The sequence below is a fragment of the Ixodes scapularis genome, unplaced genomic scaffold (assembly GCF_016920785.2).
Source record: "Ixodes scapularis isolate PalLabHiFi unplaced genomic scaffold, ASM1692078v2 PGA_scaffold12__126_contigs__length_90152505, whole genome shotgun sequence".
Lineage (NCBI taxonomy): Eukaryota > Metazoa > Arthropoda > Arachnida > Ixodida > Ixodidae > Ixodes > Ixodes scapularis.
Genome location: NW_024609838.1, coordinates 22,087,160 through 22,159,248, shown reverse-complemented (window position 1 = coordinate 22,159,248; position 72,089 = coordinate 22,087,160). Strand labels below are relative to the sequence as shown.

The 72,089-nt window shown below is 45.3% G+C and overlaps 1 protein-coding gene across 1 annotated transcript; it reads left to right on the top strand.

Annotated features, from left to right (window-relative positions):
• Positions 1-34,303: 34,303 nt before the first annotated feature.
• Positions 34,304-62,553, top strand: LOC8051083 (ATP-binding cassette sub-family G member 5). Its single transcript, XM_029985522.4, has 9 exons — positions 34,304-34,474; positions 35,870-36,102; positions 36,818-36,935; positions 38,122-38,313; positions 39,172-39,252; positions 47,843-48,062; positions 48,846-49,057; positions 60,348-60,486; positions 61,293-62,553. The coding sequence occupies exons 1-9, from the start codon at positions 34,306-34,308 to the stop codon at positions 61,837-61,839; spliced, it is 1,911 nt and encodes a 636-aa protein (XP_029841382.1). The 5' UTR covers positions 34,304-34,305; the 3' UTR covers positions 61,840-62,553.
• Positions 62,554-72,089: the final 9,536 nt, after the last annotated feature.

Sequence of the window (72,089 nt, the reverse complement as noted above, 5' to 3'; positions counted from 1 at the left end):
CACTGGTAGCCCTCTTCCGTCTAGTGCTGTACACTGGTCTATACTACTGTGTCATGGCGTCAGCATAAACAAACATGGCGGCGTCCATGGAACACAGCAGACACTGGTAGCCCTCTTCCGTCTAGTGCTGTACGCTGGTCTATACGTTTCAGAAAAGCTCCATAATCGGCCTTCCTTCAACGGGAGTCGTCCGACCAATGAGAAGGACGATTGGAGTCACGTCCTGAGAGGCGATTCATTAATTGAACTAATCAATGAGTATAACAAATAAATAACCGAGGATTGGTTGTTGGACGCGTATCGCAGTGAAGCACGCGTTCGACGACAGCCGAAGGTATGGGAAAACTGACGGGAGCTCCAGATAAATTTGTTGGCACTATAATTTCTTTCGCTTTTCATGTTTCGGATGGTATAGGTCCGAAAATGTGAATCACTACACTCACTGACACTTCAAGGAATGCAAAAAAAAAAAAAAAAACGGATACTTTAAGACACCCAGGGCGTGGTTTATTATCTTCGCGCGTCTTGCGTCGTGGTTCATTCTGATTTGGAGCGATGTTTAGAGGCACAAAACTCGCCACTGCTGGCGTTTTTTTTTTTTTTAAATTTATAATTTAGATGAAATGACAGTTGCACAAATTCTAACACGGATTTGGGATAAACTGAGGGCGACCTGGATGCAGGGCTTCATGAGATGCAAGTTTTCTTTTTTTTTTTTTTGACCGTTTTGTTGTTAATTTTATTATAGACTGAGTACTGAGTGATAATTGGTTCGCTAAAACAGACACTCGCGAGAAGTATCGACAACAGCTTTACCTATAGATTGTGATTCTTTGAAGCTTTTAAAGCGTAAATATTTGTTTTAGAACGTGGGTCGTAGTGTACAATGACAGGAACGTACTAAGACCGTCGACATACCTCATAGCTATAAACGAACCATACCCGTTGTCGCATCAAGAAAATAAAAAGAAGTTCGGCTCTTTATTGATGATTGGTGTGCTGTCCGAAGCCTAGTTCTTGCAGGGTTTGGTAGTCGAAGGAAGAAACGATGTTTTTGGAGTTTATGACGTGCCCGGGTCATAAACTCCAACATAAACATTAACATAAACGAAGTTGGGATACGTTTCGTCACTTAACAGATCGAACAATTCCTGAAAAAAACCTTTTTATGATAGTAAAAATATAATATCTTTTAAAAACCTTGACCCGTGCCATTGACATCAAAATGCCTTTCATGATAACTTTTTTCCCCCATTTCCTTTAGTGTCTAATTATGTCTTTGCGAATTCGTTCACCTACGATCGCTTTAATGACCCACGTCTTCACCAGAAAGGAAAAAAAATATATGAAAGTAGAATTTTAAGCCGTGAAAAGTGATTCCGATTTCGAACGCGTTTATCATTGCTATAAAGACATGTATTCCGTTAAAATACTAAAATTTAAAAAAAAAGAAGAAAAAGCCCAGGCTATTCAATTTAGCATCTTAGCCCTCCGGTAAGATTGTGTCCGCGAAACTCCACGCACTCAGTCAAGAGACCTGCTCACATAATCCGAAGGTTTGGGCAGTAATCTCAAAACACGCTGTCCACATTATGCGAGCGGTATTTGAGGCGCACATAGTGTGCCGGTGACCAGATTACAAGCACCAAAGCGTTGGGTGGATTTCGGATAAAGTGACACTTTAGAGGCCCTGAAGTGCCCATAGAAAGCAAAAACGTCAGGTGTTTCTTGCGTCACTTAAGAAGAAAAGCGAGCTTAGCACATGATTTATACGCTGTTCGAAATAGTTCTAGCATATTTGGAATGCTGAGAAAGAAATATATGATTTCTATTAATTTTTTTATAGAATGAAATATATGTCTATAGCATTTCTATAGAATTCAATACATTTATTTTAAATTTATATATAGATTTTTTTAAAATAAATTTCTATAGTATTTCTATAAAATTCTGTAGAGACTTCTGTTAAGTACTATAGAGATTTCTACAGAATACCGTTTAACTGACCAAAATTACACATACAGGTACAGCGACGTCTGTTTAATAATGTAAACCTCCGTTCCCCACAAAAGTCGTCCATGATGTGAGTTGTCCATAATAGCGAGACAGGCATGCATGTATTTTCCCAGTTTGTCCATGAAAAGGGTGCCATATAGTGGAACATTTATGTTGACGGGGCTCATCTTAAAGATACGTGACTGTATTTAAATTTAGCACATCATTAGGAGAGAAATTTGTCAAACACTGCGAGGACGCGTACATTTTTTTTTCGTTTCTAATGCGCGTCATAAAAATGACACGATTTTGTTTAGTCAAATCGAGGATCATCAGTGATTGTATTCGCTTATAGTAACAGTTAAGATCGGATATTGTGCCCACACCAGAAGGAACAAAAATAGTCGCAAAGGAAGCAGAATTCTCGTAATTTTTTTGTTTATATTCGCGTATTATGCCTACATCCGGTAGTCCGTATAGTGTGCGCATAAAGCGAACATTCGTTCTCAATAGGCGTGTACGCTGTCCACACAAAGCGGAGATAACGGGCTCGCTCGTGATCCGATTACTGCCCCTGTATAAACGCGACGAGCATTCGATATCGTCCGAGGAATTACACGCGCGTTCGCCGGCGCCAAATGCGCCCAGCCGCGACGACCTCGAAATTGCCGGAGGCAGGAAAACCGCATCACAAGGAGAATTATTCACCCTGAAACCAGCTCCTTGAATGTCAAAAATATACAATAAAATATAAACGAAAAGAAGGACGGAAAAGCAATACATTCTAAGAAAATGAGTAGAGTAGATACCTTTGTATATGTGATTCATTCAATCACAGATTTTCAATTCGACTGAATTCAGAAGAACGAATGATGCAGAAAAGGGAGAGATGAACATAAGAAAACAGAGAGAAATCTAAATTCGACGACGGGCAGAGAAGTCAGATTGAAAATCGCTGAAGTGCAAGCGGCTGCGGTCGTCGTCGTTTGACTCTAAGGTCTGAACAGGCATTTTTTTGTGTGTTTTTACTTTCTTAAACTTGGTCACATATTTCGACGCCATCGTATAACGCTGAAGGAGAAAACAAGAAAAAAGATAAAATAAAAGTTAGCAATCGAATATTATCCGGGTTTTGATGTGGCTTGTTCCAGAAAAGTTATGCAAGCGACCGTTTCAAAGCCGAAATACAAAAAGATAATTTTTTTTAACGTTTCGTAAATTGGGTTTCGCTCGGTACGACGAATTTATGGTTCTTCTGCGATGCCTCTGAATATTTCAGCTGAATTTATTTTTGGTGGTGCGTACAATATATGTAAATAAATATGTGCAGCATGACTGCTTAAATTATACTTGTTTCGTTGATATTGTCACGTGACTTGCCTTCACCGTTTTGTCGTTCTTCAAATATCATCATTACTTATTGACGGCGACAAAAACGACGCTTCTTAATGTAGCGCGTCATTTTTTGTAGTTAGAGCAAAGACTACTCAGTCGGTTCGAAAGGTCACACTTTTACGAATAAGTAGAATATTGACTATAGATCATATGGCACTGATTTTTTTGTACTTTTTAGCTTTAATTTCTGAGACGTTCAGAAGATTCCGCATGAATAAAGTGGAAAAAATATTCATATGAAAAATAGCTAATTTAACTTCAGGTGGAATGCAATAACTGTATTGCTAAAGACTGAGATATGTTGAGGACATATCGTGCCAGAGTGAGCAAATAACTTGGTATTTAAGTGTGTGATCAAGACTCTTTTAATTTTCATTTAGGATTTTTTAAGGATTTGATAAAAGCTTCAATTAAGAAATGCTAACGCGCAAAAGCGATGCAACAGGCCTGCGCGTAAAAAGCCGAAGGGCACACTCGCCTCTGGTTCCATAACATGACACTCATGCATTCTTTCCAATTCCAATCCAAAGCTCTAAAAAGAAAGTTTGAGTTGATATTTTTGCTGAACACGGAGACATTTCACCGTGTCTAAGGATATATACAATGGTACAAGAGAATGACTAAGCTGAAAACACGATAACATCTTAAGAATACGATGTGGGCAGGGAGAACGCGCAAGTGAAACGTCATGCTCATTATCATATCATTTATTTTTGTCTAATCATGTCATTATTAGCCGTGACTAAATGTCTCCATGTTATGCACATACTTCATATGCAAAGTAGGAGATCAAGGAAGTCTTACAAAATTCAACTTCTAAAAGAACATCCAAAGAGAGAGAAAAAAAGAACATTCGATGCCACGGCCGAGTTCAAGAAACTCACCGAACTGTCTCCGGACGCAGCGCAGAAGATTCCGGCGGCAAACCAGTCGAGTCACTCTTCTTCGAAAACCACCGCCCTGCCGGGGCGACGAAGACCAACAACAACAACAGAGACACCACACAGCTCAATCACCTAGTCACCGGGAACGGACCGAGGTACCGGAGGACCACAGTTCTTCAGCACGCGACCGCAGCAGCACAAGTAGCAGACGACGACCACGGCACATAGCAGACGAACATTTCGAACGACGGGCGTTAGCAGACGACGACTTCCCAATCGTGGAGCGGCGGCTGCGAGACGGACGTGCCCGAGCGGCTGCACTCCATACTGACGGAAAGGCTGCGCGTTTTTTCGAAAGTGGACGCGGCAAGCGTCCCCCGAAGTGTGCGCCCTCCTTCTCAAGATGGCCGCCGTGCCGGAATACCCTCGTACCAAGACGCTCGTGACGGCCTGGAAGCGGCGTAAAACCGGTCCTACCTGCCGAGAATTTTATGTTACGTTCGTTTGCGTGGAAGGTCCCGGTACCGGGGGGAGAGGGGGGGAAGGGGGGGGGGGGGGAACCTACCTGCGCTCTTGCACAGTGCGCATTTCGACGTCGACACCCGTGCGCCGTTCGCAGTCACGGAGCGTGCGGCCATGTTCTGAGTGTGTGGGTTGAAGCGGGATGGGGACTCGGCTGGCGAGAGGTTGCGAGAAGTGAGAGTTGACTCGGGCTCTCTGACTCTGGACGCTTGTGCTTCGCGTGCTTCGCAGGTGTAAGTATGTCTCATTTTTCGAGGTCTCAAACTTGCGTTTAATTTGTAAGGGGCATAGCCCCTGCCTCGAAGAAGACTCGTCTTGAGGATGATTTTTTTTTTTTTTAGTCGGCCGTTGTGTCGCGCTTTTAGCATCGCTAGTTTCGGAATGGGGACGAGGCTGAAATTCATCAGCGTTTGAATACAATACTCGCTCTTAGAGTGGGATGAAAAATCAAAGCAACAGTTTTATCCTTGAATTCCTGCTAGCTTATCACTAAGTGTTTTGTGAAAGTATGCAGAAAAGTATACAGCCATACAAATATATTATAACTGTATAGTCGGTGACAGGTGAAGAAGGCAATAAGTGCTCCGCCTCCAGAAGGCACTCGCTGCTTTCCGACCCGGCTACGCGTGCGACGAAGTGCTATCAAAGACGGAAAGCTCGTGCTTTCAGTTCTTAACTTGTCACCGACTAAAGAGGACAACGTCCATAGCGATAACCGTGAAGCACGTAAAAGTATGCGCGTTCAAGCTACCTGGATGTCATCAGCAACATCGCTTGAGGCTAATGCTCAAGCGATGGTATCGCTCGGGCATTTGCCTCAAGCGAAGCCATTCACCTTGACGGCGGAGGGCAGAATGATGTCTAGCGAAAGTGACACGGAGAAACGTTCAGGCGGGATCTGACGGCAGAATCTTAAATTTAATCAACGTTACCGCCCGTTCTATAGACGTTTACATGATTTGACGTGAAACTTGTGACGTTGAAGCGAACGGGAAAGAAGGCATTTATTTATTTTATGTACAGAATGCCTACAGCGCATGGAGGGCATTATCGTAAAGGAAGCAAGTGTCTGGGTTTTTTTCTTCTGAGTTACTTAAAAAGGAAGAAAGAAAGATAATAATAATAATAGTAATAACAATAATAATACTTAAAAGAAACACGGATACTCTTTTTTATCAATGTCAGTTTTATTGTAATAAATTTTATAAAAAAATTAGTTTTGTATTTTATATTTTAGAAATATTAGAGTGCGAATCATAGTTATCACTAAGAAATTATGTCCCGTTTGATGTTAAAGCTTCTCAAACATAAAAAAAGCCTGGTAAAAACCTCACATCGCACGCGAATAATCCAGCATTGACCTGACGCTTAACACAAAATAGCTTCTTTTAGATCGTCTGACGCATCCTTAAAAATTGAAACTTCTTCGAGAAAAGTATAATAGGAAGTGATAAAGTAATTGAAAATGTTATATACATTATCAGGTGATTTATAACGTTTCAGCTTCCTTACCGCAAAAGACGATTAATGTTTCCCGTTGTCCTTGCGCTTTACACGTGGCTTCTCTAGTTTCGACACGAATCGTGGTATACAGTTTTTTTTTTTTTTTTTTTCTCCTGCGCAAATTGATTTGGACATGTTTATAAAGGACGTATTTTGGTGGCCGATTCTAATGCGATGCGAAACCGAGGAAGTGGAGGAGAAGAGATCGCACGGGAACACCAAAACGCCGAGCTCTGGAATTGGAATGATTAGTGGGTAGACCTAAAGCTAACTGCTGCCCCAGACTCAGAGACGAACTGCAGGCACATCGTGCCGAGCATTAATCACCGGTATTGTAAACTCATTGGAAATATGTAAAAAAACGCTGCGTTGTATCGTACTGTATTCAGTGCACCCATTGAAAGTAGGGCACTTGCGTCTGGGTCGGGCGTACGAGTCCCCAGTGAATTATTTCTGACTTCGGCGTAGTCAAACTAAACAGTTCTTTCGTAATTTCACAACCTAAAAATCGTATACCTCCAAAATACGCATTTAATACAAAAAAAAAAAAAAAAAAAACGCAAACGCGATACATAGCAGGCGCCAATTTTGGCGGCTCATTTTACGGGTCATTCCAATGTTTTGCCGCTGTGATAAATACGGATGAACGCGGAGATTTGTCTGGCGTTAGTGAATACCGGAATGAAGCTCACCGGACAAGAGAACACGAAACAAAAGCTCACAGGACAAAAGCTCACCAGATTTACTCGTAAACGCGGACATGCACACACCTGGATAAAATTGTGTTCTCTTACATGAGATAAAACAATGAGAACTGCCCCCAAAAAGTGATTCATGAGGCGTTGGTGGTAACGCGTTACAAGTAACGGCGTTACCGCTAACGTACGCGTTTTTCTTTCCAAGACTTAAAAAAAATTACACTTAAATTTTTTTTTCGATTTTTAGACGCCAAACGACGTGAACTTTCGACTGTATGGCGTATTTTTTGGCGTTTCTTTACTCGTGAGTATTTAAGTGAAACCATAAAAAAGATACCGTTAATTTAGTTAATGCATAATTAAAAAAAGTAACGCAAAAGTGACATTCGTTGCTTTTTATCGGTAACGGTAATGCGTTCCTTTTATTTGCAAATAACGACTAACGTATTTTGTTACTTCTTTGCGGTAATGCCTACAACACTGAAATCAAGCAATGAAAAAGCATGCACGATCCCAAGCAAGGTTCAAGATAAGTACCTTCAGTGCAGAAGAAAAAATCAATATGAGGTACTGGCATTATGTACCAAAGGGCTGGAGAATCAAAATGAATATGATCTAAATCCTAATTTACATTACGATTTAAATCCGAATTTGAATCGGACCACTTTTACTATGTTGATTTCAATCAGACGTTTCCCGCAAAGGTATTTTTTATTTACCGTTTGTCTCTTATTTGATGCTTTCGTATATAAACTATCAAAATTCATCGAGCAAGAAAGATTTAGATAAGGCTGAACGCGAGCGAAACGTAGTGCACTCCTGAGCAAATTGGAGCGCTGAGCTCGATTCCTACCTTTCAATTTGTTCGTCAGCTAAGTAACATCCCACTGCAACAAAACCAGAACGAAAAACAAACGGAAAATAGAAAAGGAATGGCCTATTGCAATAAAGCTAGAACTCAAACGAAAAATGAAATCAAGCATTTTAACTGCCCCCCCCCCCCCACCCCCTTTTCCCTCCCAAAAAAAAAATTTCGCTTTTTTTTTTTTTTTTTTTTTTTTTAGTACGGCGGGATAGTAGCACGAATAAAAAGTTGTTAATTAATCCTTACTTTACATTTACAGTAATTCTATCTTCCGCATTGTTATCAGTGACCGGACGAATTTATAACTCAAGTATGCCATGTTCAAAAATACCTCTTGCGGTAAAGAATCACTATTTTATAAGTTTTATAATAATCTCATTTAAATTAAATAAATCTGATTTGAATAATATAGGCCTAAATTATTAAATAAAAAAAAAACATGATCTCTTTTCCACTTCGTGTACAAGTAAATATCAAAATAAATATTCCGATATTTGATACTTAACATTGTAAAGGTGTTTTCACTAAACATACTCTGGAAATCATGATATTTAAACCCTGACACTGGGGAGGAAAGTTGGAGACAAAGTAGAAGGGAAGGAAGAATGTAAACAGAAGCTGCTTGTAGTCTTTATTCGAGCCCTTCTACCTCGTCTTCAAATTCACTGTCTCCGGTCTTAACCATCACGATTAATACGTACCAGCTCGCCTGCATCTTGACCATTTCTTTCACTTTGAGTCTATTAAAGATCCAAAGTAAAAGATTCGAATCTATAAAAAAACAAAACAAAAAAAAAACATTCTGATAATAAATAGTTACCATATACTCGCGGAGCGATTTGTAGCGAACGCTTATCCGCAGCTTCCGACCTCTTGGTGTTGACTCTACCATCAAATCAAGTCCTTTTTACTTACCTTAGGCTTGTCGCATATTGTCTCTTCTCATATATACCACCCACATAGCAAGGTAGTGATTTAGTGACGTCGATATTTTTAGTACAAACCTGTCTTTTGGAGAACGATCATTTTGATGCATGTGTTTTTAATTGGCATATATACACGTTTGTGTGCTTGCATGTTTTTTTTTTTTTTCCCAACTCTTTATTTTGTTTACTCTGTATTTTGGGTGTATTTCAATTGTGTGTGCTTAACCCAGTAGGCTTTCGAGCTGTTGGTTAGCACAAGAGAAAAATAAACATTGATTGATTGATTGATTGATTGATAACAATAAGACCAACCACATTAAAACCTGCAAAATTTCGATCATGGTTTTTAACTTTTTTTTTTTTTTTATTAAAAGAACATAGCTTTTAAACGGTTGTTGAGGTGTCCCTTTCTTGAACGCTTTCAGACTAGCCCGGTTTACGTCGGGTAAGCTTCTGTCCTAGTTAAAAAAAAAACAAAAACAACAACAAGGTGAGCTTTTGTGCGGATCCAGCAAACAAATAAGTGAGCTTTTTCCTGCTGAGATTTGTTCCGTTAACTTTTGTTAGGCGAGCATTTTTTTTTTTTTTTCAGTGAGGTTTTGCTACGTGATTGGCTTTGGTATAGATAGGTCAAGAACAGACATTTTGAATGACTCGATGACTGGTTACGGCGGCCTCAATCCGGAAACGTGTATACTGACTTCTAAAAAAAAAAGTATATATATATTTTTTTTTTGCAGTCTACTTTTTAATTTTAAATTGTCGACCAATCGATATCAATATATCATACTTTACGTCTCCAAGTGACAAGCTATAAGACCGGCTAAAACTTCGTACGACAAATTCTGACACGCCGGAAGGCCACGGCTGGTGCATTCATAGATCGCGAAATTCAACTGTCAAACGTGCCTAAAGGTCAAACATCACGTGATCGATCGTCTTATATTTCTTTCGAACACTGGTCGCAATGAATCCTAGACGTGCATAGCCCGCAAACTTCGGGTTATACTCCCGCATTACGAGGACGTCGAAGGCCTCGAGAAGGAAGCTCGTTTTAAAGAATCGACGAATTCGCTCGCAGTCTCGGCGAACCACCGTGCGCTGGTTCGGTATTCTTTGAGGCCGGGGTCACACTGCCCGTGCATCAATACACGAGTTACCGCAACATCCGTGATTCTAATGCCGCCTGCCCAAATTTTCTCCTCAAACATCATTCGAAGCACTGAGTTCTCGCGATGACCGGCGTTCGAATCTGTAGGCAGACTCATAGCCTCCTCTATACTGACAAAGCCTGGCAGTTCGACGACGGAGCCCTAGAGTGCCCGGTCGCAGATTTGAAGCGTGAGCTTCTGGTAGCACAGAGCATCAAAGAGTCATTTCTCGGGGAACCTGGACGTCAGCGCACAGCTTTTGCAGCGGCGAGGACCCGAAACACGCTTGTTTGCTCCAAAGAAGTGTGTTTCGGCGTCTCGCCGCAGCGGGGCACCAGTCACGTGGCTCACCCTTTATCCGTTGTCGGCCGCTCCACCTTTTCCGTTTCGGTGGCCGCTTCTCGTGGCGATTTGCCAGGCTCTGTCAGTATATAGCAGACTATGACAGACTTCCCTTTTGTACAATAATGAGCAGCGTGACCCCAGGTTTAGGCCGCATTCACACTGCTTATGCCCCCGTACAAAAGATCATCTGCAAACACTGTCTCGGGCGTGTTCCCCTCTTGTTGGTGACCCTGTTACATTGGTCATACAAAGAACATGTCTGCGCACGTGTTCAAATCATACCTATGTACAAAGACAACAAGCTTAGCACATGCTTCGGGCATGTCCGCAAATATTTCTGAGGCATGTCGGGAGATAATTCTGAGGCATATCCGCAGATAATTCTGGGGCATGTGCGGAGATAATTATTTCATTATGACCGCGGCGAACACCGTGTGTTTTGTACGTTGTATACGAGCAGTTGGACTGTGGCTTAAGCATAACTGTTGAACGCTTTTGTTTGTACCCATAGGCGTGCGCAGAATTTTTCTTCAGGGGGGGCGAGGTTTCCCCAGAGCGCCCCCGCCGCCTCCCCCCCCCCCCCCCCTCCTACCCCCCGCTTTCTATCAACGCACTCCCACTGATGTCCTTACGCTCATATTTTAGTGCTGATACGAGATATAGTTATGAAACGTTTATTTCAACAATATTGAATTGTAACATATACAAAATATTATTAAGCAGTAGGTTTCACTTTCTTGTGAAACGTCCGCAAAGAAAGGCAGTCCCTGCGCAGCTGAGGCGTCAGTGACACAACGCGCATACAAAATTTTTTTATTCATTCTAAACCAGAGAAAGAGACGACACATATGCCATTTTTAACAGCACAGAATAATTAAAAATATTGACTCAACGTGACTCGGCTATTATGGAAAATATAGTATACATACAGGGCAAACGCCTGGGTGCACCTACACATGGCGAAAGCTGTCATATGGCGTCTGCAACGTTCATGCAGAGGACGAAAAACGCCAGCCAATATGCAACGTAATAGCAAAGCTTAAAAGCACAAGAACATACAGCAGATTAAAAATACGCGAAACAGCAAGCTACAATATTTAGTAATTATTGAAGATAAACGCTATGACATGCCATTCCTTTTCTTCTGAGCATCCAAATGTACAGTTGATAATCTTACTTTCTGGCGCTTGATAGAAACATGTAATAGAAACAAGATAACACGCACGCATTATGTCACGCTCAACAAACATTATACAAACTAATGGAATGTGATGTGGTGGCAAAACTATTTTATGACTAGATTACTGAAAATGTGTAGCACGTGGGAGATATAGTACTTTCCACCAATCGTGAAAAGTCTAAAGCAAAATTCTACGCGATTTTGTCGCGAACTGTTCGATGACTGACTGCGTCGCAGCGTGTTTTTATTGTTTTTTTTTTTTTTTTCGTTGCGCGCACTAGTAGGAGGGAACTTTGGCGTCGGTGTTTTATGCCGTCGAAAAAGAAACCATGGGCCTCCTGCGCTGCCCAGAGGGTGCTGCGAGTAAGGCTTGTTAGTACTTGTTCTGGGTAGTACAAATTTTAGCGTCTCAAACTGTCACTCATTATGAAGCGTGCCTGCTCTGGTGCGGAGCGCGAGATCACGATGAAAATGCAAAGACAGTACAAAAATTCGAACGCCGTCAAAGCTAAGACGCTGAGAGCGTGAGCCAAGAGATGCCGTTTCACGCGTTCCAAAGTAGACATAAAAAAAAAAAAAAATTAAAGCGTCGCGACACAGGTGTATTGACGTCACCACTCAGAGGTAAGAGACGCGTGCCCTAGCGGTGGTGCCATAAATTTGGCACTTTTGATCCTCTTGCAACGTTGAGTTTGGCCGATTTCTGGCGTCCAAAGTGCCATAAGTAGGGCTATACTCAATCGGGTGAGCTTGTTCTACCCAAAATGAGGGCGCTAGTTTGTTCAAAGCTCTTTAGCTCCACATATAATTGAAAAAGCTCGACCAACGTGCCATAAGTCGGGCTATACTCAATCAGGTGAGCTTGTACTACCCAAAATGAGGGCGCTAGTTTGTTCAAAGTTTCAGCGGAGGAGGCCTATACCGCCGGCGCCGTCGTGCCTCGAGTCGGGCCAACTTTGCGCCCCCCCCCCCCCCCCTAGATGATTAGAGGGGGCGGCCGCCCCCCCTGCCCCCCCCCCCCCCCCTGTGCGCACGCCTATGTTTGTACCTGACGTTCGCCCTCCTCGCAGCCAGTATATATATATAAGGACCGATAGGGTCGTACACTGGTACTCAGCGAGCTGCGGTCGTATCTCGTTACTCTAATAAAGATTTGAGTTTCAAACGAGAGCAACGCAGAGGGCACTTTTCTAAAGCCACGCGATCACCCCCCCCCCCCCCCCCCCTCGTGTCTGTTTTTCTCTCAGTACTGCAAATATTTGTGAGACATCAGTAGGGTATCGTCTCGCTATACTGTTGCCAAAAACACACTGCGCAACAATGTGTCAAACACATTGTTGTAAAGTTTTTTAATTGTTTGTTTCTTTTGTTTTGTAGATTTGAGTTTCACCGATTTGCCACACCCACACCCATATAAAAATATTTTTGTTTGAGAGCAGACGATAGTATGTGCGTGGGGTGAAGATGGTTCGAGCCTCTTGATCATTGTTTTTGTCTAGTCGTCTAAAAATAAACGTTTTTTTTTTTTTCTTTTAAATGTAATACCGATGCGCCCGTCTAGCTTTAATAAACTTCTTCGTTGCACTCGTTTATGTCACACACACAAAAAAAGTAAGTGATCGGACTTTTTGTCTAGTCGTTGGAAATAAACGCTTTTTTTTTCTCTTTCTTTTAAATATAATACCGATGCGCCTGTCTAGCTGTAATAAACTTTTTCGTTGCGCTCGTTTATGTCACAAAAAAAAAGAAGTAAGTGATCGAACTAAACTATCGCTAGCCCGCAGTTCGCGAACGGAATATCATGTATAGATCTCCCGTCGCCATTCCCGGACGGAGCTGCGGTCCGGAATGCCTTCCTTCTTCGTCATCGAAACCAGTTCCGTGCGGCAGAAAGCACTTGATTCCGCGTCAGAATGGCCCGTCGAACGCCGTTACGTATACTCCCCGAGAGGACTGCAAAGACAGTGGCTACAAGACGGTGATGGCAGGGGTCAGGTCCCGGTACCCAGCGGCAAACGCGCACAAAAACGCAATAAAAAAAAAAATGACAAGACTACGGGAAGCAACAGAAACAAGACAAAGACACGACGAAGGGAAAGAAAAAGGAAGAAAGGAATAAAAATGCTTGGGCCCGATCCCGCAGAATGCGGTCAGCGTCAGTGTCCAGACGTGGAGGAAGTAAGTCAATCGATGGGACGGACTCCCGGGTGCACGAAGCAGCACGTCCGGGAGATGACAGGCCTCTCGCGAGGAAAGCGCGGGATTAATCGCAGACGGCGGAGCTACAAACAGACGGCAATAGCTGATCCAGTGGATGTGCCATTAAGCGGAACGTGACTGTGCCGAGAAAACTGCGTTTAATGTTTTATTTGACGTGTTACAGTACAAAGCGTATGTTGTTCACAAGATACCCGTGTCCTCCGAGAGACGTAGTATTTTCATTTTCAAATCTTGCATGTAATGCATACAATGGAAGACGCATAGAAAGAAGAACGCACAGAAATAAGAACGCATACGACGAAGTACGCACTAACAAAGAACGCCCACAACGAAGGACGGATATAGTAGCAAAAAATGCCAGAACGAAGAAGGCAAAGAAGGAGAACGTGTATAATGATGGCCGCATACAACGAAAAACGCGAGAAATGAAGAATGCGTAAAATGAAGAATGCATACGATTAGGAACGCGCACAACGAAGAACGCCTATAACAAGAAGCGCATACAATAAAAGACGCATACAACGTACAAAGCATATACTAACAAACAATGCCTACAAAGAAAAACACATACAACAAAGAACGCATATATGAACAAAGAATGCCAGAACAAAGAAGCCATACAACGAGAACGCGTATAACGAACACCGTATACAACGAAGAACGCCTAAAATACAGAAAAATGTGTGAAGTAAAAAAAACGCATATAATGAAGCAGGCATAAAACAAAGACTGCACATAACGAACACATATAGCGAATAACGTGCCAGGCGCCGTGATTTAGCACACCACTCATGATACGTTACGTCTTTGAGCCAATGGAGGCTGTGACGAACTCCTCGACGTAGTTCTGCGGCCTGATACGTAGAGATCAATACTCCTTACTCGAATGAACGTTTAATCAAAATCATGTTTGCGCGATCTCTTATGTAACCAAGCTTCATGCTTGGCCTGCTTGCGCGCCGGTCGAAATGTCTTTTTGCGTCGAAAGCGTGGAATGCGAAAATACAACACGGGCAGATAAACGCGGCAGCTTTAACCAACGAGACGTGTTACACCTGGCAGCGACGATATTACGTAAACGAAAAGAAAGGGGAGCGCTCGCTACCCTTACGCAACGTGTACTATGTATACCTTATAAGCCGTATGCCGCAAAAAGCGCTACAGGTACCGGCCTACACTGGCGTCTTCCAAAGCCGCTAATTCAAAATGGTTACCGTAACGGCCCCATACATAAAACGAACTGCGGATATGGCCGCGAATGAAACAACACGCCTTGTCTTCGCAAATTTGGGATCTACTATACTGTCCAATGAACTGCTCTAATAAGCTTACAGGAAAACATACAATAACCATTCCATATCTGTATACTAAACAGGTTCTAAACTATATATCTCCAAACACAGACACATCCACACACATCCACACAAAAACACGCGCAAGCAAATTAAAGCGAGAAGAAAAAAACGATTCAGCCTTACAAACTTGCCGTCTGTGCGCACAAAAACAAGTTCCATATGACGCATCTTATATAAAGCCTCGTAATACGAACTGCCCTTATTATATGGGTGCACACTAATCGTGTGTGCCCTGACATACGTGCAGACTAAACGGGTTTACACAAAAACGATATCGTACATACATAAACACACGCGCGCACACACACAAACACGCACACACACTCACACTCAAGGAAATCCTAGCGGGGAGAAAATAACGATGCAGTCTTAGAAACCTACTCGTTGCGAGCAAGAAGAAACAAACAAAAAAAAAAAAGAGCCGTTGTATATGACGCCTCGTACATAACGAATGACCTGCCAGACGACACGAAGACATGGTAATACTACGCGGCATTCTGCGCCCAATGGTAAATGGTGAGAGACGGCGCGCTGAAGGCTGCGGGGGGTTGCTCCGCAGTGTTGCGGTCCCGCGGCGGACGCGATGATAAATTCACCGTTAGATGGAGCCAGGCAACGATGGGGGGCGGGCCACTTACCGCCCAGGACGGCGGTCGCTGGGGCTCGGCGAGTTGAGCCCGGACTCTACCCGACGAGATGGTGGCGTAATGGTGCTCCGTTCCGTCGTAAGAGGGCGCACCCGGGCCCAAGAAATCCTCGTCCCCGGTGTTCACGTTCATCCTAGAAAAAAAAGCAATTTTTTTTTTTTTTACATTTACATTGCAATATGGTGAGCGAGTTCGTTTAGGCCGGCTTCACACTAGGGTGCCTTCATGACCGCATTGCTTTTGGTTGGCCATTTTGTCCCACACTTTTATTTTCTTTTTTGTTCAGAAGCGCGTCAAAGAACGTGTCCCCCCTGCACGCGTATGTGGCGCTGACTGTGCTATGGCGGCATTTTGTTTTCGTCGATTTCTTTGTATTTTACCCGTGAGCGCGTGCTGTCGGCATCGGGCACAACGAAGGGTGGCATCACCCTTTGTAGTACGCGCCTCGAACATCTGGTTCTTTTCAGATATATAGTACCAATGGCGGTGCTCGCTTGGCATCAGCGCATCTAGTGACAAAGGTCTGGTTGTGACGAATCTTTTTACTATAGTCACCAAATGGATGAGAACGACCAAAATCCTTCAGTTGTCTCGCCACCGCCGCGAGCTTCCTTACTTCGGCAACAAGCGTCTCGCGGGCTTCGAGTGCGCGCGTGCAGTCAAAGCACGGTGGAAGGCAACGAGCGCGTGATGGAGGCCTGGCCTTGAAATGGACGCCATGACCTCTTCATCCTGCCGGGAACAATAGACGTCAACTTGTTAGTTTCCGAAGCCGTGACCAAATCTTTATTGCAGAGGTGGAACTGCCGGCGCATAGAAATATTTTTTGTATCAAGTAGGGCTTCCTTCATGCATTTAGGAGTGCTGCACTTGAAAAGTTAGTAAAACACGCGAAGTATTTTTTTTTTTAAACTAGGGCCAACTTAGGGATCGTTTGTAAATGCATTGCATTCACAGGGATACTGGTCTTGCTACGGAGTCTAAGAACATTTGATTTCATGCCTATAAAGACACAGTAATATAAAATAAAGAACATGGTTAAGGTTATCTCTGGTACATATTCTCGATGCTATAGGGTTACATTGTCTTAAGTGAAGAAATTCTCCCTTAATTAAGAGGTGCCGTCGATTTTCTTTCCCGATGCCTTGTGTAGTTTTGTAGATATCTTATCTCAAGTTTTTGTTTCGTGGGTCTACGGCAAAAGCAATACTGCCAGCTCGAGCGTGATAGCAACTCTTGTGATCAGCTGCATGGCCATCGCGTGATGCAAAGATTGTACAGCGGTGTCGCAAAACCTACGACAGGCCTAGTCGCGAGTGCAGTTACGATTCGTCCGGATAAGATGCTACTGCTGCTTTACGGCTTTGCTTTGCAGATATCAAACATCTGTAGCAGCTATCATTACACTTGCCGGCTGAAAAGCCAGTTCGCCACGATGAATGCCGGCTAAGCGCCAATTCAGAACGAGCCCCTCCTTATCCCCCGAGAAGAACTACAATCTTGATTATGTGCAATGTACGTTGCGGAAGCGTTGGGGAAGCCAATCGTTAGCTCGCGCTGAGAAGGAACGGGCTAAAATATATGGCCGCCATGCAACCTCCGTCAGTGAATGCCACCTTCGTCACCACGACGCTCTTGAGCAAGCAGGGAGTCAGTCGTCTTCGTGCGGGATCGCCGAGGAGCACTTACAAACTACGGCCGGGAAAGCATAACATAGCAAGCAGAAATCGTCCGCTGTGACGGCGGAAAAAGCAGCAGAAAAACACGGTGAAAGAGGTGGCAGTGTAGAAAGTGACCTCCCTGAGTACAAACGTGACATCGGGGAGCAAGGTTGCTTGACAAACGGCAAACTCGCTGAATGACCGCTGAGATTAAGCTGGTGGTAGAACTTTTAATATCGGTCTTAGAGTGGATCGCGGCTCCCCATTGGTGTAATATTTGGCAGTGCTGTTATCTAGTCTCCGTAAATCGATATTATAGTCCGTTGTAGCTCAAGAAGGTAGGGAAAGGGAAAGAAAGGCTGGGGAGGAAGATGCAGACGGAACGCTAGAAAGGAGAGGGTGAAACCTCCTCCTCTCTACGGAGTTCCTCCGCTTCCTTCTTTCCAGCCTTCCTTTTTCTCGCCCTACCTTCTTCAGTTGGAACGACTTATTTTAATTCGACTTTTGACCAGAGTTACCCTTCAAAATTAATTAGCATGAAAAATAGTCTAAAGTACTTTGATAGCTGTAGATGAGTATCACCGTGATGCTACTGCGAAAATTGTGATTTGGAGGAGTTTTTGGAGTACCTGAAAACAAGATTTGGAGCAGTTTGAAGCACCAAAAAAATGTCTGTGGGAGGACATAAGCGTGCAATTAGGGCCATTTTGAGCGCCTAAATATCACGTCTGAATGTACTTTTGAGCAGGCAGTTATGAAAGCTTATGACCACCTAAAGTTAGTTAAGAGAATATTAAAATTTAAAAATTTCTTACCAAGTTTTTTTTCTCTAGACAGTAAAGCCATTTTGTAATGTTGGTCTCCACAGGGCTTAACTACGAAAATTTTATCTTCCATGGAAATTCATTGTGAGGGATTACTAAACAGATATTTCTTATATAAGAGAAGTTGACACAACTGTTGATGTAACTTTCTGTGCATTTTTTATTAATGCGAAAACATTAAGTGTCCCATGGAGCAAGCAGACGTCATCGGTTTCAAACGGCCCCTTAAATCCTTTCTCCAAGTGCAGCCAGCTCCCAGCTATGAAACCACGCGAAAAGCGTGACAACGGCACCCAGTTTCCCCGCTTCGGCCCCATTGGCTGGCGCGCGTCAACGAGGCTCCCGTTGGCCGCTGCGCATCAGTTTCAACGACCGCTCACCCCATGGCGCTGCGTGTCCGTCAGCGCGGTCAGCGCGCCTAGGAGCGCGCGCGCTCTGACCGGCGACGAAAAGTACGCAGCAGACGAAATAAGGGAGCGGGCGAGCGGCTTGTATGCTTTCGCATTTACAACTCATAAGAAGTGCTTAGGTGTACCTGGAGCCTCTTTTGAACACAAGGAGCCTTTCAAAGGCTTTTCATGTACTCGGAAAGGCTCGCGTTTGCCTCAGAAAGAAGCACATGCCCAGATTGACAGCCCAGCCGCTAGGTGTCCTTCACTTTGCCGCGGCACAGGTTGCGTGCGGCTAGGATAGGTGGCTCAAACCGCAGCCTAATTCGGCCAGCCACGGAATTTCGCTTGATTTGGCGCGATGTGGCAGATTTTTATCACGATTGCGCAGGAAATTGCGCTTGGCGCGAAATTGTGCATTTAGCGCAGCAGTGGAATGACTGGCACCAGCTTACTTGGTATGGCAGGGCGGGAAAGAATCGAAGCTGGTCCACGCAGCGCCGTTTTCTTACTGTTTCGAAGCTTAGGTACGCTCACGTCGACATTTGAACGCAATTAATTGGGACATCCATACTTCGTACGAAGCGTCGCGACCAGTCGAAGGAGTAGCTTGGAACGCGGAGTACGAAGCACGGGTATGTCGGTGACCTTTGGTCGTACCTCGACGTAAAGGCCCATTCACACAGTAGCGTTTGCTTACGCTTTCTTACGGTATACGTTATGGATCACCGGGATATCCGTACCTCGAATGTCGCGTGCAAACGCGCTCATTAAACTGGTTGCCATGCTTCGTACGAAGTACAGGGCCGGCTTTCTAGAAGAGGTAACACATGGTGAAAGAACGCACTGCTAAAGCTACCGCATGGGCGGAGTGGTGTTTCAAGTCGCGTCTCAAGCGCTCTCGTCGCAAGCGGACGTAAACTCCCGTAATGTAACGTAACGTAAGAAAATGGCGCGTTGGGAACGGACCTTGTGCGTATGCGGAAGATTTGTAACCTAAGGAAACGGTGCTGTGCAGACCAGCCTTTAAAACGCAAAAGAGAAGGGGGACAAGGAAAAAAGGCAAGCAGAATGAGCAAAAGGATACGAAGTTGGGCTAGTTGGTATTCAATTGAACATAAAGCACGTAAATACGAAGACAACAAAATAAACGTAAAAGAGTATGGAGGGAACTCAATAAAATCGAGCACTGATATACAACTGGGAGTTAAATGAAAACAATGCAGAAATATAAGGCGCCACAGTGCAAAGGACTCGTAAAACACAAAATAAAACAGAAGACAAACAGACCGAGCGATGATTTGCAGCTTTAATGAAACGTGAAAACAACAAACGAATCGTCATGAGGTCCGGCTTATGGCTCGCGTTCTTCCCGTTGTTCCCATCAAATATTCAGTCGTAAGTCAGCGCTCGGTTTGTTTCTTTTCCCATTTAAACCGTCCGTTATCTTTTTATCACATCGATCGTTTCCTGTCATTTGATGCCGGTTCGTCACCGTCAAAAATACGAATAGCGTGTAGCCAACGTTACTGGTAACTCACAAGATGAAAAGGGTAGCGAAAATTTTCAGTTGTCCCGCCTCCAGCGCGATCTGCCTGCCTTCGACGGTGCTTTGACGTCTTGTGAGGCTCCAGCGTGCACGCGAAGCCGAAGCACGACGGAAGGCAACGGTCGCGAGATGGAGGTCGGTCGTTCGAAAGAAACGCCCTACCGTCCGTACCTTGTCAGTAACTATACGAATGGCAAGTGTCGTCTGCTTCTTGCACAGGGGTCGCGATGATGTCAGAACGGCAAGCTCTTATTGGCTGGTTTAAACAAAATAGTGGGTGGTGCTCAAGATATGTAGCATTAAGGTCTACCCACTATCCTTTCACCAAAGCCAATCAGAGCTCGGCGTCTTTCTGACGTCACTGCAACTCCTGGGCAAGAAGCAGACGACACTTGCCCTCCACATAAAAATATAACATGGCAAAATGCTGGGCAATTGTGTTGCAAACGTGGAGCGTTCTAGCATCGCGTGACATTGGTGTCACGTGACGTCAGTCTCCCCGCTAAATGTAGCGGGGAAACTAAATTGGTGTGTGGGTGACGTGATGTTAATTTTTCCATTACTTCGGTGGGGTGGGGGACTTCGCTTTGCCAACACTGGTAAGACCTTGTTTTCCACTACTTCGGTACGCTTTCTGAATTGGGCAGTGCGCGTGGAAGCCAAACCGGAGCGCCCGGAGCGCCCCTAGCGGACGCCACCGGCGCCGAGCATGCGCGATGGGGGTGTGGGCAAGAAGCTCACCGTCGCCCATAAACAAACCATTAAAATGCGATGTTGTCGGCGTCGGTGTGAGTTCCCGCGCTCTTTTTCGCGTTGGAATTGTTGATTCTACGTCCTCCTAACGATGCCTGACTACTTGAGCGGTGTCAGCGAAATTAACGAGGCTCGTTACACCGCAAATCTTCGCGTGAATAATCTGACATGCGGCGATTCATTCCGCGTGGACGCCGCAGAATGTACGCTAGAGCCTGATTCACATGATGAGATTTCGCTCGCAATTTTCAGTAGCGACGTCGCTCAGACTGCAAAAGCGTGAACCGTAGCTGAGATGGTCGACGTCGATACTGAAAATCGCAAGCAGAATCTAACCAAGTGAATCAGGCCTAACAAGTCGGTGATGGCCACTGGTAACAATGATCAACATCTCCTTGTATCTACTGTTTACGTCGAGCCTGCTTACCAACCTTCAAACTTAAGTCTTTTGAGGCCTCCACTTACTTCTTATCGCAAGTGCCGGGCCCACGTTTGGTCTACGGGCCGGTGTCCTCTAAAAGAGCAGACGACAAACAGAAACGTTTGAAAGAGCAGACGGCAGTTCGAACGATCAGGCGACCGTTTGAACTTGAAGACGCACTGAACGTAGTCCGCAGGTGGTCCGTACAACTTGACGGTTTTCCGACGTTCATTTTGGAACAAAACAAATAAATCTGATGACTAGAAGTATCCGTGAATTCAACCCAAGATGCTTCCCGCCCAAGCAACCGTGGTCCGACGGCGTCTGGTTTTTTTTCTTTTCACGGCACATATCCACGTTCTCGGACGAACCGAGCGCATGAAAACTGACCTTCAAACCTTTCTCCACCCTTTTGGTACAGCCCCAGTCGCAGCATTTTGACAAGAAGGCAGGTTTTTGTCTGGTTCCTTTCAAAACAACGCAGGAATACACGACTCAGATGGGCACTTCCGCCCACAGCCCCGAACCGGAAGTGCGTCCGACGCGCCACCACCGCGCCGTAACAGAGATGAGTTCGTGTATATATATATATATATATATATATATGTATCGTTTTTATATTTTTGTATCATTCTTTCATCATGGGCCTGAAATAGGACTTCTACCCATGTTTTACACAACCATTTTTTGTAAAAATCGCGTAGATTTAATCTCACAAATACTGGAAAACCTTCGGTCTACTTGTACCCAGCTTGGAACTGCTTCTCGTCGACATGATAGACGACGCCAGTGTGTTCAGCAGTTACAAGAGATCACAACGCACTCGGCACAGGCAAAAGCAAATGTGCCACCCAGCCTCTATGTTCTACAGCTGAGTTGATCAAAGAGCGCTCGGACCGGCATAGAGTTTTTCAATTGCCACAGGTCATTGCTGAGAGATGCACGAGCCCGGCACGATGATCGTCCCAAGACAGCAAGCGGCGCTCTTCAGAGGATGTCGTTACTTTTTTGCATGGGGAGAGCTTTGGGCTCTATGACAAACTCCTTTCCAAAATCCACCGAGCAAAGTTGGCCAGGTTGCCATTTCTTGGGTTCGAGTCCTAGCCGAACTCTGATCGGACTCGAGTCCTAGCCGAACGTGCACACTCGTTTCCGATAGGAACCGAGCCGAGTGCTCGCCGAACGCTCACGTCACACTCGTTTCCCATACGAGCCGACCCGAGTGCACGCCGAACGCTGACGTCACACTTGTTTCCGATAGGAACCGAGCCGAGTGCGCGCCGAACGCTGACGTCACACTCGTTTCCGATAGGAGCTGAGCCGAGTGCACGCCGAACGCTGACGTCACACTCGTTTCCGATACAAACTGAGCCGACTGCACGCCGTAAGCTGACGTCGCACTTTTTTCTGATACGAACTGAGCCGAGTGCACACCGAACGCTGACGTCACACTCTTTTCCGATACAAACTGAGCCGAGTGCACGCCGAACGTTGACGTCACACTTTTTTCTGATACGAACCGAGCCGAGTGCACACCTAGCGCTGACGTCACACCCGTTTCCGATAGGAACCGAGCCGAGTGCGCGCCGAACGCTGACGTCACACTCGTTTCCGATAGGAGCTGAGCCGAGTGCACGCCGAACGCTGACGTCACACTCGTTTCCGATACAAACTGAGCCGAGTGCACGGCGAAAGCTGACGTCACACTTTTTTCTGATACGAACCGAGCCGAGTGCACACCGAACGCTGACGTCACACTCGTTTCCGATAAGAGCCGAGCCGAGTGCACGCCGAACGCTGACGTCACACTCGTTTCCGATTGGAACCGAGCCAAGTGCACGCCGAAGGCTCACGTCACACTTGTTTCCTATACAAACCGAGCCGAGTGCACGCCGAAAGCTGACGTCACACTCGTTTCCAATACGAACCGAGCCGAATGCACGCCGAACGCTGACGTCACACTCGTTTCTGATACTTACCGAGCCGAGTGCACGCCGAAAGCTGACGTCACACTTTTTTCTGATACGAACCGAGCCGAGTGCACACCAAACGCTGACGTCACACTCGTTTCCGATAGGAACTGAGCCGAGTGCACGCCGAAAGCTGACGTCACACTTTTTTCTGATACGAACCGAGCCGAGTGCACACCGAACGCTGACGTCACACTCGTTTCCGATAGGAACCAAGCCGAGTGCACGCCGAACGCTGACGTCACACTCGTTTCCGATTGGAACCGAGCCAAGTGCACGCCGAACGCTCATGTCACACTTGTTTCCGATACAAACCGAGCCGAGTGCATGCCGAAAGCTGACGTCACACTCGTTTCCAATATGAACCGAGCCGAGTGCACGCCGAACGCTGACGTCACACTCGTTTCTGATACAAACTGAGCCGAGTGCACGCCGAAAGCTGACGTCACACTTTTTTCTGATACAAGCCGAGCCGAGTGCACACCGAACGCTGACGTCACACTCGTTTCCGATAGGAACCGAGCCGAGTGCACGCCGAACGCTGACGTCACACTCGTTTCCGATTGGAACCGAGCCAAGTGCACGCCGAACGCTCACGTCACACTTGTTTCCGATATAAACCGAGCCGAGTGCACGCCGAAAGCTGACGTCACACTCGTTTCCAATACGAACCGAGCCGAGTGCACGCCGAACGCTGACGTCACACTCGTTTCCGATACAAACTGAGCCGAGTGCACACCGAAAGCTGACGTCACACTCTTTTCTGATACGAACCGAGCCGAGTGCACAACGAACGCTGACGTCACACTCGTTTCCGATAGGAACCGAGCCGAGTGCACGCCGAACGCTGACGTCACACTCGTTTCCGATTGGAACCGAGCCAAGTGCACGCCGAACGCTCACGTCACACTTGTTTCCGATACAAACCGAGCCGAGTGCACGCCGAAAGCTGACGTCACACTCGTTTCTAATACGAACCGAGCCGAGTGCACGCCGAACGCTGACGTCACAGTCGTTTCTGATACTTACCGAGCCGAGTGCACGCCGAAAGCTGACGTCACACTCGTTTCTGATACGAACCGAGCCGAGTGCACACCGAACGATGATGTCACAATCGTTTCCGATAGGAGCCGAACCGAGTGCACGCCGAACGTTGACGTGACGTCAGCACACTCGTTTCTGATACGAACCGAGCCGAGTGCACAAAGAACGATGACGTCACACTCGTGTGGAATATATGTTCAGAGTGCGTACACAAATAATGGCAAACTGGGTTAATTGGCGCAGCTGCTACCAGATGGCGTGCACGTTTGAAATAGGCCCATTGAATTGATCTAATAACTCTGGCGTAGACATTGGCCCGGCATCGATAGGATTGCCGCGGGTCATCTCGGAGAGACGCACGCGCACGGCCTAGTTGATCGACGCTCATTAGGTTTTAAATGGTGGCAATTTATGTGCAATCGGCCCGTCAGTCTGACCACCGGCGCGACCTCGTTGCCATCCCCCCCTCCCCGCCAGGCACGAACCGACCGTTTTCTCCGGATCATTAGGCAGTGGGCAGCGCTAGAGCTGCGTCCAGCGTGGTCAATCCAAAACAAACTATAGCGGATCAATAGGTCTGACCTCGTAAACATATGTTGCTGTTTTACTATTGTTTCTACTGTGTCGTTTGCTAGCGGCACTGGTCTTTCAGACCAGTGCCGCTAGCAAACGACAGCGCAGCTTGAAAACTGAAGTGTACGTCTTTCGTCGCAATACGATCATTTTCATGTTGCAGTTACTCTCGCATAAAAAAAAAAAAAATTAAACAAGAACGTTGTGAGTGTTAAAATGGTTCATATCTTGGGAAAGTGCGAAAACTATAGTCAATAAAAGCGTAAGAGACGCAGGGCCTAACATGTCATCATCATATGTCTTGAAGTCAGACAATACATACTTCAATACCCCTACTCCACTGCGGCGGCGCTGCTGTCGGTATTGCGCATGAGCAGACGCTTCCTCTCTCGCGAATATGGCTTCTGCGCACTACCCACATCTGGCTTGGGCACACGCGGGCTTGTTTGTAAACAGTGTGTTCGTCTATATATAATCATTGAAAGTTTAAGAAACGCCGTGCGTAACGAGTATCGAAGATACTATCGTTCCACGTTTTGAAAGAATGGCTTCTGGGCACCGCCATCTCGCTGCCGGCGTGTGCAGGTCTTCTGCTAGTGAAGCCGGGCGGATGGATGGATGCTAATGGTTGTACTCTTTATAACGGGCGGCAGCTTGCGCCACCTAGCCTAGAAAGAAAATAACAAACAAGAAAAAAAATATGATTCCTCCCTTCGCCCTTCTAAGACAATTTTCTTCCCCACTGCAATTCTGTAGCTATCACCAGGCCTTGCTAAGGCGTGCCCACGGTTGCCAGACTGACGCCCATCCACAGTGGTCAGACTAGCTCTTCGAGAGACTGCTCGCGTCCTCTGAGGCAATGCACACAAATTACAAAAAAAGGGCAAGACTATTAAGATGTCGCCAATACCATATTCCGGCTACTGTTGATCCTTATTTGACTCCGATAAACGAGCCGATTCCTAGCCGTTCAGTGCACACTGTGGAAGAGACACAGTCCGGGCAAAAGCCAACTGCTCGCTTGCTACGTAACGCAACCAGTGATATGCATTTGACTTCACGGCACGACTATCCAAGATGGCGGCTGCGGTGCAAACGGTTTTCGTGTCCGTCTAAGCCAATTTTTCAAATCATAATAATAATAAAACTACTTGTCAAAAACAACAACAACAACAACAACTGCGGTTTCGAGCACAGTTCCCGATTGTCTTTCAGAAAGCATATTACGCTCGGAACGTCGTGTTAGGATAAACATGACTACAGTTCCTGACAGCCTCAGAAACATAGGGAGTGGCCTTTTACGTTAATTCGCACTTCTTGCTTGGTTGTTGGTTCTTCGGCGTTCTTGTCGACTAATGCTGCAATCTGATCGGCTGCCGGCCGATAATGAGATAAAAAAAGGCAGTGCCCATCTCATTACCCTGCATTTCTAAGAACTGTGGGCGACTATGACAAAGCACGTAAATAGGAGAAAAAGGGACGCGTCTCACCAGTCCTGGAGCCAGGTGAGGACTCTGCTGTGGTCGTAGGGGTCCTGCGTCGCCGCCGGCGGCGGCACTCGAAGAGACATTGACTCTCGCGGCTACGAGACCTCCCTCCTTTTGTTCACGCCAGACTCCAACGTCCCATCCGGTGGGCAGTCGAGCAAAGACGTCGGACGAGTCGCTGACACAAGCGGCACACGGATACACGGTGCACGCCCCGGACTTGACGACACACGAGTAAGACCACTCGACCTTTTGCGACGCACTGCAAGAAAAGACAAAAACGGACATGCATAATTTGGACGTCTGGCTGATTGGATTCCCATCGCAATTAGCCGGTCGGTTTTTCGACTCCTCGGTTGGATATTAGTGTTTCGACTAGACTGCTGCCGTTAAGCCGCAGTCTCACTTGGACATGGCGAATGCCGTGTCCATGAGACGGGGCATTCATCGGGGACGCGATGTCAGCATTATTTTGTGGGCACGCCTCCAGTAGGTCCGAAGCTCGTTTACTTTAAACGTAGGCATGTTCAAACATGCCCGCAAACTGTTACTTCATGATTAATGTAAAAAGGTGTCCTTTATGTACAAGAGACAGTCAGACTGTCTCTTGTACGATGCATTAGCAGTCTGACAATGGCTTTGGAAAAGAATATTTTTTTTTTTTTTTAAGATCGGAGTTTGAATTAGTGACAAAAGTACACAATGGGTGACAGGTAAGAAAAAAGCACGGGTACACAAACGCTGTGTGTCATAATAATCTTTTTTGTGCGTGCTCATCTCGTCGTTAAAAAAAAAAAAAGAAAAAAAAATCACGACTGGGTTTCTTTTTGCAGAACATTGGAAAAGTGAACTTTGGGAGAATTCGACAAACTTCATCAGAACGCCGAGGAAAAAAGATCTTTTTTTTTTTTTTTTTTTGCCGTTACTTGAAATGGTTTTATTAAAAGGTTCGCAGCAATTCAGCTTTTCGAGTGCTCGGCCGATCTTTTGCAACGCGCCTTCCCCACCATCAGGATTGGCGGTCTTTGCAGCCTATTAATAGGAGCTCGTTCTGAGCATGCGCTCTAAACAGCGCCCTCAAATATGGCGTCCAGTGAATGCACCTTTTCCACAAGGGCGCAGCCATCTTGAATGTCGTCACTTCTGGTATGCGTTAAACACATCGTTTCGATCTCGCCACGCCGCTGGAAGGTGTTCGCGAAAAAACACGCGATTGACACACATTCTTGCTTGCCTCGCATATTTCAGATTGAAATGTATCATTATTTTTTCGTCCCGCATACCAGATATGGAAACGACGCGACTGACAAGGGAAGGAAAATGAAAGCGTCGATAGAAGGGGAAGGGAATATCAAGACAAACACTAAAGCCCTAACTTATGACATTAAAAAAACAAAACAACAACAACAACAACAACAACAACAACAACAACAACAACAACACAGCTTTCATTTTGGAGTTTGACGAAATGTCGCCGAGTCTCAAACAGTACAGGGGTCGACTAACGTGACGCAACGTCGGAGTCGTTCCACAAAAGAAATAAAAAAAAAAGAGAAAAAGAGAGATGTTCACACTTCGGAGATTCTCCCGCGAGCGACAGTATAGTCGACCGCCATAACGCTAAAGATCCAAAGACGGCGCTATATACGCGAAAAGAGAGTGAGTGTGCAGTCGAGCTGGCGATAGCTAATCATGTCATATAACACCTGAGACTGTGGTGGAAGAAATTGGAAACCTTTTAGTAGAAGGAACAGACACAGAAAGGGACGTCCCTTTCGGCGTTCGTTCTTTCTACTGAAAAATCTTTCCAATTTCTTCCCGCACAGTCTCAGGTGCTATATGGCATGATTGTCTATATACATGTCGCAAACACTCACACAGAAAGTGACGATCACGCGCAAACCTTGCCAGAACAAAATAAAATTATATACGTGTGTACGTCTTGTCGCGACAACGTTTAGGCATAACATCGAGAACATCCATCGGTCCACCCAGTTAAACCTCCAATCCCCCCTCCCCTCCCTCTCTCTCCTAAATAAGCAGGCAAAAAACAAAAACAAACAGTACTGTAATTATCAAGTAGAACGTAAACAACAAGAACTGAACTCACAAGTTGGTTGGTGGTATCCGGCCGGAATTTCACGTCTCGACGCAGCGCAGGACACGCGAATAACTTTACCCCGAACGAAGGGTGTCACGGTTAACCGGATAGCAAGCGTGTCGAAACCATTCCTTGTGCTCTCCCCACATCGTAACTCTTTTACGGAAAAGTTCACACCATCGCGAAGCGCTAAAATGCGATGAAGCTGACGCTTTTGGGTGGCTTACCGGAAATAACGAGGTCTTCTTCCTTTCTTTGTTTTAAACTTAAAAGACTTAGAAAACCGTTACACAGTCCGTGCTCCCGCTCAAACGAGCGCAGCTGACTTAAAGTAACGCGGCGACGACTCCTGATTTTTTTTCTTCTTTGTTTGCGTTTGTTGTTGGTGCCGTCTTGAGTGGGAGTATACTGGGGGAGGAGACAGCGCTGGAAGAAAGTTCAGCAGGCTGAGGACGCCCCCGACATGGCGAAGACGCAAAACGGTGAATCTGAATCGAGGAAAAAAGAGAATGGAGGCGGCTAGGGAGGCCGCGGAGACGTTGTACGCGCTCCCACGCTCGCCTTTTCTTCTGCGTTTGAGGTCGGCTTCGACTCGGAAAAAAAAGTGTGTCTCCGCTAGACTTCGTTTCGGCCTACGACGAGCTGCTGCGAAGAGGACGTTACGATGCCATCCGAGCCAATCCGAAAGTCGCATGGGTGTCACGTGACATTCGGAACGGGCCGCAGCAGCGCGCGGAAAGCGTAATCACGTGCAGATCACGTACACGTCACTGAAATAATGTAACTGAATACCGTTACGTGTAATTCACGGAAAAAAGAAACCAAGTACATCACTCGTTACCGAGATTCGAAAGAAACGCGTTTTCTCAGCTTCGATGTAACGCTTTCTGTTCTTGTTCTTCCAAATGTGTTGTGTTTTTTTTTGTTTTTTGTTCTCTCTTTCTCTTTAAGTGTCGAGGGAGCAAGAACACTGCGTGATACGGTGACGCTGAAAGAAAAAAAAAATAATTTCAGCTGTACGAAACTTGCACGAATGGATGTATGCGTTCTCGGATGGAGTTGAGGAGGTTTCGCGAGTGTGGGCAGACGACGTTAACGGCTGGATGAACGCGGCAGAAGGGACGGTGTACGTACACGCATTTCACCTTGGCTGATTTGGTTCGGGTGTGGGCAAGAAGAAGAGAAAGAGAGATAGAGAGAGAGAGAGAGAGAGCACGAAAAAGGAAAGGAAGATAGAATGTCAGAGTATGTGAGGAAATGCATCTCCGCGCCATCTTGTAGCGGTTTAGTGTAGGTGTCATCACCTGGCTTCGTCGTTTGTCGGTTGCGCGAGATTTCTCCATTCCCTAGAGTTTTACAAAACATACGCCAGGAACTGGGGACGGTGAGTGGAGATCCACCGAACGTTCTTATCTTTACCATGTGAATGTTTTCATGTCCTTTTTTTTTATGCGGTCTGTTTATGAACCCGTTAAAAAAAATTAAGGACCCAGATTGTTCGAAAAGAGTGAAAAAACAACAAACAAAAAACCCGAGAGCGATTGAAATATTAAGGCAAAAAGTAACAAACAAGTGCTCGAACTCGCGTCAAACACAAACCTTGTTTCGGTGATCGCGCCTCGAGAAACCGGTCAACACATAATGCGCCCGCCAACATTCTGCACCTCTTAAAAACATTCACACCGAAAAAAAAAAGAGATTGATTCTGTTTGTTGCTGTGTTGACGACCACAAATCTGTTTTTTATCTTGCTGGTGTGACCGGGACATCCCCACCATCATAGGGGTCGACAGAAACATAATCCAAATGCCGCCATCATCGTACTATTAAACGTAGAGACGCCTTACAATAACTCCACTACATGCTCGTTTTTTGTTTTTTTTTCTGCAGCGATAATTTATGGGATTGATTTGTGCAAATGTAACAAGGTCAATGATATCGTAGAACAACGCTTTACAACGTCTGACTGCCTTGGGTTATGAGGTTATGTTAAGGTACGAGTGCGACTACGTCACTCCGATAACAAGAGATGACACGCTCGGCCGCCATCTTAAAACTGACAATAATATATATAGATGAAATTACGACTTTTGTTATGACGTTCGTGTCTTCGGCGACGCTAGGACGTACGATAAAACGAAGTATACACTAGTGTCGTTCACTGATAAACCTTCGCCGGGCAGTTCAACGCAATTATGTAATACAAGACGGAGTTCACCTCTGTCTTTTTTTACATACATAGAAAGTGAAAGAATCATCGTGGAATTCTGAGTAACTAATCATAATTATTTTCACCACTCGCAGTTACTCACCCCTCAGCTCTTGGCTCAAAAATATCTAAAACTAAAATTGAAAAAAAAAAATAAGATAAATAAAACTGGCTGCGCTCGAACATACAGTTCCAGGCGATGCGGCGCAACGAAATTGATGTCTCTTCTTTTGTTTAGTTCTTGACTCGTTTATGAAATACGGCAGAAGCATAGTGCGCCGTCGCACGCGTGCCTTACGAACGTCCAATTAGCTGACTGAATTTTCTATGCCAAAGTGGCTGGGTAATTGCCCCGTCGGTCGAACGGCTCCGAGAGGAGCGAGGCACTTGGCGGTACCGAGCAAACCACGATGAATGGTTGCTGAACGAAGGAGGGAAGAGGCTTTTTACAGCAATCAGGTCTTTGATTTTCTTTTCTTGAATTAAAGTAAATTATTTAGAAACTTTTTTCCCCTTTATTCCAAGCAACCCGTATACTGAAGTACCGGTAAGGTCGAAAGAAAAACTAAACCGAAACAGGATTCTAATGCTCGGACGGATATTTTTATATTTCGTCTGTAATCGAATTGCACCCCGCAACTTTCGGTACAGTTCCTATTTCAGCAAAAGCTGTTATTTAGCGCCGAGATGTTTCGGTGGTGCCCTCTTGAGGTTTCAGCTCGTGACGTCATATCCAGGATTTTGTTTCGCCCTGACGTCAGGAATTGTAATCCTGGCTACAATTCGAGACCATCAGTTGTGACCCAAGAGTTCGATGGCGTGCGTGCTTGTGTCTGTGTGTGCGTGCTCGTGATTGTGTGCGTGTCCGCGTGTCCGTGTGTGTTTCCGTGTGTGTGTTTGTGTGTGTGTGTATGTGTGTGATACGGGTGTTCGTTGCAGGCTCGATGACAGAATCGTCTACGGACACGCGCCTCAAGCATTGTTGAAGCATGTTTTCGTCCTCGTACATATGTGCGTGCTTCGAACAATGTCTGCGACAATTTTCGTACGCCTAACGTAAAAAGGACAGTCACACAAGGCAAGAACACGCCTCAGTATTGCAGACTGTCTCTTCTACGGTGTAGTAGGAGCTTGACGGAAACTTTCTGCTTCGCGTTCCGCGGCAGAAACTAAAATTCTCAATATTTACGGTCCAATATTGAAAATAAAGCCGAATAAAACCAAACGTAATTTCGAGGGAATACGTCAATTCCGCAGCGCGCATTTCAAAATGTGCTCCTAACATTCCGAAAAGAAAAACACAAAAAAAAAAAGAACAACACACAGATGATTTCTCCGTTATTTAAATATGAGCTGAAGAAGAAAAAAAAAAATTGCGAGAAGTCTACCGCGAATTCTAGCGCCACTGGCTTTTGGAGGCCGCTTCTACGACGTGATTAGGACAGCTGCCGGTGGCAGACTTCTTTCCGGCCCAACAGCCAGCGTGCTCACGCGAACAGGGAACGGCAACGTCACGAGAGCCTAGATCTAAGAGAGGGAGCGACTGAAACCGGCGGAGAACGTTTGCAGTTTAATGGCGGACGCTTCTCCTGCACAGATCGGTCGCAAACGCGCATGCGCGTTGCGATCTCGCGTGGCGAGGAGGAAAGCGGCCGAAAAGGGCAGAGTCGCTTGCAGACGATCGCTGCTTTTGATTCCCCTTTCAGCCAGGCTCGTTCCTAACGCATTACTTGTACGTACTTACTTTTTTCGGTAACAAAGCAGTGACCTAGTTACCTTGTAAAGGAAGGATCGAGTAACGTATTTTTTGTTACTTTCTGACGAAATAACGAGCCACGATATTCGGTTACTCTTGGAGAAAAACGTGTACGACACAGGTACTCAACTTAAGCGGATCGCAAGTTCGTCTGCTTCTTTTGCAGAAGTTGTGACGTCAGAAAGACGCCGAGCTCTGATTGGCTCCGACTGAAGGATAGTGGGTAGACCTCGAAGCAAGCTGCCTTAGATCTACCCATTATCTTTCATTCAGAACCAATGAGAGCTCGGCGTGTTTGTGACGTCACAACTTTTGCAAAAGAAGCAGACGAACTCGTTCTCCGCATAGTTCTCACTCCAGCTTGCGCCTGTAATTCGCACTACGACAAAAACGTTAGATGGACGATACCATTGTTCACATGATATTTTAGTATAGTCGCAGTTATCCCCGAATGAACGCGTTAGAAAGCGAGGAAATACTGCAAGCGGCTACTGCTTCCGGAAAACGACATATTTGGAGTAACCAGAATATGACCCGTTTCTTTCGAGCTGAGGTAACGCGGTGGTGAATCGCAGTAACGTGTAACGTACTTAGTTATATTTTGAATATGTAACCAGTAGCGGCATTTCGTTACCCCATTTGGGTGCCGTGTACATGTCTGCTTGCTGCTCGCATCGCCAACGCGGCCCGTTAATCACGTGACCCCGGAACGAGAAGTTAGAAACACTCTCAGGTCTAGCAACACTAGCAGACGTCACCAGCACGGGCGTGCGCGAGGGTTCGCGGCACGAACTTTAGCAAAGTACAAACATGTAGAGAAGACAACGCGGATGTCTGCAGAGGACACAACGGGAGGCCAAACAAGGAAAAGTTTACGCGTCGCGTCCGGGTATTCTCGAGCGAAACGGCGCGGGGAAAGGAAGTTACTACGGCGCATGCCCGCCCTTGCCCAACCGGAAACGAGAGTGACGATGGGAGGATTGCTTTTGTGTTAGGGTCCTCTGCTTTGTCGTGATGAGACATCTTGGTGTCTCATCACGATTGTTAGTTGCCCCCCCCCCCCCCCCCCCTCCCCAGCGTTAGTTGCCATCAATACTATCATTCCAACATGACCCCTAAAATTAATACTTATGAAGTTAAGTAACAAATTATGGTCAATTAGCCAACTTATTATTACGATTATTCCCTCATTTAATGTCCACCCAGCCTGATTAAGACATCGTGTAGAAGGCACTAAGATCTTTTTTTTTTTTTTCTGCACCATAGTGTGAGGTGTTAAACGACATGACTAACTGTGGCCTTCTTTTTCTAAAAATATGTTCGAATTAAAATGTAACACCAGTTATAGATATAGCGCCTTTCTATGCTTACGTAAGGCTACCAATGTTTTTGCGTGAGGTAACACGCTGCATTTTGGTACTGGTACAATAGAGGCCTAAAGACCCACTCAGCTACGAGACAAGGTGCATCGAGAGCATTACTAAATATAAGATAAACGTCAGTGGTACAGATCCTTGTAGTGATGGCGCTTCACATTAATTACACTCATAATGTTAAGTGGCCAAATTACAGGTGGTGCGGTGTGTGACGCTCAAAGAGCTACCAGGATTTGAGTAATTATAAATGTATGAGACAACCAGCTAAGCAGTGTAACATATGCCTTTTAGTAACTCGTTCCTAATTGGTTACTCCATCGACTACTTACAGACGAATCATTCAAGCTGGGAATAGTTCACCAGTACCATCATCATCAGCAGCAGAGGCAACAACAACAGCGTCGTCTGCTTCCAGCGCTGTGAGTTGCCACGGTCGACAAGAGCTCCACTTGAGGGCCACAGCGACCTGACAAGAGAGAAAGCAGACGACCAGTAGGCTGATCCAAGATGGCGACCGATCACGTGCTCGAGCTGTCCGGGGTGCACTACACAGGACCCGTGGCTCCTCCTACCTGCTTTCAGGCCTTCACGGGAACCGGGGTTACGGCGCCCCTTCTCAAGGATGTCAGTCTGGAGCTGCACGCTGGAGAGGTCATGGCGGTGCTCGGATCCAAGGGTAAGCACTGCTTGTGTGAATGGAGAAAAGAGACGGCTGACGTAACTTTCTTTAGTAGGGAAACCTCCACTCATCTAATATTGGGGAGGAGATCCAACCGCCGTGCCTCTAGCGGCGAATCCGAGAACTAAACCGATCGGGAAAACAACAACGTGAAATATTTGTTTGCGTTTCTGACGCAGCGCCTTGCTGACATAGCCGAACGTTGCGTTTGGCCTAAAGTCTCGTGTTCGGTCAGTTAAGCTCCCATTAGACACGAGTTTCAGTGGAACGCGAACGCTGCACTCGTGCCCAATTTGCGCCCCTCAGCCCCGCACTTGATCGAGAAAGGTGACGGAAAGAGTCCAGCCCACAAGCCTTGTGTTGGGTAAACACAAAGCTCTGTGGAAAACAAGCCGGACAAAACGCCTCCTGAAGTTTGATCTTATTGCTGACAAGGCATTTCATCTGACGATGAACCGCACCGGAGCCCATCACAGCCGTATCAGCCGACCTAGCGATGTGAATGAATCACGTGGCAACGCGCCGATCTTTAAGGTCACGTGATACTCATGCAACAATAGATTGATTACGACAGCGCGTGGCGTACGTTGCGGTCCATCGTAAGGTGAAACGGAGTTTATAAGCATGCAAGACTGTCGTGTAGGCACTATGTATACTAAAACGTAATGACGTCACTTTGACTTTCATGACATAGTCGAACCAAGGCGTCCGATATTTCTCTTGCCATCAAAGCTCTCCTCAGGCCGTTTCAAGCGCTCGGCCGCCCGGCAGAGGAAGCTTGATGACTCCCTATTTTTAGTGCCACAATAGAAGAGAAATATAATTGGCTAGGTGGCGCGAGTCACCGCCCGATTCAAAGAAAACAACCACCATGATGGTCTAGGGGAGATTCCTCAGGGCTCGTACCCTGAGCGCGCGAGGCGTCTTTAGTCAACGGGCGCCACGACGTAACAGTGGTAGCTGCGAGTCCTTTTTCTCATTTCAGTAATGCAAAAAGCATGTCTAAAAGGAACTGGTGTTGAGCGAGGCTGCGACCACACAAACGTCAGCTAACAACAGCTACCCCCGAAGCTAAATACACCGCAAACATGGCTCCGTTACCTCCCGTCCTGCTTTGGCTGTACGTGCACGCTCGATGCTCACGATACGTCAAAGTAAGCGTAATTCAAGGTACATGAAGTTCGCATTAGAGCCGGGACAACTGAAAGCTATCCCCGTCGTCCTCATGCTGTCAGTGGCTTTTGAAAAAGTTGATTGTTCGCCGACCGAATGGCTCGTTTGCTTCCCAGGAATTGGCAAAGGACTGCCTTCTTCAAACGCTGCTGGGCCATTAATTAACTTTTTTGTAAACAATCAAATGGTCATTGACTGTAGATTCCGCCTACTTCCCAGGGAGCGGCAAAAAGGCCCTGCTGGAGGTGGTGGCCCGCCGGGCCATGGGTCCCACGCGGGGACAGATCCTGCTCAACGACGTGCCCCTCACGGTCCGGCTGTTCCAGGAGCAGTGCGGCTACGTGGCACGTCGGGTGACGCTCGTGCCCGGAGTCACCGTCAGGCAGACGCTGCACTTCGCGGCCAAGCTCACCGTCGCCTCCAAGGTGTCCGGATCCGTCAAGAGGGGAAGGGTGAGTGCGACACGGCGTACATATCCATACGAAAGAAACAAGAAGAGAAATGTGACGGAGTGAGGGCCGCACCGATGAGAAGATGCGCCAAGGACCCTAGTAATATAATAACGTTGCCAAATACCTCGCCTAAGAAAAAAAAAAAAAAAAAGAGAACATCAACAAGCGTTTGTACATTACCACTTAGAAAACTGTTAAGACATACTTAGAGGTTCCTTGAACGCGTCTAAGTGGAAAATACTTTGCAGTTCGACAACATCACGCTGCGAAGCACTGTTATTTTAGCTTCACCGCAGTCTGTACCTTGGCGTCCACGAGTGCCAGCAGTGCGGCTGTCGTCAGATGCCTCTAAAAAGTCAAAGACGCGCTCGTGGTAACGCGAACGCGTTGATGCGAACCCGGCGACGCGAACGCAGCTACACAAGGTAGGCCGTCAGTGCTCTGCACGTTACTGCTCACTACAGGGGTTACACCAGCCGTATAAAAAGCGTTTTTAATCTAGTTGCTATCGCCTTCACGGAATAACATTAATATGTACCCATAATGCAAACATAGTAGTTCAATACTTTACCTGTGCTAACGTGTTGGAATAAAAAAGAAAACCCAAAACATGACCATGCGTGATTAATGCCGGTGATTGCAGACGTACTTTGGTGAGCCTTCTTTTTTCACGTGACCCCCCGGTGTGACGTCACTGACCGCGAGGAATGCGCAGGTGAAGCAAGTGATGGCCGACCTGGCCCTGAACCAGGTGTCCAATAAGGAGGTGAGCACACTGTCAGTGAACGAGTACCGGAGACTGAGCATCGCCATGGAGCTTGTCAGGGACCCAGGTACCGTAAAGGAGATACCCGACCTCCTCATTACGCTCTACTTCTCCAGGAACTTTGAACCTCACCATTTTTCCTGGTCTTTACCATTTTTACATCCAGACCAGGTTCAATCACCCCCTCCCATCGCCACCAACATTCACCTTCTCATCAACCTTTGCATGACCTCAAAATTTTACCCTATCAACAACTTTAATTTCCTCAACATCTTTTACATTTTCCTCAGCCTTTTACCTCCTGACAAATTTTGATTCCTGTCTAACTTTAGCCTTCTCATCCGAGATGAACTCCTCGCCCATCTTCACCGCTTCCCGATCTTTGCTTTCCTCGCCGTTTTTGGCCTCCTCTGGATATAACTCAGAATATAAGTTGTGGGATTTCCATTGCTGCTACCCGTCTCGGGGAATGACACAGAACATCAGTTCAACAACACGTAACAATTTATTGACTGCTATCGCCTGCGCCGCGATCCCAACCGCCCCCGGGCATTTGCTGCGACATCCCTTTATCAGCGGCGGAGCGCCGCTCGCGTGGCCAGTTGCCCTTGGCCCTCTCGTGGTCAAGATGACAACTCATGATTGTCGGAGGGGCAGCCTGGGCTCCTTGCAATCCCCAAGTTGCCCACAAAGTATATATCAAATTACGTCACAATTTGCTGAGTCAACTGTGTAACTTCACGGGTGTTCCAGATGTCATGACCTGTGAGAATAGACCTTCGTCCAGACAGGCTTCTGTTCCATTTCATATAATAAGACTTAGTTCTTGTACCTCATCAGTACCGTGTCTTTTAATGAACCTGGATTGCATCTCAACAACACGTAGAGCGCAAACAGACGCCGGCGGACTAAGGCATTACAGGTGTTTCAATTACATTCCTAACCAGTTTCGACCTGATCTACTACTGTACTGTCCCGAATTTTGTTTAATAATTCCTGGGTCTGCAGCCATAATACTGCGCTGACTAAATCGCAACTTCACATCCGACACACAACTCTCATTCCCTTTAGGTATAAACCAATTTCCTCATGTCTAAATATATTCATACAACTAGTCGGACTTTCCTTTTGGTTTAACTTCGCATAGGCAACGACCCCTGCGTCATGTACTTTCTGGCTGCCCTCCTTCTGAATACAACATAAGAATCAACAAACGAAGGGGACGGAGATTGATGCCTGTATTGCACGTGCAGTGCTGATCGTGCTGGACGAGCCCACGGCTGACCTGGACCCCCTGAACACGTACTTCGTGGTGTCCATCCTGGCCAACCATGCCAAGAAGTACAACCGCCTCGTGCTGCTCACCATGTCCAAGCCGAGGTCGGACATCTTCCCCTTCCTCGACAGGGTGGCCTACCTCTGCCTCGGCGAACTCGTCTACACAGGTATTTAGGTTTCCTCGTTAGAAGATGCTCTGGAGAGCTGATTTTACCTTGTCTTTTTAACGAAACGATCTTTGGCTAGTTGCTCCGGATTTTGTGAAGCCGTGGCCTGTGACTTTACATTAGTTCAGTTTCCTCGCTAGGTTTAGCGGGAAAATTGACGACACGTGACCTCAAGTTCAATATGGTTTCCCCCTCTAAATTTAGCGGGAAAAATAACGTCACATGACTTCCTGTCACGTTACCTCAACGCCAATTCAGTTTCGCCGCTAAAGTTAGAAGGGAAAATGATGTAACATATGACTTCCATGTCACGTTACCTATACACAATTTCAGTTTCCGCGCTAAATTTAGCGAAAAAATTGACGTCACAGCTAATTGACGGCAACAAATGACGTCACAGAAGCTCGAATGTCATGTTGTCGGATGTCGCGATCCTGGCGGCTGATACTAGAGGCGACAACATTACCTTTGTGACGTCACCATGAAAGAAATCGAGGGACGCACCTTTTTGGACAACGGTAAACACACCAGTTAAAAACGCGTCCCAGGCACCCTACTACCACCAAGAAGCGCTTGCGTACCGCATTAATTACCTCACGCGATTCTACTTGCGATCATCGGTTGCTACGTCGAGCAACCCAACTTTCGTTTTACGCAGAAGGTGAGTCGCTCGGAAGAGAGCGCCGTCGCAACCGAAAACCTCGAGCAAAATGGCGCCACGCAAAACAGGCTTTAAAGCGTCGCAACGACGCCACCCAGGCCGCGCCGTTACCACCAACGTCGTCGCGGCGTCAAATCGTGACTTCTCAACCGTCGTGCTCGTCTCTCCGTAACGCAGACCACTTTCCACGCACGCAGGCCACACGCGCACGATGCTGGAGTACTTCCGGAGCATCGGCTTCCCCTGTCCCGAGCTGGAGAACCCCCTCATGTACTACCGTAAGTCCTCTCGCCCGACACGTCCTACATATCAAGGCCTCACTGCCACATTTCTACGTCATCTCTCGGAGGCCAGCCCGGGCAATCAATCAGAAATGCATCTATTATATCACTGCACAGGAGCGCTGCGTAAGCGTTCTGCTGGGAACATCGTTCCTGGCCAAACACTGACTTCATCACTCGTGTCCAGTTTATGGATTGCATTGGACCCCGGTCGGTGACGCAAGAGACCAGGAGCTACGGCCTTGGCTACTAGGAGACGTTGTTTAGCCTCGTCGTCGACGGGTCCCCCGCCGGTGCTTCCGAGAGCAACGGCGGCAAAACAGCAGCCTGTCAAGTGTTGTTCGGTCGCTATATTTATCTAGCGGACGTCGAAGATCCGGAAGAGGGGAAACGGCGGCGAGCTGTAATTGGCCGCCGGAAGAGGAGAGGCTTTCCGACGGCCCGGCGACGGTGTCGAGTGCAATGTCTGGCTAGTTTTACGCGATAATGTCTCTCGGGAAGCTTTAGCGAAGCTAATTGTACCCGACGCGGGCAAAGTCCCCGGTAGAAGGGTAAAGTGATTCAATAAAACTGCATGGGTTACTGTAATAAGTTAACTTATGAGCAAATAATTTGTCTCCAACTTAAAACAAAATCTTCATAACTGAGACGTAGTTAAATGTTTGAATTAACTTGTCAGCGAGTCGAATTAGTGCTAGTCAACAAAATTAAGTTGAGAGGTACATTGCTCCTTCAAATTACTGGATGTGGCGTCGTTGCGACGCTTTAAACGCCAAAACACAAAAACATTTACCCTTTATTTATTTTATTTACGTTGTACCTACATCGCCCTGTAGGCATTATTGTAAGGGTTTTTAAAAAAACACTATGACAAGTGGGGAAAGAAAACGACATTATCATCAATGAACACAGTATCTTCCGGGAGGTCGTTCCACTGTCGCGCGGTTTTAAAAAAAGAATGAATTAGCAAAACTGTCAGTCCTGTAAGTGGAACCAGCAACCTTTTTAGAATGATCATAACGGGAAGAGACGTAGGATGCCTCCATAAGATAGGTGGCTTTAATCAATTCCTGTTTTGTTGTGAAAGACACGGTGTAAGAATTTTAGTCTTAGGTTTTTTCTTCTACATTCGAGGGTTTCCCATCCCAGCATAGCTTTCATATTTGTAACACCAGCATAAGGGCCATAGTTGTTCAGTACAAAACGAGAGGGCTGATTTTGAATTTTTTTCTTGTTTACTTATAAAAAAAAGTCGTGATAAGGGTCCCACACAACGCACGCATAATGAAGGACCGTTCTTACCAAAGAAAAATAAAGTGTTTCTTTAACGTTTCGTGACGCGGATCTAGAATTTCGGTGGATAAAATAAAACGTTTTACTCCCCTTTCCGATTGTACATTCTATATGACTGTTTCATTTTAGGGAATCCGCAAATAACACTCCTAGGTAAATATACTCGAACAAAGTACATAAAACGGTCCTGATGATTTACGGGACCGTTTTAAGATCGAGTAAATTTTGGAACGCGATTAGGGTGTGTGTCTGCGTTCCCGAGGCCTTTCGCTGCCACGTGCGTCGTCCGCTGTGCCAGCTCCAACTCTCCTTTCTTTTCGCCAGCATCCTATATCGTGACGAAGTTGGGCACGAGAGATCAAACCAGTCGTCTAAAGAACATGGAAAAAGACCGAGGGAGACGAGGAGACTAGAGTGCCTTCATGTTCGCTTAGCGAAGCGGGACATGAAGGTACCCCGGAGAAGACCAGAAGGCGCGTGGACGTCAGAACACCAAGCCTTGATTGGAATGACTAGTGGGTATAGTCACGAAGGCTAGCTGCTTTTGCCTCTATACCCACCGTTCGAACAGGTTCGAATGCGTACGAAAAGTGGGGTATAGGAATAGCCCTAGCAGCATGGTAGTAGATGGTAATGAAGTTGATGAGAAAGGCAGTGCCACAGACGAGTGCCGGCAGAATGAAGGCAATCATGAACATCTGCTTGATCCTACGATAAAGACAACGGCAGCCATCTTGTGTGTCTGTCCTCGCATCGATCCGGCCAGCTAGGGCTGGAAGTTCTGAATAAAATCCTAGATAAGAGCCTCTTACGAGTAGCGACATTCTTTGAAGAGCCAACTGCGTGACGGTGCAGGTTTTAGGAAACGAATCGCGGTGCAGAGCAGAGGTTTGAACTGAGTGCCGCCATTTTGGTCCAGAGGAATGTGGTCTGTCATTTGTATTGGTTGTCGTTACTTGTAAAGAGAAGTGCTGAGGGATATTAGTTCCGACGTCACCGTGGGTTCTCACAAGCTCACCTATCTTCTCCTCTCCCTCACTTTCTTTCATTATTGCATTCTATCGGAAGATGCGTAATCAAGAATTCGAACCTCGTCGTGTTTGGCGGTTTTCTTTTTCTTGCCAGTAGAGTGGAAGTGGCGTCATAACGAAGCTAACCCTTCTAGAGACTTATTATTATTGAAAGGGTGTTGTTGTTGATGTTGTTGTCGTTGCCTTTAAAGCAACTTAAAAATTGCTACATGAAGTTGCTCACAACTATAACTAATTATCTAGACAACCCTGCAGAGCGGCGTCTGTGGGAGCAGTTGGTTCCTATAGTCTTAATAACCATACCCGCTGTCAACACTCTCAAAGGAAATATTATCAAGTATCGTACATTGCTCAAATGCAGCAAGTGGTTCTTACGATAATCGGTTGTTAGAGCAAACAGTGGTGATTTTGCTCTCGAAACGTGTAGATTTTAATGGAACAGCTAATGTGAAATGAACATTCAAGGATTCATTCGCTTCATTATGAAAACAATTAGTAATGCTTTCAGCATAATTTTTTTTGGTTGTTGGGTTGAAGGTTATTAAAAAGTGGCAAATACACGCTCGGTAAAAACGGGCAACGCACCAGCGTTACCGTAGCAACTGTTACGTGATTCCCGTAGCGAGGTTTAGTAGAACGCTCCAATAACTTTCAATAACGATAGCCGATAACGATACGAAGCATCGGGTATTGTTATCGGAGCCACTTGATGCTAATGATTATTGTTGCCGGTTATCTGAAGCTTTATCTAAAATCGTAGGAAACTTTACACCGTTCCAAAAAAGTCAAAGCCGCATCAGCGCTACTGTCAGCACTGACTCTGCACTGTACGTTAGCGCTGCGGTGTACGTAAGAACGGGAGTTAAAGCTTAAATTTTTCTCATAGGTATAATAAGGATCGTCGATTGGAGGGGCTAATAATGGTACTAGTTGACTTTTACTAGTTCTAAGAAAAGAGGACCGTGTTTCTTTTGGCCCGAGGAGATGAACTATGCACTGCAGAAAGCTCAAACTCTGCGGCAATGCGACGCCAACGGTTGGGATAAAACGCGAAAGTTTGAAAGCTTGTCGTTGCCTGGGTCAAAAGATACACGAGAAAAACAAATTTATTATTGAGCTGACATTCACCTAAGCATATATTGTCATAAAAAAACAACATCATAAACCCATGCAGCATTAATTTTAGTAAAACAAACTTGTCAGCACGAAAGGAAACAATATTCTCTTCCCTGCTAACAAGTGTCTTCGACTGATATGAATCGCGCAGGCATTCTCAATATCCTTTCTTGTTTCGACAGTATTAGGTTTAGGTGTGCGTCGACTCATAAAGAAATATCGTTTTTCCCAATTATTTCTTGATCCAGGTAAAGTCCTGTTCTCAAACTTCCGCGTCCTATTCCAACCGCTAGCGCCACTTTCTCATGAAGTTAGAGCTTTCTGCGATGTACCGTTTATTATACCCAGGCCAAAAAACACGGTTGTGTTTTCTCGGGAACTCCCTGTAGTACTGGTGAAGGCCGAGCGAGTTGAACATGAATACATAAAATTGAAAGAATAAAACACAGAGAGACAAGCACAGGACAACCGCTTTCTTTCAAAGAAAGTGGTTGTCCTGTGCTTGTCCTCTGTGTTTTATTCTTTCAATTTTATGTATCCCTGTAGTATTTTGGATATTCATCGCCGTCAAGCTGAATAGAAATATTAATATACACCTGCACAGGAAGAAACAATGGGGACCTTTTTTGCGAGCTCCACTTTTGAACCACTATTGTATGTACGTAAACCCCTCAATTGCGCCCCCTCTGCACTAAGTACCACAATAACGGCGCTCACAAGATACTCGGGAAATCGGGTGCCGATACTCCAAAGGACTGTTCGCACGTATACCGCAACGCTACCTTAGTGTTGTTAGCGCTGGGTATAGCACTGATATATAACTAGGGTGTGTACTTTCCGGTGTTTATTTGTGAGAAAAATCGGCGGATGTTTTTTGGTGTTTATTTATTTTCAAAACACCGGTGTATTTCGGTGGAACGTCTCACGACAAGGCTAAAATGGTGATTATCGGTGGAAAAAAATGCGATTGATCACAAACAGAGAGTTCCAATTTTATTCACATATTCCATACACTTCTTTTTTAGGAAGCATATATTTCTCACACTTGGTTATTATAGTAGATGAAAACATACTTTGAGAGGCTTGCATCCGTCATGGCAGCACGTTCCTTGCGGTTCACAACCCACAATTATGAAAACGCACACTCCTGTATGACACGGACGTTGGCAGTGTCTTCCAGGAACCACAGCAACCTCTGAATACATGGCTTGCACCGACATCACTTGGCCAGACATAATGGCGATAGGGCACGAGAGAGCCTACCCTCCACCGCGTTAATTTTTCCACAAAAGGGGACCATGGGAGACACAATAGGGGAACAGTGTGTGAGAGCTTAGCTTCCACTGCGTTCACTAGACGCTTTTGACCACCAGAAAGGAGGGCGGACTGACACCATGTGCAAGCCGTGTATAAACACTGGAAGGATGCAGGATCCACGAGATAACACGTTTGACGAACCTCTACGGGGAAAAGGTTTCGCTAGGTCGGAATCATGCCACGACCGGTGTTTTTTGGTTTTAACCAGAACGAAAAAATCCAACCACCGGTGTTTTTCGGTTTTTATTAGATTTTATATTTTCGTCACCGACGGATGTTTATCGGTGTTTTTCGGTTAAAACCGGAAAATACACACCCTATATATAACCTGTTTTTATCGTCAGGTATAACATATATAACCTGTCCTTATCGTCAGGTAAATTTCCCACTAGTATGAAATTGGCTAAAGTTTCAGTAATTCTTAAAAGTGGTGACTCAAACGTTGTCACCAACTACAGGCCTATATCGGTGCTACCTGTGTTTTCTAAGGCACTTGAGAAAATGATCTTTATGCGTCTCAATTACTTTTTTCTTAAACAGTTTGTATTGAGAGAATTTCAATTTGGACTTAGGACAGGTAAATCCACCGAGACAGCTTTATTGCTGCAAAAAGAAATTATATTACAAGGTATTGAAAAAAGGTTGCTTACATTAGGCGTGTTCATCGACTTTTCTAAAGCTTTCGACGCGTTAAATCAGAAAACTTTGCTGGCAAAACTAGACTACTATGGTGTCCGTGGCGTACCCCATAAGCTAATTGAGTCATACTTAAAGGAGCTGTGCAACGATATTCAGTTGGAATGTTTTTCTCTCTACACGAGCTTACTGGCACACCTGGGACTCAAGGATACTCACACGCAACGCCATTGGCCAAGAAACTCCTTTGTTGCGGTGTAACTTCAAGGACAAAAGCGGTCATTTTCATTCAGTCTCTCCTTTGCAAAATTTGATGACGTAACTCGGGGATCGCAGTACACCCAAGTGACGATATTTGATTGCGGTTCATAGATTGGACCCGAGCATTGCGTGGGCACTCGACTTAGGCTCGTGACAATCGCTAGCTCGAGAAGTATTCGGGTTGTGACCCGTGTCCAATCGCTGCAACGACGACAACAGCCGAGCCATAACAATGTCTGGAACTCAGCGCGTGTCCTGCGCTTTGCCAACCCCAGCGCGTGGCTGTGATCAACACTGGCGGCATATAATCGGCTCCAGATCACGTGGCCGCTTTTCTGGCTTCGAGTTGAGGGGGTGAACGCTGCTCGTTTTTCTTTAATTTTTTTTCTGGGACTTCTATTGCGTGGGGTGAAAAACGAACGCGTGTTTCATAGGTCATTAACGTTAGGGATCCGTTTTAAGCGGTATTTGCGCAAAGTACAAAAATTGTTGCATAGCTCCTTTAAAAGATCGTAAACAGTCTGTTGTCATTAATAATCATGCTTCCTCTTTTCAAGACGTTCCTTGTGGGGTACCTCAAGGAAGTATACTTGGGCCCTTCCTGTTTAATGTTTACATCAACGACATTGTTAGCGTTGATAACCAAGCACAGTTCATCATTTATGCCGATGATACAAGCCTTTTTTTTTTTTCTGCGGATAGTGCCCACGAATTAATATGTCGCGCAAATTTTGTTCTTCAGAAATACGTTTTATAGTCGAAGGCTAACGCGCTCAGGATTAATGTGAAGAAATGCAAAGCAATTATTTTTAGATCCGTAAATAAGTCTATTTTAACTCATAGCCTAATTCTACTTGGCAATTCGCGAATAGAAATCGTTAACCAGCACAAAATATAAGGTTATACTTTTCGGAACATGTGACCTAAGACGCCCATGTAAACTTTTTGATTTCTAAACTGTCTCGTATTGTCGGTGTATTTGCTCGTTGTCGTGGTAATTTGCCACTTCATGTTAAGTTAAAAATATTTCACGCATTACTTCTGTACCCATTTGAATTACTGTCATCTCGTCTGGGCTACTACAACTAAAACAAATATAAATAAATTATTTTTGCTCCAGAAAAAGGTCTTACGACACATTGCGGAAGTACACTATTTTGATCACACTGAATCTCCTGTTTACTAAGTGTAATATCCTTCCTATGAAGCATTTGTATGAATACCGCCCGATGCGTTCCATTCGTTTTGCACCGGCATCAGTTATTGAATTCTTATATCGTATTTCGAAATTAACTGAAAGCCTCAGCATCGTCAGCACACGTCGTACAGAGTTTTGGGCTATCCCTCGGTCACGTACAAACTATAATCTGCATTCCCTGCGGCATATTCTTCCATCTTTGTTAAATACATGTCTCACCAAGCACATAGATGTATATTCGGATAGCAAGAAAGATATCTTGTCGTATTTTATTTAGTTGGTTTTTGTTGTATTTTTAATTTTTTAAATGAATTGTAGTATTTATTTTCATGTATCTATATGTGTGCGCACTGTGTATTCATTTTTTTTTTTCTCTATTGAATGCTGCTGCCTGTAAACGGGGGAGCCTGTGCCCAGTCAAGCTGTTCTTGAACAGCTTTTTGCCTAGACTCCCCTCCAGAATTTCTGGAGAATAAAAAAATATTTGATTGATTGATTGATTTTGCGGATGAAGCCCCAATTTCGCGCTGTATTAGTGACACAGCGCTGATCAGGGTAGAAAATCAAAATCAAGATGATTAAAATCGTGATTTAAATCGCATTAGCTTTGCTGTGACGGTCTAAAACCAACCTTTCCCTCAGAAATAAATCTCAAAGTATTTGTTTACATACAGTTTGTCTTTTACTTGATGGTTTCGTTGTGAGTTTGCTTTGTATCTTAATCAAATAAGTATCAAGCAAGAAAGATCGCAGCAGGCTAAACATGAGAAAAAAGCAGTGTTTTTCGTTCGTCAGTTAAGTCGTGTTTTATTAGATGGAAATCATTATGCAGAAGAAATAAAAACATGCAAAGTAATGCCCTATTGCAAGCAAATCAAAACGTACAAGATTCCCATTAAACTGTTTTACTGACAAAAAAGAAGACCAAGCTGCTTTTGTTCTAGCATGGCGTGATTTGCACCAGTAAACTTTGTTAATTAAAGTATACTTTATATGTACAGTAGCTCTTTTGTTCCCATTGTTTTAAATTATTCGAAAGATTAATCAATCAATCCACCATGTATATGAAATCATCTAGCAATAAATATCTTTGGCTAGCTACGGTGATTGAAATCAACTTAGTGCGGTTTAAATTAAATAAGTCTGATTTAAATCAATTACATCTGGTTTTCACGGTAACGTATGTGTAAACAGGCCCTTAGTCTACCTTAAAGGGTAACTGCAAAAGAAAAAAAGTGTTTTTTTTTGTTTTTTAAACAGCCTATATGGGACAAGCATGTCACAAGACAAATCTTCTACGAAAAAACTATCTTTTTTTTTTTAGCAATATTTACGCCACAGGACGTAATTTAGTCGGAGTCACAACTTCTCCACATTTGAAACTCGCGCTCTTTCGACGCGCGCGGAGTGGCTGTTATACGTCACTCCGTGACGTGTAGCAGCCACTACGTGACGTGTAATACAAACTTTGTGGCGCGCGATTTAAAACGGACTGAATAACCGCAAACTAAAACCAGTCTCGAGCAATAAATATTGCTGTAAAAAACTTTGTTTTTGGCGGAAAAATTGTTTTGTGACATGCTTGTCCCTATTAGGCTGTTTAAAAATACACTTTTTTTTCTTTGCAGTTACCCTTTAAGTAGTGGCTCAAATCGAAGCTATAAAAAAGAAACGATAAAATGAAACTTCCCAATGATGACGCCGTGTACGTCGTCGACTTCCTCGCCCCCCACAGTGTGCCTGGCCACGGTGGACCGTCGCTCCCGGGAGCGCTTCATCGACTCGAGCAGCCAGATCCAGACCCTGGTGGAGAAATTCCGGACGGACGGCTCCCGCTACCGCAAGGGGGGCCCGCCCTCCGAGATGGGAAACATGACCGAGTCGTCGCAGTACAAGCTGCCGCTCACCGCCTACGGACAGCCGTCCTGCTGGCACACCTTCTGGGCCCTCTATGGGTACGATCTGAATCGGTATTTGGACGACACCAACCGCGATTGGCACCCTATGCATGGCTGGCATGGATGGTGCATCGCGGCTGCCATTGGGGTGAACCTTGCTGCCAAGTGTATACCAACGCTACTAGAGCAACTCAGTTGAGGAACTGTCCATTCACGCTGCTTCGACGCGCATAACTATACCATGAAATACAGGCGTACAAAAGTTTGCAGACGATCGCTTAAGTCGCTACGTTTGCGAGCTTTTATGAAGTAAACATAATGCAGTTAACGACTAATGTTATTTAGAAAAAAACTTAACTAAACGAATACATCCCCCCAACATTAATAGACTTCTCTTAATAGTATTACCTAAAATATTTGCTGCTAAATATGACCACACCGGCTGTGCACGTAAATGTTAATGCCCACCTCTTCATGATGCACATTGGTGTGCGTTCCGCTATTGTCTTTTTTACATTTTTTTTCTAGGAGAAACTATTTATGGATTAGCTTATTCTACAGAATAGGAAACAATACATGAAATATAGACCTTTGCAAAAATCGTCTTCTGCGCGCTGCCATCTTTGTCTGCTGGGCTGTGCAGCGCCCTCTGAGCATGCGCTGTAGCTCCGTCCTGCTATAATTCAGACGCTGCGCATGCGTCCACAGCTCAGTGACTCAGCATTTTTCGCCCGGGTGATAAGCGATGCAAAGGTCTATAAAGGGATTTAAGAGTGGTGACTAGCAACCCCATTTTACTTCGTATCTGGACGTCACCCTAAGGGCGGTCTCCCCCCACAGGCGGCTGTGGGCCTCGTCGTTCAACTGCAACGGTCGTGCCATGGGCCACCTGGGCTTGAGAGTGGCGCTGATGCCGGTGCTGTTCGCCCTGCTGCTGCTCTTCTACTTCCCGCTGTCAGGCTTCCAGCACAGCTTCCTCAGCAGAAACGGGCTCTTCCTCAGCTGCTTCGTGGCGTCGTCCTTCGGAGCAGCCGCCATCACGGCCGTCACGTGTGAGCACGACAACCCCCCATCTGCCCCTTTCACCCTTCCTTATCCCAATCATATCCATCATCCTCACGTCAGTTTTGTTCTACAGGGTGGGTTTCTTCTGACTCACAGCGTACACGGCGGCAGGCTAGCAAACACTCTAAAGTATGTTTTTTTTTACCTATCTGCCTTGCCTGGCACGCTGCCGTGTGCGGTGCACATGTTTCATGCCAATAGATCACTTAATCCTCCTTGAAAACATATCAACTTACAAATATCTAGATGTTCATATCTCTTCTGGCCTATCATTTAAAACTCACACCGAATATACCGTTAATAACAGTAACCGCGTGCTTGGATATTTAAGACCTAACTTTTCTCTAGCTCCATCATCATTAAAATTACTGCTTCATAAAACACTGGTGCGACCAAAACTTGAATATGCATGCTCGGTCTGGGATCCCGGTGCAGAAAGCCTCATATCAGCGCTTGAAGCCATCCAAAACCGGTCAGCACGTTTTATATTATCAAACTACTATCGTACATCAAGCGTCACATTCATGAAAGCTAGTGTCTCACTGCCCCTTCTTTCCACTCGTCGCAATATCTCCCGTCTCTGTTTATTTCATAAAATTTACTATGCCCAATTCACTCTTGAAAAGCAACTAATCAGTGCCCCCGTCTACGTATCATCTCGCCTCGATCACTGCTGCAAAGTTGCTATACCCACTTCCATCTCAAATTCTTTTTTCAAATCTTTCATCCCCAAAACATCTCGTGAATGGAACGGCCTTCCCTCACCCTTTGCGTCCTATGGCGATTTTGTTCTCTTTAAAGAAGCACTAACAAGTTACTATTCATGATCTGTGCCGGACTAACCATTTTCTGCGTTTTTCTGCTTCCGTTGCCCACCCCCTCTATATTGCTTCGGCCCTGGGGGTGTAATAAATAAATAATTAAATAAATAAATAAATAAGTAGATAGATAGATAGATAGATAGATAGATGGATAGATGGATAGATGGATAGATAGATAGATAGATAGATAGATAGATAGATAGATAGATAGATAGATAGATAGATAGATAGACAGATAGATAAATAAATAAATAAATCCCTTAACAAGTGTAGCGATACATGGTGCATCGTCTCGTACGAGCAGCGAGGTTTTAAACCGTTGCTCCGCTTTGAATGCATCCCACAAAAGACAGCCTGCAGATATTGCCCGAGACGTGTTTCTTTTTTGTATGACGGACTCAGAAAACGGAGAAACATGTCAAATCATCTGAGACATTTATAGCACACTTCTACGTGTGCTGAAAAAAAAACAAAAAACACCGGTACTCATTTTCACCACAAAAAAACAAACAAAAAAAAACACGCACTAAATAAAAGTTTTGACCTAAAGCGGATCATTAATACTTTCACCGTTTATGAAATGAACATGTGGCCAACCTTCTGGGACATATCGTGAAATGAAAAATAAAGGTTTTCAAGGACGTATCGAAATTCTAAATGATTTGCTTTCTATGATACCCAGGCAATTAGAGTCCTCGGGAACATTACGATCTTTTGTCAAGAAAAGCAGAAATTGACAATTTTGTGAATGTAACACACAAAATTCAATGCAAAAAAAGAGCGTAGAGCCGTGAAATAAAGACTATACGCGTCAAACAGTTTAATTACTCCTTATTGATATTTCATGACTATCATCTAAATTAATTGCTGGGAACGTCGCGATGTTTATTGTTGTTCACTTGAAATTCGCGTCTTGGTGCATGCACAAAGGCGTTTTGATATCCAACAAAATTGGGAATGTTAAGATGCTTGAACGCTTATCCAACGAAAAAGATTTGCTAGCTTATCATAACGAACACTTTTGAAACTCAAAACACGTTGTTTTCTGTTCACCGGCATCAAGATCCATGCAAAACACACACTTTTATTCTTGAATTTACAGAAAGTTCAGCCCGTCACAAAAATGAATCTACTCGATTTCGACCCCCCCCCCCCCGCCTCCTTTCCTCCGCGGCCACTATGCCCTCCTCAAGTTTAAGCACTACATATTTTTGGTATATCAAAAAGCCCCATTCGCATTCTGCATTCATCGAAACACGCACAACCACCCCCCACTTGACGGCCCTCCTTCCACTTGAAATTCACCATAATTTTATTGTAGGCTGATACTAATTTGCATGCAAACATACAGACTTAGTTCGGGACACCCTATTCCTTCGTGAAACGGCACATTTTTTTTATCTCTTTACAAACTTCTTCATCTGAATCAACCTAAAGTTCTCCCCTACTCACACTATACTCTGTTTCACCTTACGATGTACCGCAGGAAAGGCTACAAGCGTGAGCTCCTTGCTCTAGGGCACATATCGGCGGCACAAGCTCTCGTGACTTAGGAGCAGCTGCCAACGCTATGAGCTCGAGCTTCTAGCCTTCGCTGCGGTACAACATAAGGTGAAACGAAGTATAATTGCCACCACACCTTCCACACGAACCCCTCTTTCTTCCTTAGACCCCTTCCCCCCTCTCCCCTCGATCCCCGCCTCCGCTCAAACAAAGCCGCTTCGTTTCCAGCCACCATGTATACCCTGCTCTTCTAAATGTTTAAACAGCATCCCCTTTCCCCTTGTTCTCATTCGCAAACCCCCACCCCCTCTCCATTTTCGTAACATCTAACCCTCATCACCTGCCCCATCCCTCCCCTCCTAACAGCATACCACACTCTCCCGAGAGCGAGCATTCCTTCTCTCCCTCGTCTTCCGTTTCCCCTTTCTACTTAGATCTAGAGTGTGTACACATGGGGCCAACCTCCGTGTGTACGCACGTGGGCCAGACTCCGTTTCCCGTTACCGTGAACCGCGCTGAACGCTACAAGCCGTCTCAGCCAATCAGGCAGCGCGAAGGGCATCGCGTGACTATAAGACCCGCGCATAGTCACTTGATTCTTTCACGTAGATATGCGCGGTGAATACGCGTCAACCACGCGACAGCATCAGTAGTTTGACCGTCACGTGATACTTTCACGTAACAGTCAACTACGTGAAACAATACTTGGTTTTAGCTTAAAGGGGTCATGAAACGATATCGGGTTGGAATGTTCGCGACTTTACAGAGGCGTACCATGTCCTAGTCTGGCCCAAGTATACTAGCACGGATTACCACTGATTCAGAAGGTTCTTGGTCGCGGTGAAATTGCGAGTATAAAAGGAGAATTCCTTTCGGTCTTGCATTGCGTAATGCTTGATAACGTAATTGTGGGATCGAAACCACCCGCCTGACAACAGTCGGGCACGGCTCATGAATCAGACACGAGTACTGCGCAAGCACCGGACTTCGGCTTGTAACAATCAATGCCTCGGCGGACACTCGGGTAGTAGTGACTCGTGTCCAACCACTGCAGTGACGAGAATAGCCTAAAGGCCCGTTCACACTCTTGCGACCGAGTACGACTGAGAGAGACGAGATCTCTTCCAACTTCTTAAATGTTTCTAGAATGAGGGAACACACTGACATTGTGGCGCCATCTATGCGGTGACCCTAGAACTGCATTTCACAAAAGCGAAGGTTTTGCGGGATTTCCGAGGTCAAATGTGCGTAATACCCATAGAAAGGCTCGTTTAGAACATTGACAAAAGCTTTTCGAGCCAAAAAAGAAAGGATATTGGGCGAGAAATAAAAAAGAATATGCCGGACCGCCGAGTTTGCACTGCTTCCCAATAGATGGCGCCAGTGTGTTCTCTGGTTTAAGAAGTTTTAAGGAACCCAGGTTTAAGAGGTCGCAAGCAGTCGCAAGAGTGTGAACGGGCCTTAACTCTAACAATGCCTGGAGCTCAGCACGGGTTTTCTACGTTGCGAACCCCCAGCGCGTGGCTACGAATAACGCAAAGGCGTTATTCGTAGCCACGAATAACGAATAATAGGGAGTTTTCGTAGATCGTTTTCGCCGTCCCGCAAAGCCCTCCGCAACACGCTACGATAGCGGGAACTCCACAGTCAAGGCTATCGGCGCGCAGGCGCAGTAGCAACTTCGTTGCGGAACGCTTTGCGGAGGGAGCCAGCGCGGTCTACGAAAACACCCTATTAATATCTTAGCGCAAAGGCGTCGGCGGAATAACGGCTATAGTTGTCGGAACGATCTACTAAATCTCCCTAAAGGCGCGTGACCCTTCTCCAACGTCACGTGCCACTCACGCGGCATTTCTATTGGATCGGATGGCTCGTAGCATCGTCTCCTGATCTGAAACGAAGCATTCACCCAGAAGCCGCGGCCCGTTGCCGAGAAAACAAGTAGCCCCTTGTTGTTGTTTTTTGCTTTTTTTTTTTTTCCTTTTGCGGTAGAGTTACCGCGGAGATGTTTTGTGTGCCGCGACGACGGCGAGCGCAAACACGATCGGGTCGCCTTTCTTCGTCGCCTTTGTCGGGGAGTTGGAAAAGAAACCGCTTTCGCTCTCTGCGCCCGCCGTCACGGACAATTTAGTCCGGGGTCTGCTCCCCGCAGAGGAAGAGCGAGGAAGGGAAGACGGGGGGCGGGGGGTACCCTTGTTTCATTTTTAATTGCCTATAGCTCGCTGTAGGAGTCTCGGGTGTTTCAAAAGGGGTATTAGCCAGCGTCGTACCCGGGCTTTCGTATGCAGGTTTGAGAGCACGGTCTCTGCCCGACGCTATCTGGTTACTGGTGTGTGTGTGTAGGACAGACTTCTACGTAGTTCAACTACTCTACTCAAGTTACTGTAGTTTAACTATTTTTGTGAGTAGTTTAGTAACTTTCAATTACATTTTTATTTCGGTAATTAGTAGTTTCCTTGAATTACTTTTTCCGAGTAACTTCCACTCAAGTTAGAAATTACTTTCAAATGTTAGTGGTTGTTTTGCCTTTACAAGCACTTCTGCAGAAAGGAGATAAGATGTTGCAAGATCAGCTGATATTAGCAGAGGGGGAAGCATGTGGCGTAGGAAGGGGGGGGGGGGGGAGAAAAGGTATTTGGAGAGTCCACCCCCCCCCCCCCCCCGACACACACGCACACACTGCAACAACACTGCTAGGAGGCGCGGGGAGCGAACAGACACGATGCGAGAGAGGCCGAGTAACTGCAGGATTAACGCCGAAGACTGGAGTTTCTCTGTGTCCCGAAGCTCAAGGAGACTTGACCCATTCGAAGAAAGGGCTGGTCCCCGCTTCTCCCAACATAGAAACCCTCCCCCATCACAGAAGGTGCAGACACTGCATTCTAACTCAAAGGAAGAAACAAAATGCAGCACCCGCTCTGAAACTCATCTGGTGCTACCGTAGTTTGTGCTGTACTCGAAAAATAGCGTGCTAAAGGGCACCACAAAGATTACCTTTTTGCATTGCCTTTCCTCAAAAAACTCAAAATATGCAGATCTTCAAAGATTCAAAGATCGTTCGAGAAACCTGTAGTATTTCCCCCAACGTTTTTATATAAAAAGTAATACACGAGCAGTGTTGGGAAGCACTCTATGTACGCGGTACTTAAACTGTTTAGAAAAATTGTACTTTATTCGAAGTAAATTTTCTGAACATGGACTTGTTTTTTTCGAGGAAAGTAAAACTCCTGACTTCAATGTACATTCCCCGAATTTGAAAACAAAATTTGGCGGTATCGTCGTGTGAAAACGCGCTCTTTCGAGACGCCATCTGGTCATTTCTCTATGTGAAGTAATGGCGGCCATAAGCCCGATGCAAATAAGTGCCTTATAAGTTGATTGTGTCAAATAGCTCGTCAGCGAGAGCAAAACAACTGCACTGCGAAGACTTGACCTTATACAATATTTGCTACCATTTCCGTAAAAAAACTGACGCACCTCCGATTACCCCTGGAGCAATGCATCCCATTTAAAAAAAAAAACACTGTATAGGGAATGAAAGGGCATCATGAAAAATTGTGTTAAAAGTGCTTGTACTTTACCTTGAAATATATTGTATTTATATACGTTACCTCAAGTACATTGCACCCGGTGTACTTACTACTTTACTTGATGTATATAACTTCTCATTTACTTTGTACATTACTTCAAGCACTTTTAAGCTGTACTTTGCGCAACACTGTAAACAAGCAAACACTGCCTGAAAAATCAAGCTCAGATAGTGCCAAACTTTTAAAGTGGAAATAACACATTCGCAGTACCTCTTTGACCAAACAAACAAGAAAGTACAAAGCAATAGAGAGATCGCACCGAGCGTTCGGCGCATGCGTGACGCCGCCATAACTTTAGTTCGCAGGAGGCAGGCAGCAGTGCACAAGACGGCTCGTGCCGCCTCATGCTCCACAGGCGCAGAGCTCCAGCGAGGTTGTGGCACGTGCAGAAAGGCTAAAGCTCCCTCGATGCATTGCGGCAGCGGTGGCGCTGTCAAACTGGCTGGCGAGATCGGTCTATTAGGCACGCAGAAGCAGAACCAGCTATTAAAGCCGTTCTGTGAAAAAAACAAGCCGATTCATACTTGGCTAGCCGGATTTTGCTAACAGATCAAAACCTCTGTATTTTGTTTTTACTATAAAAAACATATAAAAGTAACATCGAAAGTAACTTTACAAGTAATTCGCTTCTTTTTTACGGTAATTAGTAATTTTCTCAATTACTTTCTATTTGAGTAATTTCTACTCTGCTCAAATTACTTTTGACGTGGATACTGAGTAACCTAACTTAATTACTTCGTTTTGAGTAACTTGTACATGTCTGGTGTAGGCCGGCTGCTCTATACTCTGTTCACCCTTAAAGCTGATACTGCAGTGAAAGCTACGAGCACGAGCTTGCTCGCGTTCCTGGCTCTGAGACGTGTATTTCTAACGCGAGTGCTCGTTCTGCGAAAGAATGCTTCAAAGCAGCGACGACCTCAACTCCCGTGCTTGTGGCATTGGCGGCAGTCTCAGCCTTCGGGTGAACGGAGTATTCACTGGACGCCATATTTGAGGGCGATATTTAGAGCGCATGCTCGGAACGATCTCACAATAGTAGGCTGCTAAGAACGGCTATGTCGATATGGTTCGGAATGCACGTTGCAAAAGAACTCTGGAAGCTCGCCGTCAGCACGCGCTTAGCAGTTGCGGTCACAGCTATGGCCGCCAGAAAATACTCCCTATGGTCGTTCGCACCGTTCAGCTGCGGTCCCACTGCTTACCTTCGTAGGTTGTTCTTGGCGATGAAACGTTTATCGTGTTTTCCATGAACGACAGTTAATATTCTGGGCGCACACATTGAGAGCCTTAAATACCAATCGTTTTTTAAAATAAATGCTTCGTTGTTAAAGGCCGAGGGTTGCGACTAAGTTGCATCATAAGAAAAAAGGTGTAGTATTACGCCCTTTGTCCCATATAATACTCCTCGAAACCTCAGTTCGACGTGCAGTGAACTGACGTTGAACTCACGGCACCAACTTTTACGAGGGGCTTGATAACGGTGCGATGTAACTTATTTAACAGCTAAAGTATGCATCAATATAAAAACGAAATAACAAAAAAAAAAAAAAAAGAAAACAACATGGAGGTTTTGCAATACGGCCAGGAAAACCTTAATTTTTGTATTTTTTTTTAAATATTCAGTAACACGTACATCAGCTATTTTAATAAGTTGTACCACTCGGCTACCAAGCCACTCGTGAAAGTTGGTACAGTCAGTATGACGTCAGTGCATTGTACGTCAAACTGAAGTTTTAGGAAACCCCTTTTTTCTGCGACTGCGGGAGTAAACTGTAATGCGATTCAGTGAGGCATGGTTTGTTGAGAGTCAGTGTGGAGTCGTTCATGATCTCGAAGTCATCAGAGCTTGGCAGACGATAAGTTAAAAGGCATTTTACTGGAGCCATTCGCATCGTTTCAAGCGCTTGTACAAAGTACTTCAGCTGAAAGTTTTTTTTTTTTTGAACTGCAGTGAGGGCTTCTGGGACGAACTAACACTCGGAGCGTGTCGGTGATTTTTTGAACGTGTAATTTATGTCGCAGTTGAAGCAAGCAGCGCCGGCACAGTACGTGGTGCTCCGGCACTATTGATTTTTTTTTTTTAATCGGCGTTTGTACACTTGAGAAATACCGAGTGAATCTCCAAGCACCCGTTGCAATGATCGCAGCACATCGTAAAATACTTGCCTTCGAGCACCACGAAGCATCTTCAATATTCCTAGTTTCGTGCGTTTCTCCCGTAGATTTGCGTGTATTGCCTGGTGTCGAGCAATTGCCGCCGGTGGTGCCACCGACGGGTTTCCGATCCGCGATCCAACCTACTACAATAGAGACCAATGGTGTTTTTCTTCCTCGTACGACGAATCTGTCCCACTGGTGACACAGAAACTGTGTGCAGCCATGTTGGAACCATGCTTATGCATAAAAGAAACATGCATGCTTCCAATAATGCTTGAGAGCAATCTGCAGATGATTCCGCCATCATGTCTTCAGCAAACACAGTGCCTTTTGTATGATGTACGAGGGGAGTTCCATGAGTTCTAATCCTTACATAGCAGCGAAAACTCTAAAGCAAAGAACGCAGTTTTATTTTTCAGCCCAGCCCACCTGAACGTCAGCACACTTGCCACATCGCTTTCAAGTTCTCTTATTCTTGAAGAAAAAAAAAACACCTTTTTGTCACTTCCCTGAAAAGAGTGATCAATTGCCTCCATGAGGTCATCATCCGCGAGAAATTGGTGTCCTCGAAGATTTTTATACTAATGTCGAAACAGGAAGAAATCACTGCAAACAAGGTCCGGAGAATAGGCTGGATTGTTGGCGAGTGGGAACCCTCATTCGCGTACAGTGTTTCGTGCAACGTCGGGCGTGTGCGCTGGAGCGTAGTCGCGAAGAAGCAAAATCCTCTTGCTCAATTTTCTCCGGCGTTTTTCTTTGATGGCCTAACTCAACCTAACCAGCATTTGGGTGTAATAGGCCCCCGTTATCGAAGTTTTGGGTGATAGGTAATCGATCAGCAGAACACCATCCTCATTTCCAAAACATGTCGCCATGATCTCGCCCGCAGAGGCTGTCTTGATTTTTACGGGCGGAGAAGAACTCCTGCGCTTCCAGGCCATCCTTTCAGCGCTCGTCCTGTCCAGTTCCTTCCTCTGTCCTTGCAAACATTCGCGCTGTTCCATTATGATTCCTTTCTTGTTTACTTCCGGGGTCCCCGTGGTAAATCCAGGATGCATCCCTCGTTACCAATCACCGGTAAAAGCAGCCCTCATAGTCGTCCATTATTGGTATTTCACTACAACATTCCACTCGGTCCTTCTTCATCTCAGGCGTCAAGATTTGGGGAATTCAACGCGCACTGACCTTGGACATACCCACATGCTCGTGAAGCACCGTTTGCACAGACACAGTACTAATGCCCAAAGGTCATATTCCCGAAGAGATTCTTAGGCTACGACAACTTAGCTAAGACGTTTTTAAGCTAAGAAGCTAAGAACATTTTAAGGAGAGTAGAAATCGGTATTCACGAACGCGTTCTTAAGTGAGCTGTAAAAAGGTGATGTTGAATTAACCTGAGATTGAATTAAAAAGGACACTCTCGGGTTAATTCAACATGGCCGATATATTAGTTGGTGTGATAAACTGAGAACAAAACGGCTCGAACATTTCAACAACAGATGCTGACGGAGACGCAAGTAGTCTAGCCGACATATCATTGCGGAGAAAACGAAAGAAGACGTCTGTGTTTTGTCTAGCTCCCTTTTCATTGTCTTAGGAGATTCACGATTTCTTTCAAACGTTAGCTTTCACAAGTTCACCCAGAAATGTGTCTTTGCAAGCTGGACAACGACTGCACGTCAGCGAAACAAATGAATTTTAAAGGTGCAGAGACAATTTAAGACACGCTTGCCGGATGTAGGGATCGGAAATTGCTGTATCAAGGCCTCGGCGTCAGCTTAGTAGCTCCGTTTCACGTGGCGCAAATTAGTTCCTTCAAATTAGTGTTCCTTAGGCCGCAACTCCATAATCACCATTAGCCCATTATAAATGCCAATTATTATGATGATGATGATTATGATGAAGATTTAATTCCTGTGTGGCTCAGCCACCGTAATCCTCAAAAATTGCGGCGCCTGAGACGCTCATTAGCTCGCAAAATGCATTTCCTTTGCACCGTGGTTTCCTTATAAATTTCTAATGAGACTAGGATTTTTTTTGTTATAAATATTTCTGGAACTGAAGTGCAGCTCTCTTTTTTTTTTTTCATTTCTATTGCTACTGAAGTTGTTGTTCGCGGCTTGCCGTAATTTAGGGCTGTTTATATCGTTCGCAGAAACGCGGTACACTATTCCGCGCCATTAGAGCATATTAGAGTGTAAAATTGTTTTTCGGAAAATATTGGGTTTCCCAGATGTTGAAAGTTTACCAGCTCGTCTGCAAGCTCTTTTTTATTTATACTTAATGTGTGTTTAAACTATTTGAACCGCGCATACGCTTGGAGTTTTAATCGTTGTTGCATATTTCAATAACAATATCCGATAACGATATGGTAGAGAAAACGTTTAAGACTGCACGTTTTGTAAATCGCTGTGAGGCTGCTTTGTTACTCGTTCCCTGGTTAAAAGACGTTAAACCTCCCATAAAAAAAGAAGAATTAAACAAACGTTTGAGTAGATTATTGAATTATAGGAAAGAAGGACACATATCTTGTGTCATAAATCAATGCCGCTAATCAACCGGTAAAAAAAAATATCTCCTTCAGTAGATGCTAGCCAAATGTGAGATTCGGGCAGCTAAGTTAAGACAATCGGTAGTCAGGAGATATTCCCAATAGTCTCGATATTCCGTAACGATTCTCTCCAAAAAAGAATCACCTGCTCAAAACGCCCAATAAGTTAGCGCATGCGCGATGGGGTCGGTGAAATATGAAGCATCGTTATGGAAATACAAAAAAAAAAAAAAAAACTATTAAATCTTTGTAATATTGTTCTCGCTCCCCTCAATTGAGTTACCTTTTTTTTAGCGTAGGATACATTATAAACCTGGATACGTAAAAAAAAAAAACGAATATAAAAAAGTGACAAAAAACATTCTTAAAAAATGGCACATAAAAGTGATACGGGCGACGCCATCCACGAAGTTTAGCGTTCTTCCCTGGAAACGACGTCGTCCGCTATGGTTAGATGCTTACGTCCCGACAAATTTAGTGGACGCTAGTCACGAGACATGATCGCGTAACCACGCCACATGACGACCCTAGGTAACGCATTAAATTTAGTCAGGAATAACGGACCGGAAGTTTCTAATTGTTTGTGTTCCCCTCGAAGTCCGCATCGTGTTGGTTTGTGGTTCTCATGAAATGCGCCACTCGTGGTTTGCCACAGACGCTCCGCACCGGACCCGCTACTACCAGGAGAGCCGTGAGGGCAAGTACCGGGGCCCGTTGTTTGTCTTCAGCCACACCGTGTTCAGCATGCCGCTGAGCGTCATCAGCGTCTTTGCGGGAGCCACTATCATCTACGCGTGAGTACACCCCCTCACGCCGACCCAGAACAGATCCATCAGATATCTAATATATCTCATAATATAGCCCGAAAACAAAAACGTTATCTCATAGGCAAAGGCAAGGGGAGTACTTGCTCATTAAGTCGTCCACCAAGTTATAAAATGAGTAGTTTCCATCAATGTAAAAAGTAAATTGCCTAGCCTGTTTCACACATCGTGACTCGTCGAAACTTTGAAATGGCTGACCAACTAGAGGCTGTATAAATATCCACACAACCCCAATTAATATTTTCCACCTACACGCGGACAACGTCACTTTTTAAGAGTGGGCTACATTTGGAACTTGATATACTACTGTCCACAGTTATTATCCATAGCGTGAACCAATGTTGACACGCCTCAATGGCAGACCAGCCTCTCGCCGTTCAACATTTAACGTCGAGTTTGTTAGTTCTCCTATCCTGCGGTGTAGATTTTTTTTATTCAATTTATTTTGGACAAAACAAATGCGCAGATACCGAGAGTGGGCGATTATTCAGGATAGGCTACATAGGCCATATAGTCATTTACACGGCTCTCTCTGTTTTGCACGCGACCCCGCTGAACTAGGGAGATGGTCACGTAAAATATTTGTACAAACCTTAAAAAAAAAAAAAAATCGCAAAAAACACAAGTAGAGAACACACACAGATATAGCGCTGTGCTTGTATGTCTTCTACTTGTCATCGTAACCTCTCTTGTGCTGTTTTATTTATTCTGATTATGCAGCAACTCGTCCCATTCCAAACCTTGCTACAGGCTCTAAGTCGTTTGTTCCGTTGCAGAGGGACAGGCCTCAGGATGGACTGGCAACGCTGGGCCACCTTCTGCGGTGTCCTCTGGTGCCTGTACGCCCTCGCCGAGCAGCAGACGGTCGCCCTCATGATGGTGGTCAAGAGTTCCTACGCTGCCTTCAGGGCATCCGCCTGCATCCTGTCCATCTGCATCGCCCTGGCCTCCGGTACCGTCCGCAGCCTGGTGGTCCTCCCGGACTGGACGTACTACCTGACGTACGCCACGCTGCAGCGTTACGCAGCGGCCTTCGTGCAGCAGAACGAGCTGGACATGCACCCGGGCCTCGAGAACTTGCCGTCCTTCAACGGGACCCTGTGCGGACCCAACGTGGAGAGTGGACGATGCTTCTTCGTGAACGGGACGCACTACTTGGGACACAAGTTTCGAATGGGCGGCAGGGGACAGTCCGGAGTGGACGTCTTGTACTGGCTCAACTTTGGCATCTGCTTCGCGTTCGTGGGCTCCTTCTGCCTGGTGAACGTCATCTCGCACATTATTCCGCTGCCGGCTTCTATCAAGTCCAAATTCAGAGATTAAAACACAGCCCGATCTTCACCAATTTATTTCAAGTTCGGAGACCAAAGTCCAACACTGCTTCAGAAGTCCAACACTGCTTCAGAAGTTCAAGTTCAGCGATAGATAACATTGTGTATCACCGAACCTGAAGACAACCCTAAGTTCTGATATCAATGTGCAATGTTGAACATGAAGACATGTCTGAGTTTATAGCAGTCATACATGGGTCCTAAATACGGGTCCAGGATCAGTGCAGTTCATTATGACGAGCCAAATTAATGGCATTAAAGTACAACATCGAACCTGAAGGCAAGTCCATGATCAGAGTAGTCCAACACTGGTCCTAAATTCAAGTCGACGGTCAGAGTAGTTCAACATTGGTCCTAAAAACGTGTCCAAGTGCAGAATAGTACGAGACGGGTTCCTTAGGCAAATCCAAGCTCTAGCATCAAAGTAAAACATGGGCCCTGAAGACAAGTTCAAGTTTTGAAATCGAAGTCCCGCCGACAAATACGTCACGAATTAATCTGACGCCTGACGCCGGTGGTGAAAAATATCGTGAGAACACTGCCTTGCCGCTGCGCAAACGCTAGAGGTGCTCGGTGCCGCTGAGGCGGCGAAGAGAACACTGTACAAGTATATTACTAATAATACTAAACGCAGCACACTTTCCTGAAGCAACTGATGTAGCGTTAGGAATATCTGAAAAAAAAACAACGAAAAAAAACAACAAAACATTACGACGACGTTACAAATTTTGAAATAGCGACCTCATGTCAACACCACGAAGAACGTGTTACGACTGTCGAGGTGAAATCGCGGTCTCATGTCACAATGAACTGACAGATCGGGACATACGTTCGTTGCGCCGTTATATAACATCCATTTCTCCTCTTTTTAGCTCGCTTTTATTTATGGAAACAGACTGATACGTTCACGGCGCTACCACTGCCATCCAACGATCAACGTGCTGTGTATGTATATAAAAGCGTTTAATAAACGTATTGTACAAATAAAGGGCAGTCCCGTCAACGAACGGCACATTGAATTTTGAAACCGCTCAACGTTTTTTCGTGTTTCAGAGTTACCTCGTGGTTACTGACAGCTTAAAAAAATGCAGGGCGTGGCTCATGACGCTCACGCTTCCCTATCGGTTCTTCGGTGTGATCGAGACCGGTTATAACAAAGTCAACAGGAATCGGAAATCACTTCGCTATATCCGCTATTTCGTTATAACAAACTTCGTTATAACCGGTATCGACTTACAAAAAAAAAAAGAAAAAAGCCGTAACCCCATTGGGTGCACAGTGGTAACTAGATATGACAATAGCGGCCCGCGTCCCCTGGGCTGTCGGTGGCCGTAAACTCTTTTATTTACACTAAGCTAATGGCCGAGCGCTCACTCTCTGGCAGGGGGACGTCGGTCCCTCAGCTGAGTCATTACCACGCCCTCCGTCTCATCCACAATTTGGAATACGACTGACTGCGGTAACTTGAAGCGGCCGCGATTCCTCAAGAGCGCATGCCCGTTTTGAACGCCGCGTCAATTTAGGCCGCGGTCATGCTTACACCACATCTCATCATAAAAGAAGACAGTCTGGAGGCACCGTCTGAAACGTGTTCCTTTCTTGTATGGCGATCCTGTCATATCGGTAATAGACATTGGTTATACATACCGGCTATGCATATAAGGCTTGGGACATAGACGTGTCAGCAGTTGATTCTGTCACCGTGTCTTTAGCGTCTGCGACTTTAGCCGCAAAGCTTTCAAAAACAGGCCTACAGATTCGGCCGCACGCACACGCAAGCACATCCAGCTACGTAGATCTCCAGCCCTCGACGGCGCGGTGCCTTGTCGACTAAAGTAGCGGCGGGGGGCCTTTGAAGCGAGCCGCTAATGAAACCGCTCGGCTCGGCCCCATTCGGAGAGGCAAGCGAGCGGAAGCGAAAACTGCGGACACGGCTTGCTTCCGACGTACAAAGTAGTCCATTGTCGTCCGGTGTGTGTGTTTGCGCGCGGGGACAGTGGCGTGTATACATCCGCGCGCGGCCTGCGGCGTGTGTGTGTGTGTGTGTACTTTGCAGCTCCGCGGATGCGTCAACGTAACTGTTTCATCCCCGATTTTTCGAGCCTCTACGTGTTCGTGTCTGTATACGTGTTTCTGTAGGAAAAAGAGCGGCAGGAATGGGAGATGGAGGGGGAGAGGTGGGGACACCCGGGTTTACGCTTCAGGGGGTCCGGGTGTTGGGTGCGATGTGTGTATGTTTCCTATAATGTGAGTCTTTGAGACACGCGACCGCGCGCCGCGCCACCAGTGCATGCCGTGTGAGGGTTCCGAGCGCGAGAGTTTGTCGCTGTGAACTGCGCCGCCAATAGTACGTGTGAACACAAACGGTTTCTTTTTTTTAAGAAAAGAAAGCGTAGTTCTTCGAGTCTGAGCGCATTTTTCTGGGGCTTGCTCAGGAGTTATGCCCATGTACTCACAAAGGGACTTCGGTGTTGGGAATGAGCCACATGGAGGAATGTCCGAAGACGAAGTAGTTTGGGAAAGGAAGATCGTCCTATAGGGTGACGCAAGTTCGCCGAGGTACAGATACCATTTTTGCTGCTGGCTTCAAAAGCTGCAGCGAGTAATGCCTGCAGACGCCCTCTTGTTTACACTTTGTTTCTTACTGGTTTCAAAAGTCATATTGCGCAATAGTTTCACATCGAACAGATAAGGGACCTAGAGGAAGTCAAATGCTGTAACTGATTGTGCTTATTTTTTTTTTTACCACTGTATCTGGTGCAACATATAAGACGTCTCCTGTTCACGCCATGCTCAATGTCTCATCACAGACTTCGTTACTTTCAAATGTTGCGGCATCATCGGTTGCCTAAATTTCCCAATGAACAATTTTTGCCGTAAAAAAGGGGAAAAAATGAAAGTCGCTTACAAATCTCTGTAATGCGAAACTAGAGCGCAGCTCTTGAAGAGGATCAGGGGAGAGTATGAAGGGGAGGGTATTCCCATCCTCCTCCTCCTACCCTCCTCCTACCGCTGAATTTGTTCATGGATGACGTGACGCGAAGTTCTGACATCATTTTTCCCGCCAAATTTAGCGGAGAAACTGAATGGGTGTTGAGGTCAAGTGGCATCCATTAGCGGGGAAACTTTACCCGCTAAATTTAGCGAGGAAACTTTTGCTAAATTTAGCGGGAAATTTTGCGATAATTTCTCGCAAAATGGAAGGGGAGGAGGAGAGGGTACGGAAAGGGAAACGGGGCCTATCCCTCCCCTACATACACCCCTCCTCCTCCTCAAGAGCTGCGCTCTAATTCGGCATTACAGAAAATTGTTAACGTCTTTCATTTTTTTAAAAAATATAATTCCCCAAAGAGCCTCCATGATTGGATCTTTGTGTGTTACGTAGAGATAAAAAAAAAATGCACTGACATTTGTTTTGCGGTGAGGGAGCAAGCGCGTTGAGTCGACCCAACTGAAATATGTCACATACTTGGGTAGTAATTCAATTACAGTAATTAAATTATTGTAATTTAATTACTTTTCCTGGTAATTTGTAATTCTAATAATTACTTTTGCCTAAAAGGAATTGTAATTGTAATTTAATTACTTTCTAGCGTCAGTAATTGCTAAATTTTTGGCACAATTACAATTACTTTCGCAAGATTTTGCGGCGGAGGCGCTTTTCCCCCCTGGCCACGGAGACGACAGCACAGCCAAAGCGACAGGGGAAAGAGTGTCTCCCAACTTGCTCAAAAAAAAAAAAAGGGAAAAGAGGGATGGGAAAGAGAGGCTGGGATAGAACGGAATGAAGGATTTTGCAGACTTTAAAACGACTTAATAAAGAATTTGAGAAATAATTTGATAAATGAGGGCTACATTCGCGTCCGTTTTCGTTCCTGTCGTAGTTGAATCTGATTCTTCGTCTCGTTCGCTTCCTGTTGCTCCTGTTTCTAGGGGTCTTTCTTATTTCACATTCCCATACGGGTGCATCGGGGGTCGAAGTCGAGCTGGTTGGCTCCGATCACATCATCCGGTCGAGGCGAGGAGGTTCGAGGTTCTCCTTACGCGTCTTCGCCGCTGGCATATTGGCTTACATATTTCAGTCAAGTTTGGGGACTTTTTTGTTAATGAAATTATTATCTTTTCTTTATGAGTTTTTTACGTCCTTCTCCTATATCTCGTATGTTGGTACCACTAACAGTAAGTCGTGCTAGTCTAACATCGAGGCGAAGAAGCAAAGAAGCAGCAGGTCTCATCAACACGACTCACCCTGCCTTACTTCCAACTGTTGTTGCTACACTGCTCTTCCTTCTCCCAATCCTCGTCTACCTTTTTGTATAAATCTTCATTATTTAGTGTTCACTCTACCTAACCCTTTCAACCGTTTGTCAGCCTGATTGGACGAGATTCCAAAACTTACAAACCGCGGCTTTAGACTGTAGGGAGCTTGTTTTTACATTTGTTGTTCGTTGAAGGCTTCTTTTTTCTTTTTATAGAGGGCTTGGCTTGCACTTTGTTTTTACACCTCTATCGTGACCTTCCACCCGTTGTCCTCTCGTCCTGGCCTGTGGAGCCGTCCCGAAGCGCGCAGTGCTGCTTTGCATTGAGAACCTGGAACAGTCTTATCTACAATGGAAAAGGAAAGGCTGTCGGGGCCTTGTTACGAAAAATTCTTTAAACCGATTAGCAGCAATGCAAAAAATATAATCGTGAGGTGCAAACTCTCCGCACCGTCTCTGAAAACAAATTCAACAAACCGAAAGGCTACCTCCACTTTGCGGAAACATTTGCAGGTTAGCAACTTTTTTGTCACTTTCAATAATACTTACAGTTTAAAAAAAATAATAATAATAATAGCTCGTCTATATCTTCCAGCTGAAACACGCTCAAGTAGATCATGAAATTGAGGCGTCCAAGAGGCCGCAGTTTTGGAATAATTCGCGGATTCTAATTTTCGCGACGCGGTGGGGTCGCACTATAGATTCCAATGTGTTTACATTTTACCGGAATTGCTCGCGGGACTTATTTTTCGTGAATTGTAGGCGAATCGCGAAATTCGCGAAAATAAAGTCGTTCACAGTGTATGATGAATTTTTCGAGGTTGTTCTTGCCATGCTAAAGTCAAATCGGTCTTTTTTATGAGACGCATAACATCGATACGATCATTGCTATCCTAATGATTAGCTATATGGCGATCCTAAATTTATTATCTATCTCAGGAGCTTTTTGGGTGTTACCGTGCACTGAATTACCCAGAATCCCTGGCAATAGAGTTGCTGCTATTGTGACACTAGTTTTGTGGAAGCGACCACAGTTCGCGTGCTACGGTTACCCACATCCGGCATGTTACAATTCCACAGACAGGGAGAGGCTGCGAATCATCATGGCTGAAATGTTTTCGTAAGTTGTCGTATTCTTTAAATGTTTGACGTCGTTTACAAGTTTCTCTTATTAGCCATTTTTACGTGAGTTTTATGATACCGGTACTGTCGCATATTTGTTTCCTTGTATTATTTTAAAGTTTATTTTTTGTTGGTTTGACTTGGATGCCATTTGCATAAGCTCTAAGGAGATTCACCTCGCACCTGTGAATTTTGTCGCCCTTTATTTTTATTTTTTGAGAATATAAGAACGCAGGAGTTCATTACTCCAAAATATTAAGTTCTATAATCCATTTAACGAATTTCATAAAAGGAAAGTACAATGCGTGACATTTATACAGCGGCCATATAACTCGTTTACAGTTATATGGCCCAAGGTGGGTAACTGTCAGAAATAAGTAATTGTAAAGTAATTGCATTACTTTTAAAAAGTAATTTGTAATTGCAATGAACTACTTTCGCGTAGTAATAATTGTAATTGTAGTTAAACTACTTTGGGAGCTAAGTAATTGTAATTGTAATTAAATTACATTTTGAAAGTAATTTACCCATGTATGAAATATGATTATCAACGTATACTGCTCGGCTCAGTCAGCGCGAATTCGACGCTAGCGCTTTTACGTACCATGCTCACGCAGGAATTCGAGCCCTATACACCAAATTTTACCGCCCAAGTTGAGAGAAGAGCAAGCGCGCGCGGGTGGTTTGATTCGTGGCTTGCAAAGACGGCACATCTGCTTTCGTTGTGTGGTCTTTCCACCCAGTAAATACTTTCTTGAGCATACACTTCGCACCGCCCAATTTGTTTTTGTCGGCAAGAACAAGTATAGAAGGTATTCACTGGACGCCAAATTTGAGGGCGATGTTTAGAGCGCATATTCAGAACGAGCTAAGACCCGCAACCTTGATGGTGCTAAATGCACGCTCCAAAAGGACTGCGGAAGCTCGCCGTCAGCACGCGCTCAGCAGTCGCGCACACGGCTATGGCCGCCAGTGAATACTCCCTATTAGCGCCGAGATGTTTCGGTGGCGCCCTCTTGTGGTTTCCATCCGTGACCTCACGACTGGGATTTACCTCGCCGTGACGTCACCAGTTCTTATTTTGGCTACTTACCGTCAGGTACGATGACGAGTTCGGCGGTGTGCTTAAAAAGCACAGTGGAAGCTAGGAACCATCGCAATCTGAAACTAACACCGTCAAAGTTGACAATCTGACAATGCTCATATGCCCATTGTTTGGCCAATCGTGGAAAGCCGACCGCAGCGACGCTTTTGGTCGCGCACATCGCTAATACTCCTTATAGACAATTGCAAGCATGGTGCCCCAGTGGTCCCTCATAAGTGCAAGCACGTGCAAGTTGCGCGTGAACATAGCTTGAAATTGGCAAGCTTGAAATTGCACGGGTTTGTTCGCACGAGCAGACATGGCAGCGGACGGTGGCCTTGCTTGCAGTCGTCTGTAGGCATGACAACCATCACAGGGATGATGACGTGAGGTGCAAGTCATGCATTCGCGGCGAGAAGTTTGGGTATCGTCTCCTGGTGGAATTTCTTCAAAACCCAGAGTGAGGATACTTCAACTTCCTCTGCTGGTGCAAGCACGTGAAATACCATGTTTCTGTGGATTATGCATATTAAAGATAACGGCGTGGGTGGCACGTCCACTACGCATCGTGAGGAAAACAGAAGCACTCCTAGCGAGCTTCTAACCGCGAATAAAGTGCGCTTACCTCGCTCGATCCTCATTCTTCGCAGTGTGAAATGCGCGTTACAGATATGTTGTCGAAACGTCGGCGTGTTATCAGCAAGAAACAAATTCAGCCACGGCCCCCGACGCTGGTGAATACTTTATCGCATCCCAAACGACATCCGTCCCCTGTTTGTCTCTCTGTCTCTCTCTCTGCCCATCTCCATTGAAAGAAAGCAACAAAATCTAAATTAAAATTGTCAAAACCAAGGCGCAGAAAGCAGGCGATCCCTTGTTCACTTTTACGTAAGTGGTATAAATTAATCTCTTGTTCGCCACAGAAAAAAAAAAAAAAAAAAGACAATCTGGCGCGTTTTGGTAGCCATATACGGAGTGGTTTCACAAAATGCCTCTTCACTTCCGGTAAGCCGCGTTCCGCCATGTTGGTGACCAGCGCCCGCCGCCTTCCGCATGAAGTTGCGGTCACACTGCAGATACACAATAAAAAAAGACAGTCTGCAGGGCTTGTTTGAGGCGTGTTTGTTCCCTGTTTGATGGTCCTCTAACGTAGGTCATACAAACACCGTATGCGGACACGTTTTAAGCAGGCATTTGTGTGATGCACACATTCTTCGAACATGCTTGAGGTTGGTCCCCAAATCAATCAGTCAGAAATGTTTGCAGCCAAAACGTGTCTTTGGTACACGATGAATGAGCAGTATACGTGACTGCGGTTTGCGTGCGGACGATTATAGTTATTGGCGTCGCTTTTGGTGTTGGTGAAACGCACGTGGTATGGCGAGTGGCTTCGTTGACGACAGAAATGGGTTAGTATACGACCGCGGTCGTATTTGGGCCGCACTTACCGGTGCTTACTCCGCTCGTATTTGTTTGTTTCTTTTTTTTTTTTTTTTCTTTTTAGTAGTCACTTCGGTGGCGCTTACATGCTAATTTTGGGCCAGCGATGGGTCCAATTCTCAATCTCCGGGTCGTACTAAACGTTTAAAATTGAGTATCAACCAATGCTATTTTTCGTTCGCTCCTAACTACTCTGGCTAGAAAAAAAATTATAATGAAAAAAAGAACAGAAAAACTTAGTGATTAAAAAGCAAACACTGTCTTCGTGCATGAAAAGACATTAAGAGAAAGTTCGTCCACATGACGTCCGACGAGATTTCGAGCAAAAAGCAGGTAACGTGAATTCGCCCTAAATTCCATGCATTACGCGAACATAAAAAAAAAAAAAAATCTGAATGTTTCAGGAAGAAATAAAACTTCTTTGAAGCCGCTCTGAGCCCTGCAAACATTTCTTTTTTCATTTTTTTTCGACAACTTTAATGAGATTACCGACGACAAACATACAAAAAGGTGGGACCGAGAAACCAAGTAAATTACTGCAGAGAGGCCAACATTTCGGCAGCAAAAACAAAGACAAGCCAATTTAGAAACGGCCACAAAGAGCGTGCCGAGAATGATGACCGCGCAAAACGGGGCGAAAGAAAAACAAAAAAAAAACTACCTCATGAAGCTGCCACCAGGGGACAGCCGGCAGCTGGTGACACACGCGTTCCCAAAGGATTCCCCGAAAAGAGTTTTTATGACCTCCACGCCACCCGTGCCCAGCTGCATTTTGCCGACAGCTATAAAGACAACAGGATGGCGCACCGAGCTTGGAAGTATAGGACTAGCCACTGCAGAGTCAAAGACCAATGCCTGTTTTGATTTATTGATATATTTTATCCCGTCATATGTATTATTGTGGGAACAGAAACCAGGAGATGAAAACATGCATAAATGGATTGTTTAATTATTTTTTTTTTTTACATTTCTAACGCGGGGCAGCTATATATGGCATCTGATGACAACCTCTCATATTTTATAGCAGAAAAAGTGGCGTCCCAGTCATTGACGGATTAAAAACAAACCGCAAGAAGCTTAGCGCGTGGATTTCGAACGCTGGATATGGACCCTTTCCTTTTGCAAACACCGCCAGGCGGTCCTCCACTTTTTGAAGTTCCCGCAAACTTCTGGTTCATTCAAAAAAAGAAAAGAAAAAAATAGCACTTTTACACCGCTGCTTGAACCGTCGATGAAACATGTAAGCACCATCTCCAGGCGAAAGCCCAAAAGAACCAACGCGATATCTGCTCAAATTTTTCGATTATTCTTGCAAACCGACTTGTATTTTCCGAGTCGTTGAATCCTATATACAGCCGAAGGCTCTCGTAACAACCCCCCAATAGACCCGTAAAAAAAAATATCAGTACCATCAAGTGGTTTAAGTATCAGTCTAAATTTTCTATGCTAATGGCGGTGAAAATAAAGATTTTTTTTTGTCAACAGGAAGCGGATGAAAGTGATGGTGTTCTTGGCTGCGCAGTTCTTTCTTTATTCATTGCAGTTACGATGGTGACGAGAAACTGCCACTCTCTACGTGGCGCTTACCTGAGGAAAACCGCAGAACGTTTCACAAAGTTCACCCGATTTTATTGTCACGAGCTCTCTGGAACGCGCCGAAGGTGTCAATTCGAAGGATTCACATGACACCATCAAATGCCACGTTTACAGAAGTTTATGTCTCGTCACGACAACACGCCTGTTACATTTAGCCTCCTCACCATATTTTCCCATAATCCCCTTCCCCCGTCACGATTAGATAACTTTATCAAGAGATCCTGATGTATCCCTTCCTTTAATTAATACGTTTTCTCTCTCACTCACTCTCACATGAACTAGCGTCTAGAACGTTCAAGCTCCTCGTCGGTGCCTGCCCTCAACTCCCTTCTTCATAAACCACCAAAAAACCACCATTAGCATGTACAGATGATATACACTCAGGCGATGACACAGTTATCGACGTGGCCAAACTGAATTTCAAAAATAGACTATTTCCCTCGCCACGAGGTGTCCTGGGTTTATTCGCAACGCTCTTTATACGCGAACGACACGCCCCGATAGACTCTTTCCGAAATTCAGCCTGGCCACTTCGTAACTATCATCATCCAAGCATACATAATTTGTACATGCCATGCTAATGGCTGGTGACGGAAGAATTTGAAAACGGGCACCGGTGTGAAGCCTGAACGTTCTAAACGTTAGTTCGCTGTATTCAAATTAAATCAAAGCTTTAATATGAAAAAAAAAAAAAGAAAAAGAAAAAAAACTGGAAGTCCCAGGCAAAAGCCTTTTAGGCAA

What these genes read in the sequence shown, in the direction of transcription:
- LOC8051083 (XM_029985522.4), top strand. Translation starts at nt 34,306, where the DNA reads ATGGCGACCGATCACGTGCTCGAGCTGTCCGGGGTGCACTACACAGGA. An exon ending in GAACCCCCTCATGTACTACC is followed by an intron (nt 39,253 to 47,842) that starts GTAAGTCCTCTC and finishes CGCCCCCCACAG; the next exon opens with TGTGCCTGGCCACGGTGGAC. An exon ending in GGAGCCACTATCATCTACGC is followed by an intron (nt 60,487 to 61,292) that starts GTGAGTACACCC and finishes GTTCCGTTGCAG; the next exon opens with AGGGACAGGCCTCAGGATGG.